Source organism: Apium graveolens, chromosome 6, assembly GCF_009905375.1.
Source record: "Apium graveolens cultivar Ventura chromosome 6, ASM990537v1, whole genome shotgun sequence".
NCBI lineage: Eukaryota > Viridiplantae > Streptophyta > Magnoliopsida > Apiales > Apiaceae > Apium > Apium graveolens.
In genome coordinates, this window is record NC_133652.1 from 4,902,943 (window position 1) to 4,972,976 (window position 70,034).

At 33.0% G+C, this 70,034-nt stretch overlaps 4 protein-coding genes, 1 long non-coding RNA gene and 1 pseudogene across 9 annotated transcripts; 4 read left to right on the top strand and 2 right to left on the bottom strand.

Annotated features, from left to right (window-relative positions):
* Positions 1 to 766: 766 nt before the first annotated feature.
* LOC141664458 (transcription factor DIVARICATA-like) lies at positions 767 to 1,427 on the bottom strand (annotated as a pseudogene).
* Positions 1,428 to 7,334: 5,907 nt separating this feature from the next.
* LOC141664325 (chlorophyll a-b binding protein CP29.2, chloroplastic-like) lies at positions 7,335 to 8,717 on the top strand. The gene is made up of 2 exons (XM_074470250.1): positions 7,335 to 7,865; positions 8,184 to 8,717. The coding sequence occupies exons 1-2, from the start codon at positions 7,365 to 7,367 to the stop codon at positions 8,541 to 8,543; spliced, it is 861 nt and encodes a 286-aa protein (XP_074326351.1). The 5' UTR covers positions 7,335 to 7,364; the 3' UTR covers positions 8,544 to 8,717.
* A 4,396-nt stretch (positions 8,718 to 13,113) lies between these two features.
* On the bottom strand, positions 13,114 to 17,158 carry LOC141668830 (uncharacterized). 5 transcript variants are annotated; one of them, XM_074475851.1, is made up of 3 exons: positions 15,882 to 16,324; positions 13,921 to 15,615; positions 13,114 to 13,509 (listed from the first exon to the last, which is right to left on the bottom strand). In XM_074475851.1, the coding sequence occupies exons 1-2, from the start codon at positions 16,048 to 16,050 to the stop codon at positions 13,922 to 13,924; spliced, it is 1,863 nt and encodes a 620-aa protein (XP_074331952.1). In that variant the 5' UTR covers positions 16,051 to 16,324; the 3' UTR covers positions 13,114 to 13,509; position 13,921. The 5 variants fall into 5 exon arrangements, with proteins under 5 accessions (XP_074331952.1, XP_074331953.1, XP_074331954.1 ...); XM_074475852.1 differs by lacking the exons at positions 13,114 to 13,509; positions 15,882 to 16,324 and adding exons at positions 16,524 to 16,605; positions 16,715 to 17,158 and having other exon boundaries at positions 13,747 to 15,615; XM_074475853.1 differs by lacking the exons at positions 13,114 to 13,509; positions 15,882 to 16,324 and adding exons at positions 16,519 to 16,605; positions 16,715 to 17,158 and having other exon boundaries at positions 13,747 to 15,615.
* Positions 17,159 to 33,741: 16,583 nt separating this feature from the next.
* On the top strand, positions 33,742 to 39,776 carry LOC141666633 (putative methyltransferase PMT16). Its single transcript, XM_074472746.1, has 6 exons — positions 33,742 to 34,870; positions 37,863 to 38,073; positions 38,169 to 38,466; positions 38,617 to 39,009; positions 39,093 to 39,170; positions 39,321 to 39,776. Exons 1-6 carry the CDS (start codon positions 34,181 to 34,183, stop codon positions 39,571 to 39,573), a joined length of 1,923 nt encoding a protein of 640 aa, XP_074328847.1. The 5' UTR covers positions 33,742 to 34,180; the 3' UTR covers positions 39,574 to 39,776.
* A 294-nt stretch (positions 39,777 to 40,070) lies between these two features.
* On the top strand, positions 40,071 to 40,556 carry LOC141664459 (uncharacterized). The gene has a single exon (XM_074470413.1). The coding sequence runs from the start codon at positions 40,071 to 40,073 to the stop codon at positions 40,554 to 40,556; it is 486 nt and encodes a 161-aa protein (XP_074326514.1).
* Positions 40,557 to 55,886: 15,330 nt separating this feature from the next.
* On the top strand, positions 55,887 to 56,808 carry LOC141663607 (uncharacterized). The gene is made up of 2 exons (XR_012551574.1): positions 55,887 to 56,026; positions 56,134 to 56,808. It is a non-coding gene; the product is annotated as an uncharacterized LOC141663607 (long non-coding RNA).
* The last annotated feature ends 13,226 nt before the right edge of the window (positions 56,809 to 70,034 follow it).

Below are 70,034 nucleotides of genomic sequence, written 5' to 3' on the forward strand. Positions count from 1 at the left end.
CTTACAATCCTGCTCAAGGACTTTTATTCACCAAGGACTCTTCCTATCAGCTTGAGGCATTCTGTGATGCTGACTGGGCTGCTTGTCCCAATTCAAGAAAATCTGTTAGTGGTTTTGTGGTGTTAATGGGTGGCAGTCTCATTTCTTGGAAGTCCAAGAAACAGCATACTGTCTCCCTGTCATCTGCCGAAGCAGAATATCGATCTTTACGACGCCTTACTTCAGAATTAGCCTGGTTGTCCCGATTGCTTCATGAACTCGACGTTCCTAATATCACACCAATTTCTGTTAAGTGTGATAACCAAGCTGCCATCTACATTGCTCGAAATCCTGTCTATCATGAACGCACAAAACACATTGAGCTGGACTGTCATTTTGTGCGTTCGAAACTTTCTGCTGGACTGATTTCATTATCTTTTACTCCATCTCGAACTCAGTTGGCTGATGTACTTACCAAACCATTATCTGGTCTGCAACACAACGATCTTCTTAGCAAGTTGGGTGTGCATTCTACACCCTCCAACTTGAGGGGGGGTGTTGGAGTTGCTGACAAAACTGCTGACATCACTTAATCATTAAGTCAATATATATTATAATTATGTAGTGATTAGTTAGTTAATTAGTCAGTCAAGTAAGCAATCAGGTGTATATATATTGTTAGGCAGACATTACTTCTAGTGTAAGATTTGTAACAAACTATTATTCTGAATATACAACTTTTACTTGTTTTCTCTCATCTTCTTCTTCAAGCTGGTGTAGTACTGTTTCACAACTTCTCTGGAAGTGGAGTCATAGTAATCTTGTCTTGAGTGGCAAATTTGTGATTGTCGAATTGAGTATTACTTGTAAGATGGACGGTCGTAATGTCATAGATGCTAGGCCTCCTCTTTTCTTTACCTTTTGCAAGCTGCTGTCTTAGGTAATATTTCTGAGCATGACTTGCAACTTGATTTGATGTCTTCGTAATTACAAAATTACACTGAAAATATATAATCGATTTTTTATGCAGACAATTCGCACAGATAATATATTTTTACCTGTGCTCATCCTCTGTCCACGGAACACCTTTTTTCTTCTCCTGATCAGAGGATCTACATAGCATAGGGCGTTTTTTAAACGTATTGAACTCGCCATTTTTCATCAATTCTAGTGTGTAGGAGGTATCCTGGAATGGGAACTAAACCAGCTTCTATATCACTAATATCAGCAACCGAATTCTGATACTGTTTCATCACATCTAACACTGATTTCCCAGGAATCATGTCTGCAATTTTAATCCATCGATCCGGGGTATCCTTATCGTACAATGCAAGAGCACTTTCAAACTTCTTGTTCTCTTCTTTTGTCCATATTGTGCTCCTGCAATCTTGCATCAAGTAACTAGAGTTGAAAGTATGTGAAGTTGGATACAAAGTTTCCATAACTTGCAAAGTTCCAATCTTGTATTTATAGCAATGCAAAATCCTGTAGTTGGCACAATATTCAATGAACAATAAGTATACCAAAGACACACACACACTCAGAGATAACAACACAAACACAAAAGATGCATAAATTTATAGTAAAAACAGACAGTAAAGTGTAAATGATCATAATTAAAAGCAATGTAGGTAAATAATTCAAAAACACTTAGAGCATCTCCAAGGGGAGTCCCATGTTAGCTAAAACCTCCTGATGGCACTGCTACAGTTGCAATTATAGTTATCCTCTAACAACTGTTAGGCATTTCATACATTGATTTTTTCCAACTCCTTTTTATTCATTATTAAAAAATATTTGAGAATCCAAAATTATATTTATTCGTATATATATCTGAATATTTATGGACAAGTATGACGCACAATAGTTTGAATGGATTATCAATTTTGAATATATCAAGTAAATTTATGCTGAAAAATATTGATGTTGAACATACAATTAATTATTTTACTTCAAAAAATGCAAGAATAAGTCATTTCAGATGAGATCCGTGTTCACAAATACTACTTTAGTGAATTGATTTTGTATAATTAAGGTGATTGGTGTTATAAAATTTTATTTTTTTAATTTTTCAAAAAGAGTTCATATATTATTTTTCCGCATTAGGCCTAGAAAGTCCGAGAACCGGCCCTGATAATACATTTGTTTTTTAAAACAATGTAATAGGTCTTCAATACTATGTATTCTTGTAATTAGGGATGGTCATTTTTCACGCCCCGCCCGACCCGATCCGATCCCCACCCTGAACAGGGCGGGAAATCGAGGATTTCTTCGGGTACGGAACAAAAATCAGAGAGATATGTGTAAAAAAATTGGGGGATCGGATCGGGGCGGGGCGGGGCCGGGGCGGGGGCGGGGACTAGTGTCTCCCCGCCCCAATCTCCGACCCCAAATCGTATTTTAAATAAATATCATATTGTATATATATAAATATCTCAAATAAATATTAAAATATATTATTTTTTTTAATTTCTTATCTCCTAAATTATTTAAATTTACTTATCGTGATATTATTTCATTATAATAATATTATTTTTGTTTATTATTATACTAGAAATAAATAATAATTCAAATTAAGGTTAAACATTAATATTAAATTTTTTTTAAAAAATCTATATATTATAATTTACTATGTGAATATTTATAAAAAAATATTATTTAAAATTTAATTTTTATTTAATTTAAAGTTGTCAAGTTCAAATGATTTTCAGACTTGCCCAGTGAACTCAAGTTAGGTTCTTTTTAACTACTACCTCAGGCCTCGGTTTCTTTCAAACATACAGTTTTACAATGTAACGCGTCTTTAAAATTTTTACTATCTGCACCTATACATGCACAAAACTCCCGTTGAGTCAGATTTTGATTGTGTTCTAAAAAGTCTGAACTTTGATCGAGTCGGCCTTTGATTTTAACCGGGCTGAGCGGTGTTTTTCAAAAATGTCAGAATTCGTTTAGGCCCTCGAGATGTACTTCATCGGGTCTTTTTCAAGCCGGATCGGATCCGACCGTACTCTTTTTTTAATTTAAATCGGATTAAGTTTTATTAAAGATTCTGAAAATTACATATATTATCAACTAGATCATCGTAAAAATATATTAGTTTGCATGGAATATTTTATTAAAATATTACTTTATTGAAAACATTTAAATTCTGCAAAAAATAAACATGTTTATAGGATAAATAATCATCGTTCGACGGCTCAAAATTATATTCTCATAAATAATTTACAAACTATTAGTCGATGCAAAAATCGAAAAAGTTTATATTTAGTATATAATCCCATAATTCTTAATTACGGTCACACTATGACAGTGATACGGTTTCCAAAGTTAGGAGTGCTAGTTTATGTCCCTCGTTAAGACAATACTTAACAAGGGATCAATGTGTACAGAAACACTCTTCGTGTCTTGTTGCTATAACTTGTTAATGTTGTGAGTGCTTTTAGTTTTAAGAAAAGAGTTTAAATTCTGAAACTAGTCATTCACCTCACTTCTGTCTAGTGTTTTGGTTCTTTGTTCCCCGACAAATTTTAAAAATCAATTTACTAAAGAGAAAACCGAGTCTCACGGGGTCCTTAATTATATTTAGTAATATAATTATTAATTTAACAATAATATTATTATATTATTATATTATAATTAATATAATAAAATATATTAATATATATAAAGTATATATTATTATATAAATTTTTAATATAATTTTTAATTAATAAAGATATTCTTATAATTTATTTATTATATTTATTACTAATATAATTAGTATAATAAACTAATTATATATTGTATAATATATAATTATTTATTAGTATTATATTATATTATTTTTAGTATAATTTATACTAGATAATATCATGATAATAAATACTAATTTTCCAACTAATTATATTATTAAATATAATAATAATATGTAAACACCTAAACATATACTTATACATAAAATATATTTGAAAAGATGGAAAAAGACAGCTCACCTTTATTGCAACTATTGCCCATATGTATAAACTCTCTCCAATAATAAATCTCTTGTATTATAATAATAATAAAATCAAGAATTTAATTTGGAAACAACACTTACACATATACTTATGCATAAATATATATAAAAAGATGAAAGGAGTCGGCTCACCATTATTACAGCTACTGTTCATATATATAAACTCTTCTCCAACAATAAATCCCTTGTTTTATAATTTTATATTTTAAATATTTTATATTTTGATATATTGATTTATAAATATTTTTTGATCTGTCTTTGTTAGATATTGAACGTGTTTCTTGAATAATTATGTCTTTTAAAACTTGTTCGGATTTTGGTGAACAAAGCAGTTACTAATTTGTAGAGATATTGAAGTAAGTACAAATAACACAAACACACAATATTAAAAACTCGTTTAACTTAAGTGCGTGTTGTGCAAGACAAGCATGTACTATAACAAGACTAAGTTAATTTGTCAACTCTAAGTAAGTTGTATGGTAATATAAGTTTGCATTTTGTATTGTATCACTTAAGTTTGTAAAAATGTAAATAGATTAGACTAGAGTATTTTTCTGTAAACAGTTTAAAGCCTAAAAATAAACTCTGAAAGAAGATCATGAATATCATGCTTCAAAGAAGGTGTGAAGAAGTTTGGAGTTGAATAAATTTATTTTGGGAAAATTATTCTAAAATAAGAAATCTACAAGTCACAGATTAAGTGTTATAGAGAAGTCATTCGAGAACTTCAGAATGATTTATCGAGAAGTCAAGAAAAATTACTAGAGAACTCAGAGATATCGACAAGCCAAATGAAGATATGAAGATTGGAGATATGAACAAGTCAAATTATCACTAAAGATCTCAGAGATATCGATAAGTCAAATTATCACTAGATTAGTCAAAATATCACTAGAGATCTTTTTCTTTATTAGATTATTGTGTATGCCTACCTGAAAGTGGGAAAATTATTGCAGGTAATCTTTTTAGTTGTCAATTTTGAAAAAATAACTGAAAATATAGTAAAAATGTGATAAGAATTTTTTCCTCTTTATTTCTCATTTTATTTTTGGTGGGACATCATAACTTATAAATCACTAATTATCTGCTGTATTGGTATGAGTATAAAATATTTGAAAATATGTTCCATATTTTGGCTCTAATCAACCATTTAAGTCATATTATTACATTTAGTATAATTTATTTAAGTCAACCATTTGAAAATAGATCTTTTGATTCTTGTGAACTGTAAATCGATGTTAATATTATAAAAAAGATATCAGTTTTGAATTGAACTATATGCATTAGACAAAAACAAAAAAAAGATATTTAAATAGACATTTGATCAATTTTGAATAAATACACGATATAAAATAAGGCAAATAATATTAAAGTTTTCTAAAGAACTAATTTTTAAAAGGGTTTATAGACAATAAAAGAGAAAAGAAATTGATGCCTTTATTTTTTAGTTGTGTTATATTATACATTGATTTATTAGAAATGATCTTTTGTTATTTAGTTATGTTTCACATTAGATTTAGAACGTAAACGTATGTCTTAACATGTTGTCACATCAGTTTATAAAAAACCCCGATATTGTTCCTCATTTTAGACATCGTTATTGTTGGATTAATTTAGTTAAATGGCTCCTTATAGCTTGTAGGCTACATATTTAATGCTCATATTCAATAAAAAAAATACGCCAATTTTAGTTAATTTTTGTGGCGAATATATCATATATAATCTGCAAAACGTTATGTATTAGTACAGTAGACATCAACTAATATCATATGTTAAACACTAATGACATTTAGCATCACACGCGAAAACATCTATTCAATTGTTTTTTAAGATCGGCTAGGAATCGTATCTGATGCCATTTTTTCAATAATGACGGCGAAAAACACTATTTAATGGGGAGGAACTAATTGAAGTTAATGTTCACAGTAGATTGATAAAGGAAATACCGGAGAAGAAAAAATCAAAACTTTAAAATTGCCTGGACTAATCTCTTAATTGTAACAACCACCATAATAACACTCAGATTTATGCTTAATCACTCTCACTTGCATTCACCTTTTCCCAATGTCCTGAACCATTTGTTCATCTATTGTGAAGGTTACGTTCTGTGTTTTCATAATTTAATATAATCTACTACACCCTCCGTCTTGTTGAGATATAAACGTTTGATTTGAACACACGAATGTTAAAAAAAAGCATAATGTTGTAAGAAAAAAAAAGTGAATAAATGATGGGATCAATCAATATTTAATACATAAAATTAATGTAGTGGAAGAAAGTAGTGAAGGTAATTGAGTTAGTTAATTTTTATATTATATATTTTTTATAATTTTTGATAAAAAAAAAGTATAATGTTAAAAAAAGCATAATGTTAAAAAAAAGCATAATGTTGTAAGAAAAAAAAAGTGAATAAATGATGGGATCAATCAATATTTGATACATAAAATTAATGTAGTGGAAGAAAGAAGTGAAGATAATTGAGTTAGTTAAATTTTATATTAATGTAGTGGAAGAACCGCTCAACCGCATTGAACCGCTCGCAACTGAACCGCATTTTGCGGATAATCACAAAACGCGGGTTGGTTGCGTATTTAAATTTTAAAAACCGCTCATTCGCGCTTTGAATGCGATTTTAAATTCTTGAAAATCGTAAAATCGCAACCGCAACCCGCAACATATATTTATAATAAAATATATTTCCAAAAATGTAGTTGATATTATATAAATTAATAAATATACACATTTATTAACTAATCTTAGGTTAATGTTAAGATTTCGTTCATAAGATTCACAAACATTATAAGATATATAACCAAACAAATGGAAAATGTAATCGACATGCAATTTTTTTTATCATTTCCTTTTTTCTTTTCTCTCGCCTCCGTATTTTTGTATGTTTTTAATATCCTTGCTCTACACGGAGCATTAGTTTGTATTTTATATTTGAATCTAAATTTGTCACGTAACTTAAACTCGAATTTATTAATATTTCGAATTTTTATTTTTTTTGTAAATTATTAATTATTTTAAAATAAGTGGTTGAACCGTAAACCGATCCGCAATAACCGCAAATGCGGTTGCAGATGACAATTTTCTAAAGTCGCTCTTCGCGGTTTGGTTCGACTTTTACCCCAAAATCAATCTGATCTGAACCGCGTACAACTCTACTCCAACCTGTCTTGTTATAAAAACCCCCGTAATTATAAATCAAACGGATAAGCTTAGATAAGGCCTATATTTTTATAGCCATCAGATGGATTTTCCCTCCTAATCCAACGCTCCATACTTCACTCTTGCAGATAAAAAAATTCAAACCCCAAAAAATCCACTAGCAAACATATAAACCTATCTACTCACTCAAACACTCATTCCTCATTTTCATACTCTAATGGCCGCTACCACTGTTGCCGCCGCTGCTTCCTCTTTTATCGGAACACGAATCTCCGATGCCCACTCCAATTCCGGTAAAGTCCAAGCCCGGTTTGGTTTTGGTACCAAGAAAAAAGCTGCACCCAAGAAAGCCTCCAAGATAATACCTGACAGGCCATTGTGGTTTCCTGGTGCAAAAGCACCGGAATATCTCGATGGCACATTAGTCGGAGATTACGGGTTCGATCCTTTTGGTTTGGGAAAGCCTGCTGAGTATCTGCAGTTTGATTTGGATGAGTTGGACCAGAATTTAGCTAAGAATTTGGCTGGAGATATTATTGGGACTCGAACTGAGACCTCTGATGTTGCGCCCACACCATTTCAGCCTTACGCAGAGGTGTTTGGGCTACAGAGGTTTAGGGAATGTGAGCTGATTCATGGACGGTGGGCTATGTTGGCGACTTTGGGCGCGCTCGCTGTTGAGTCCCTCACCGGCATCACCTGGCAAGATGCCGGAAAGGTACTTTGTCTATAAATATTACTAACATCAAAACTTTTTGTCAAATGTTTGTACTAATTGGACTCAAATGTTCATCTTGACAAATGAGTTTTTTGTAATAGATAGATCATAGAGGATATATCATTAGTCCATTGGTAACTAATTTAAAAATTGCCAGCAAGGTGTTGGTGCGGTGGTTGAGCTCTTGTACCCCTTGCGGGAGGTCAAGAATTCGACTCTCGGAGCGTAATTTAAAAATTGTTATGTAAATAGCTAGCACGAGACATCTTTACAAGTAGATTTGGATGACAGATTTACAAGTGAAATGTGAACTTGCAGGTGGAGCTAATTGAGGGATCATCTTATCTTGGTCAGCCACTCCCATTCTCCATCACTTCATTGATTTGGATCGAAGTTCTTATCGTCGGATACATTGAATTTCAAAGAAATGCTGAGCTCGACCCTGAAAAGAGACTTTACCCTGGTGGCAGCCACTTTGACCCGCTTGGCTTGGCAGCTGACCCAGAAAAGAAGGCTACCCTGCAACTTGCCGAGATCAAGCATGCTCGCCTCGCCATGGTTGGCTTTCTAGGCTTTGCCGTCCAAGCTGCTGCCACAGGAAAAGGTCCACTCAACAACTGGGCTACACATTTAAGTGATCCACTTCACACCACCATTATTGACACCTTCTCCTCTTGAGCTTTTCTTATTACATGTCATTTCTATATTTATGTAAATCTTTATGGTTATGGCTGATGACTTTTTCAATGTATGTTCTGGGGATTTGAACATTATCTCCATTCTTAATCTTGTAAAAATTGCAACGCTTGGCAGTTCCGGCAGAACTCTGTCTAGACTATTGTTGTCGTGGAACGTTTTGTCTGCTCATATTTGTAGGAAAAAAACTGGGATGAAAACAAGGCTACATATTACAGTTTGCCACATAAAATACCGACATATTACAGTTTGCTACATATTATATGTTCAAAAGAAGAAGTTACTGGATACTTCAATATATTTATATAACTGTTTCATAATTCTTTGAAAACTACTATTCTTTAAAGTATAATCAATTTTCAAAAGTTTATCACATAGATGAAGTTACAAGGTAAGTCTTGTATAAATCATTTTGGTAAAAATCTTGAGGGCCCTTGTCCCTTCAAGTAAAATCAATTCTTGAAATATCATTTAAAAGATGAAGTTACAAAATACTTTATTTTCAAAACATCGTTTTGAACGCTTGACCCTGCCAACATTCATCGGTCACCCAGCTGTAACTTTCTGACCGGGGTGCTATCGATAATGTTGCAGAAAATATCCAATCTGGATGATAAACCAATTCTGAAACATTGACGCGTGAGAAGTGCAACTTACGATGATCAACCGCAGTTGTACAACTCCAATAGATACCTACATGTAGAGGAGAACATTAAGATTTAGTTGTCCACCGATCGCTGAACTCCTATAGAATGAACCGCTACTGCGGAACTTTCGGGAACATTAGACTTATAATAAATAAATGTTGGACTGACACAACTAGTCCACCTACGCCACTCCTAGTTCAGATGAAATTCATGACCCTGAAACGTAAACCTCGTCTCTCATTTTCCCAAGTAGAAACTTGTTGATATGATTCCACCAAGAAGTCCTATCTAGATGGAAAGGGGAAACTCACCAATAGTTCCCAAGCGGTGCTTGTTAATGGATTGAACTTGTTCCATGACTTACTTCCCGAATGTTGGGTAAGTAATCAAAAACTCTCTTTATCTATCTATTCAACAAATTCGTTGCGAATATAAAATACAACACTGAGCAGGATCCCTTATGTTTTGAGCGAGTATTTAAATCCCCTTCGAAAGGAAGATTTAAACTTGAAAACGGGTTTGGGATCCGCTCTTTACTTTTTAAAACCATCTTATAAATTTCGAAAATATTTTTCAAACACGTTTAAGGTAAAAAGATTTAAATAATATATATTGCTTGTAAATCTTATTTTAAAATATTAAAAGAATATTTAAATAGTATTCCTTCAATAATTATCGATTAAAGAATATATTTAAATAAAATAATCAGAGTTTAAAGGTCTTTAAATGAATATTCAAAGTTAATATTTATTAAATTAATAAATAATTATTCCTAAGTAAAATCTATACTCGAATAATCAAAATAATTTTCAATAATAATAATAATATATCGTACTTACAATTATTAAATGAATATTCGAAATAATATTCACTTTAGGGTTTAAAACCATTGAATAACTTTATTCGATTACTAGTTATTGGAAACCATACGTAACATACTCGGGAATATCGTTTCCTGGTTTAAAGTAAAATGTTCAAACTCGTATATCATATACTAAGGTTATACGCAAATTATCGCTTATCACTAGCATAGGTATTATGTAGCTCGTAAGCTCTACTTTAAAAAAATTTAATTCACTATCGAAATATCACACTTTCAAAATATGCATGCATATATGTCATAAGATTTAATTCAAAATCATACATGAATTTATATCGCAAAACTATGTTTAAAACATTCATGCATCTTATCTTAAGAATAAAACTCTGGAAGAAGATCATGGAGATCATGCCTCAGAGTAAAGTGTGAAGAAGCTTGGAGTTGAATAAATATGTTTTGGGAAAAATATTCTAAGTCAAGAAATCTACAAGTCAGAGATTTTGTGTTATAGAGAAGTCATTCGAGAACTCCAGAATGACTTATCAAGAAGTCAAAAAAAAGCTTATCGAGAAGTCTCAGAGATATCGAAAAGTCAAATTGAAGACATGAAGATTGGAGATATCGACAAGTCAAATTATCACTAGAGGTCTCAGAGATATCGATAAGTCAAATATCACTAGAGATCTTTGAGATATCGACAAGTCATTTATGCACTTGAGAATTCAGAGATATCGACAAGCCAAATTGAAGACTTGAAGATTGAAGATATCGATAAGTCAGTTCTACATGCAGAAATTTAGAGATTTCGACAAGCTAAATTCTCTTATAGAGAACTTAGAGACTTCGATAAGTCAAAGCAAATATAGAGTGATGAGAGATCTCGGTAAGCCATTATACTTATCGAGATGTCGAGTTCTCTATATACCAAACTAGAGATCTCGAGGTAAAACTCAAAGTACAAAGTGCAGACCAGTTAAATAACTAAAGATTATCAATCAACAAACAATTCAATCAGTTGGATTGAAAAATCTAGAAAAAGCAGTCTGAAGAGTACAAGATCAAAGGTCAAAATTAACTGGCAAAGTAAAGTCACAAGCAGACAAGATTAGCAAAGATACATTAAACCAGAAATAAAAAGATTTGGTTATCCAAAAATAGGGTTTAGTACATGTTAATGCATGTTGTGTAAAAAACAGTGTTTACTATTTAATAAAGTAAACACTGGATGCTTTGTTATAGTGTAACAATTTAGATCAGAGATCTGGTATTCTCTCAAGGAAGAAGCTAAGCTCTTTATCAACAAAGAGCCTAAAAATTTTGTAGCAAGACATTCTTAATTTTAATATAAAATTAAGTAAGTTTTGAAAGATTTGTGTTCACTATTTTTATCTGTTTAATTTCAGTATTAACACATTTCACTACAAGGTTTTAATTTACTTTGTTCATCACCATAACCAATTCAAGAAAAGCAGAAAAACACAAAAACACATTCACCCCTGTGTGTAATTCATTGCCTAACAGTGTAATCTTAATTTAAAATATTAAAAATTATTAATAGTTATTTCATAAAAAATAAAATACTTTAGAAATTCTAACAAATTATGCATTCATTATTTCGATATTCAGTTTTCACAAACTGTTTAGACTTTATTCTATATTCCCAATTTAAACCAGAAATTGCACTCTTACAATGTTGTAATAATTTTTTTAAAAATATGCCATCATTTTCTAGGTGTCGCCCCTAAAAACTCGAAACAAAACATTATCACATCGTTTCTTAACATTTTCAAATCAACTCATAATTCAGAATCAAACTAAAATATGATTTGATATCAATATGTGTTATTGTGTTAACAAACTTTAATATGTGTTGTATAAGATCTTAGCAAAGGTGCTAGCAAATCAGCTGAATGTATTCTTCCCGAAATTATTTCTGAAAATCAGTCTGCTTTTGTTCCTGCAGAAGTATCTCCGATAACGTCCTTATTGCTTTTGAGATGATACATTTTATGAAGAAATAAAGATATCTCGATGGAGAGGTGGACTTGAAACCTGATATTAGCAAGACATATGATCGAGTTAGTTGGACTTACCTATGGCATAGATTGAGAACTATGGGGTTTTTCGACTCCGTGTTTAAGGCTGCTGTATTAGCAATTCTGCTCCTACCATTACTTATTATTTGTAGAAGACATATTTTAATTCTTTAAAGCAAATGTTGAGGAAGCCAATCTATCAAGCGTATGTTGAGTGAGTACGAGCACCAATCAGGTCAGGAAGTCAATGTGACAACCTGAGGCGAATCCCAAGTTTTTTACAAAAATTCGGTCAAGTCCCGATTCCGAGTCCGAAGTAAGTCAAAGGTTACTGGCCTGAGTTTAGCCAACTTTGGTAAACCCTAGCTCATCACATGCCCCCAAAAGAACATGATTTGTCGGTACACATAGTAGTAGTATTTTGCCTTATAAACTGAACAAAAGTTCCAATTCTCCGGGATTGGGGTGTTACAAACTCCCTCACTTAAATTCCCGATGTCCTCGTCATGCCCGAACAGACGGCTTATAAACCAAGATCGTACCTCTTTAGTCATTATGGGATAATATCAACTGATTTCGTGTCCCCGCCTCTGGATCTCTGTTCATTATGGTATTATATCACCTAGCCTTCGTGTCCCCACTTTCGGCAACTTGACGTATCAAATTTTCGAGGATTGGCTCTAATACTATATGTGAAAAACAGGGTTAAATCCCGAGTTTTTTTTTTCGAAAATCGAGTCAAGTGCCGATGCCGAATCCAAAATAAACCAAAGCTTACGCCCCGATGCATCCAACTTAGCTAAAAACTAACCCAGCACAAGGCCCCTAAAAGATAAAAAATGATGATTTGTTAGTGGACTTAATAGCAGTACTTTGCTTTATAATTTGAAAAGTCTGGACGTCGGACTTGGGTGTTGCCGTCAACTTTAACAAATCGGGAATAGTTTTTAGCTCTAATGTTATGAGAGACGAGCAAATGAAATATCCAATATTCTTGGCGTGCATAACGATTTAAAGGACTGTAAATATCCGGGGTTACCTTCTTTAATCGGAAGATAGAAGAAAAAGGTGTTCAACTTTGTGAAATAAAGGGTATGGAAACGAGTTCAAAGCTGGAGTAACACCAAGCTATCGCGTGCTGGCAAGGCTTTCATGATGTTGATACTGACTGTATTTTGAGGACAAGGATACCAAAAAATCAAGTACGTGATCGTGTTGCGTGGATGCACTCGGTGGATTGATGTTATACAACAAAGTCTGGGCATCAAGTACATGATCGTGTTGCGTGGATGCACTCGGTGGATGAACATGTTTGCCACCTGTTTGTGGAATGTCAATTTGCAAGAAGCTGTTGGGACTACTTAGATGTGGATCTTGATACCTCAGAAGTGGAGATATTGTCAACTTGAGTATTGGAGAGACTTGGAACTGAAACTGAGAGCAAACTGGTAAAATTGGCCAAAGTAAGTATGGGGGATTTGGTTACTTAATAAGTGAGAGGAAATTTATCATTCCACCATTTTACCTGTGATAACTATTTAAACACTACTCTATATGTTATCCCCTAGCAATTGGAGATATATGAGGGAGTTTTTGTGTCCCTAGCAAAATGAAACAGAAGCTTTATAAATGTAACTAGTCCCCTTGATTGTAAATGAATGTAGAAGATAATTGCATATGCATTGATAAAGCTAAAGCAGGGTTTATAGACACTTGCAGGCTTGCAGCTTGAGGAAACAACTTAATTAATGTCACAACTCACAAACCAGTTTGTTTCATACAGATCATGAAACTTGGAGCTTGAGAGAATATACTTGATATTACATTACAAATGATTCCTCAAAAACTCTTCTTACCTTATTTTCTGCTGAACAAGCTTCTTAACTTCCCTCTTTCCAATCGCTCGAGCAGCTTCTTGGCACTTGGGATATCCATCTCAGTAAGTTTCTTAAGATATCCAATGGCACCATACGAGATCATCAGCTTCTTGCACTTCTTGCTCGAGGAGAGCAAGGCAAGACATGTAACTGCGTACTTCTTAGCAGTGTTTTGAGGACTGGGGTCAAGAAGTTGTACTAAATTTGGCACGCTTTTTCCATCCCGTCTCACTTCCCTACAATTCTGCGAAAGATTCATCAAGCTTGAAAGTGCTCGTGCTGCAACCTCCCTGTTGCTATTTGTTTTAGCTTCCAGCATCTTAATGAGCAGAGTAATGCAGCCAGCTTCACTGATCATTTTCTTCATTTCAACGGAGCTGCAAATTTGACAAATTGCCGAGGTGGCTGCCAGTTGTGCACCCAATGATCCGGACTTTAGCACGTGAACCAGTATAGGAAGAAGCCCCTGTGAAATCAAAATATCCTCGGAGACTGAGCCAACCAAGTTCCTTAATGCGCCAACAGCAGATTCTTGAGGTAGTGGACCGTCCAAGTAAATCAACAGACTTTTTATTCCACCTTCTGCTACAACAAACCTTCGAAGACTATCATTGGTTGAGGTGAGATTCTGCAAGCATTCAGCTGCATATTCCTTAGATCCCAATAAAATCCCATGATCAAGGAGATTGATCATAACTTTTATAATTCCTTCTTCTGCAAGAGTTTGACGCACTTCTGGAACAGCAGATATGTTCTTCAAAGTACAAGCAGCTGCAGCCTGTGTGACAGAATCAGCAGTTTGGCATACATCAATCAGAGGCCGCACTCCACCATGTCCAACAATTGAGCGAGATGTTTCTGTTGACATAGACAGTCTTTGAAGAGAAATTGTCGATTTCTCTTTGCCAAAAGCACTACCAGACTCGACAAGCCTTATCAGAGGTGGGAGTACACCTTCAGAAACAAGCCAATTCTCGCAGCTTCCTGATTCTGCAAGAGAGCAGATAACTGTTACAGTCTTCTCCCTGATCCGCGGAGAAGTAGCTGTGAGCAACTGGACTAAAGCAGCAATATTGCTCCGTCCAAGAACAGCCAATACATTCTTTTCATCCTCTTGAAGGATCTCAACAAGGCTATCAATAGCTTTATGCTTTGCCTCAAGATGTCCAATCTGAAGTCGGGCCAGTAACTCCTTTATGCTAAAATGCGTAGCCTCTCCAGAGTTGGTCGAGGAATTTAAAGCTGTCGATGGGAAGGTAACATCACCAAGCACCCCGGTTTTGATCAGAAGACCACAATCTTTCAGATTTAAATCCAATTTACCTGACAAGGCATCAAGATCACTCTGCATCCGAAGTTTACCCTCGTATTTTTCCTTCACACACATCTCTGCTAATTCAGTTGCTTCATCTAGTGTCTTTGCAACAGCCTGCAACTGCTCCTTACAGAGTGCATTCTTTGAGAAACAAGGGTGGCTTGACAAATCTGACAAGCGTGATGGAATGAGCTCCAATTTCGAAATTATGACTTTCCACCTAGCTGGAAATCCCCTGACCTCTCTTGCTTTTCCAAGTGCAATCGGAACATTTTCATGTGCATGTACTAACCACTCTTCTGCTGACCGTTCGATCACAGCATTATTTCTAACTTCCTCTACCATGACTTCAGATATATCTGCAATTGATCATAAAAAACTGAAAATTGAAACAAATCCTTATTTTGATAAGAGAAATTCACAATATACATCTCGCCATCAATTAACTTCTAAAATATACTTTTACCTACGAAATTAGTAAACTAAAGAGAAACCAAGCCCACAAGGAATGATCCATTTTAAATTAACAAATAAGTAATCATTTTAACTCTAAAAAATATTGAAGTTGTGGAGCACTTGCAATCATGAAACAGTAAAGCATATTAGCATACACAAAAAGATATACTTAAATAATAATGCAAAGAATGCAGAAAGTCCCAAGAGGAGTAGCTTGATGAAAATTGTATGATCACATAGTCCTTATTCACAGAAAGCAAATACCAAACAAATATCAAAGTAGCATGGTACATTATTAGCACACACGAGTCCACTCTTAAAGCTTTTTCTAATGACATCAAGTAGTATCATAATTAAAACTCAAAGATATAACAAAAAAAGCTACTAAAAGTTGAATCACAGTCATTCATTAAAGTTAATGTCATCACCAACAAATGAACAAATATATATCCATAGTCCATATATAGTTCAACATGTATACACAAAATGTGAAGGGCAATTAGGTAAGAGCATAAGTATCACTTAAAGTTAAAGATCATGTTCTTTAGCTTAGCTCCAAGGCTTAATTTCTTCAAGTGATATGAATATTCGAAAAACTATTAAATTTTCATTTTTTGGATCTTTTTTAAAATTACACATATAGAAATTGTGCATTTGAAGGTACTTCATTAACATAAAGAAAGATAGACTTTGCTTTGAAGAGAGGGCATTAGTCACCACCAACAATTATTTATATTTATATGGAAATTGAATTAAAAATCTTGAAAAAGGAACAAAGCCCACAAAAAATAGACCAATATACTTACATTACCTCAAATACACTTTTTTGTTGCTATCATTTACTAGAACTCTCTGATCTTTAACATCCACTGCTTCTTTGTATCAAGCAATACCTACCATCACAAACACAAACAAGAATCATCAGTTTCATATAATCATTTTTTTTTAATTATTTCTGAAAGAAAAAAAAACAAGAGTGATAAATAAAATTCAAGACTATACCTTTATGATCCAAGAAACAATGATAATCAACAACCTCAAATCACTTTCAATTTCCAAAACCAAAAATCCCAAAATCTCAACACTTTAGCTTCAAAATCTCATCTTTTCAAGACAAATCACAAAGAAATACAAAACCCATGTAGCTAAACTGAGAATTAAGAAAAATTGAACCAAATTTTTTATTTTTATTACTAAAAGATTGAATCTTTAGCTAAAGAAAACAAAGAAATACAAAACCCAGATAGCATAACTGAGAATTAAAGACAAATTGAGCTCAAAATTGCATTTTGATACATAAAGATTGAATCTTTAGCTTGAAAACCAAAGCTTTCAATTTAAGAAGACAAGTGAAGAAGAGAGTAGTAGAGGTTAAATTCAAAAATCAAATCTTTTTTTTTTCAAATTATATTTCTTGACAAGAAACAAGTGTCAGAGCTGTACTGTAATGTCTGCCTAGATTTTGCTCTTTATATACTTATTACATGTACTATGTATGTATAGTTTTAAACTGATGGAGATGAATGGGGGTTTAGTAAGTCATTAAGATTAGGACAAGAGTGATTGAACGGTCAAGATTGGATTTAAGGGGGTTCTAACCGTTGAGATTGGTGATTAAGTTTGAAACTGTTACTTTTTTCAAAATTTGTACAGTTCCCGAGGAAGTGACATGGCAGAGAAGTACACGTGTTATGTAATGTAAGGTGGGGACACTACTTTGGAGAAAAAGTGTTCTTTATACAAGAGACATGTAGAATGACGAAAATGGCCTTTGGATATGTTTGTATGTTGGGAATAGTGCGTGCCAGTCGTGCGGTCCCGCCCGCTTGGGAACGGCTCGTACGAAAAACGAATTTATTCGGTCCGAACCAGGTCGGTTCAAATCCGCACAATTCACCGAAATCAACGAACCGAATGCGAATACAGAATTAAAGAACCAGGACGGGCCGGCCCGCACTTGGAAGGGTGTGTGGACTGCGGATAGCAGGGGTACCCATATACTTGGTTAGGATCCTATCAATTTTCGGGTAAAAGTTAAATCAAAATTAAGTAAACATGCGACTAGTTTGTAACTAGTTGAATCGAATTTTTTGATTGCATTTGAATTTTTACCAGATTGCGTGGAGTTATGCAAATTCGTCGAAAGTTATAAATAGTTAAATCGAGTTGCAGAAAAACGTATTTTTGTAAAAAAATAATTAAAGACGTGGTACTTTTGCAAATAAAAAAAATATTTTTACAATTGTTAAAAAATAACAGTATTTTTTCAAAAATATTTTTGTACTTGCGTATTTTTCAGAAAAGATCAAAAATGTATTATCCTTGTCTTTCTCGTTTAACTCTCAAATTTGAAATTTACAACTTACACATATTAATTGTTGGCATTTAATCTTTTGAGTTTTCATTTTATTTTTTACTTTTATTTTATTTACTATTCGTAAATGCAACATTAATTGTATTTTATTTAATTCATATTCAATCAAGGAAATTCAATTCAGACGACTTTGGTGCTTATACGGGTGGTGCCCTGTTTGATGGCCGTTTTGTCCATTTATGATGGAATTTTAACCATATATGATGGTTCATTTTATCGTTTCAATGACGATTTGTGTCATATTTGTGTGATTATTATTTATCTTAAATATTAGTGATATATATTTTGCATATTTTCAATTAAGGGAATGCCCTTTGGTTAGAGTTTCTATTATGCTAATTAAAATTTATTATTTTGAATTTACTGACATTATGTAATATAAAATTTCAATATTTTTTTAACTTATGATGTGTACTAGGTTGTGACTTGCGATCTTCAAAGGACTTTAAAGCATATTATCTATCTAGGACTTCATAGTACAAGAAAATATAGCTACAATTTGATGATACGAGGAAATTTTTGTAACTATCGGAAAACACTAATTTTATCCTAAAATATCTTGTATAAAATATATTTTTAAAGGGTTCTATTTTTCCTTCTTGAATTTTTTCTCATATGATTTTATTCTTGAAAGATTTTAACAAGACTCTTTCTTGTGGGTTAATTTCTTAGACAGTGAATCGATATTATCTAAATTTTTGGGAGTACTTTCTTATTTTTTAGTTAGATGATTCATTTTTATGAATGAATACCTTCGGATTGTATTTTAATTTTATAAATGAAATTTTTTCCTTCTGACATAAAAAAAAATTACAACTAACACGCTGTCAGTCACATGTAATTTTGAAATTTTTTGACTTTGCTAGTGATTTTTTTAAAGTTATTTAGTAAAGTTCCTTAAAATGTAAAAAAGTATTATTAATAACCAATAACTTGAAGTAATTATAAAATCGCTTGACAAAATATATGAATCAATAATTGAAATACAAAAGAGAAGAAGAAATAATTGAAATGCCTTTAACGATGAAATACGAAGTTACCCCCTACACAGTGGTACATCGAACAGCTTTGACCTGCAAAAGCTTGTTATACGTGTTAAAAAATATTAATAATCAAAAGTGTGCTAATGAGAAAGGTGTTTAACAAAAATAAGGAACGTTTTTAAGAACGGGAGAGTATTATTGTAACACCCTCCAAATCCGGGGTATAGATTTGGGGCATTACTAATAATAACTACTCACTAATCTTGCACAAGCGGAATATATTTGAAATAGTTACCCCGAACTACTACTACTCAGGATCTTTTAAGGTTAAGATTTGAAAACAAGAACCACATACTAACTTTATTACAAACCAAATAAAAACAATCCGTCTCAAGAACTCTCTTTATTACAAAACTTTATTCTATCTACATGCTCACCACACAACTTTTATTCAAACCATAATAGTACTTATCCTGTTACACCTGATCTGATAACTCAAAGCTCTCTTCAGGAATAGGGATGAACACCCTTGGTATAAGAGGGTCCCGCTGCTTGACTCGCTTCTTGACTACGCGGGTTCTGATGGGTTTCATTCTCTACCTTAACTGTAAGATAATAGGAATAACAATAAAAGAGGATGAGCCAAAATTGCTCAACAAGCCTGCAACAATATAGATAGTATAAAGAGAGAGAAGTAAGTGAACCAATAAGCTGCTGGTTGTAACAACCATCTGTATCTGTATCGAATAGTAATTTGCCAATACTGGCGAGTGCCAAATGAACAAGACTGGAAACAAAAACCAACATATGCACTATAACCCGCTGATCAGTCAGGATACAGTACGAATCTATACCCAACTGTATAGATCCAACCAACAATAAGAGTACTCAGGCAGCTATGGCCTATTAATTAAAGGTCTGAGTAAAACCCAGCCCGTATCGTAACCATCCAGTCCGAAGTTTAGCATCCGGAACAATCGGAATGCTTTTGATGTATCCCAACATCAGGATATATCATAATATATGTAACAAGGGTAAAAATATTGGAATATGAATAGAGGATTCAATAAATTGGGAGAAATCAAGAATCGAAATAAATAGAAACAAGAATCAATAGATATGTATCAGTGCATATGAACAAGAATTATCAAAGTATAATTGATATGTAAAATATAATATAATTCACTATTCTGAATTTAGAATAGGGGAAAAACTTGCCTCGCGCGTACTTAACCTGATTCAACTCACCGCCTTCTGTCCCTAGCTTACTCTGCCTTGCTAACACTGAACCAATTATGGAAAGATAGTTGTTTAGATAACTTACTATATACGTGTATCTGGAATTGATATCACGTAACCTTATCAGTCTACCCATGCGTTTCTATCTGATTCGCATATATACACATATATTGATATAGCACATAGGTTCACATAATCACATAAAGCATATAGCACATAAAGCACATAATCAATTTTTAGACTTATAATTATTTTTAGAATTGATTCTAGACTCATACCTGCATTAACTAGCCTTATCTGACTTTATTATAATTTTTCGGGATTATTCGATTAAATTATACCCATATTAGGGTCTACGAACTATTAATTATCACCAAACCATTCTCTTTTGGAGGAAATTATAACTTACAATTATTTTTATTGGATTTGTTTCATTTTTCTGAGTCTAGGGGTCTTCGTTTCGCTCAAATCGGATTAACGGTTGAATTATTATGAATTAAACAAGATTTAATTAATTAATAATAAATTATAAATAATTAATTATAATTAAATAATCCTTAATTATATTTTTAAATAATTAATTAATAATTATTGTATTTTAAAATAATTAATCCCTAATTATTAGAATTAATTATAATTTATTACAATTATTTACAAATTAATAATACTTACTCGACCAAATCGATTATTTATAAATAAAAATCGATACAACTAACTGATACAATACTTATCGAATAAATAAATATTATTCGAATCATAATTCAACGAGCAACTACTCGTATAAATGCGAGCTACTCGCGATTCTCGAATAACTATCGAACTGTTATTATTATTATTATAACTTATACAATTCGTTAATTAATTATTGATATTTAATTATTCGATACGAATAATTAGTACGATATTCTTCGAATAAAAATCGCTCGATTAATAATTCTAACTTAACGAATCACTACTCGTATGAATACAAGTTACTCGTAATATTAACTAATTATCGGATTATTAATCATATTATTTAATCCTTATTTATTAATTAATCACCTAATTATTAATTAATTACCTAATTAGTAATTAATTAGATAACTAATAAATAATTAGATAAATAATTACATAATTAAATAATTAAATTCGAATTTCAAAATAAATAACATAATTCAGAAATTGTTATTAATAATTTTCCAAATTTAAATTTGATTTTTAGAATTTACAATTAAATTTTTGAATTTATAGAAATAAAAGTAATTAAGTAAAATTACAGAAACAGGTTTTAGGATTCTGTTTTTAAAGTTTAGAAGATCAAAACCGGGTCAACACTTTCTGGAAAACGGGTTGGAACCCGGGTTTTTGGGTCAAGATGAACAACCCCGCCGGCAACGACACTGGTGGTTTTCCGGCAAATCAATCCGGCCAAATCAGCGATGAAACGACGAATTCAGTTGAGGGTTTTCATTCCCCAGCCCTCCATGAACACAATCCCACCGTCCTCTTCTATCCCCATCGTGTGTGGATCGTCTTCTCCGGCTAGAACCGCCATAAATACCGGCGAGCTTCAATCCAGAATCCGGCGAAGTCGTTTTTGACGAATACAATACCAAACAACGTGATTTTTATGCCAAAACGAAGCTATAGACTTCTACAATCACTTCCTAACATCAATCACGAGCAAAAACATATATAAATCTAAAAAAACGAAATCAAAAATGGTTAAACTCAAGAACTCGGCATATCGATTCAAGGGTTGTAAAATCATAATAAAAATACCTGATTACTCCTAAGACTACAACGAAACTAACTACATAATCCAAACAATCAAATGATTCTTCAAAATCAAAAACCGAAATTCATGCCAAGAACATAAAAATCGATTTTGAGATTAAACAAACCTCAGTTGTTGATATTAGTATCAATAGATTCGTCTCTTCACAAGGATTGTATTGGTTACTCGAGCGTTTTCAGTGGATTAGTAAATCTCCCAAAATCACTGTTTGATCTTCTCCCTTCTTCAAGAACACAAACTTCACCCACACTTTCTAATTTTTATTTTCTGATTTTTTTTTACAATTAATTAATGAATAATTAATAATAAAACAGGTATTTATACTAATGAATATAATACCCCTAAATAAAATTAAGGGTCTAATTATACCTCTAATAAAAATATTTGGCCCCAATTTTTATAATTTTTGGGTATTAATAATGAATTTTTAAATATCCAATAAATACAAAATTAATGTCAAAAATTCCCAAAAATTGTGAATATTACAAAAATACAAAGAAAAATGATATATGATAATTTCATGATCATATAAAAATAAAAATATGATTTTTGTGGGGCTTTTGGTACCCGAAGGGGTCCGGAAAAGTCATTTTTCGCGAAAAAGGTAAATTTGTAAAACGTTTAGGGGTTCAGAAAAGCGATATGGGATAGGGCAATTTTGGCAAAATAGGGCCAATGATTTTATTTGAAATACGAGCTTTTAAAACATAGTTTTGAGCTGTACAGGTTTTGATATACTATATATATAACTGATGATAAAATGCTCAATAAATATCCAAAACACGTTTGGATCAAAACAGCCAACACATAGCACATATCAGTTAGGGTTTAACGACTTAACACATTTAACCACATAATAATACACATAATTTATCATTATTATAATATAATACAAGCGTAATTCCTCGGTCGTTACAATTATCATAAAATTTTAACTGGTCAATGAGTGAAGATTTTGATATATTTTGTATTGAAATCACATTTCTTATCTTATCGAAGCGGTTATAATTTTATGATTGAAACGAAAACATAACATATATTCAGTGTTCCAGAAATCGCTAGGCGTGCCAAGACGGAGAGGGTACCTTCGAGAGATTAATCGGCAAGTCGGAGATTAATCGGACCGATTAATCGGAACAATAATCGGAAGAATATAAATATAATTTTTAATTTTTATAATTATATAATTATCAACATGTCAAATATTTGTTTGAAAAAAGAAATTAGAATGATATTAAACAATATCTACATATTTGATATGCGTTATGTACTAATTATTAAGTTTATAATATTAACTATATTTTAATTCATACTTTTAAATTAATTATAATATGTTATTTTTATATTTTAAGTGAGAAAATAAATATATTAGATTACTTGTTACTTCTTACCAATACTTTATATTATAAATTGACATGATATTGTGTAAAATTATGAAATTAATGATTTAAAATTATAAAAACATAAAAAAAATTAATTATTTTCCGCCTAGACTGCCTAGTTTCGATTTTTGACCGCCTAACCCGCCTAATCCCGATTTTGACCCGGTTTTTTGAAAAAACGCCTAAATCACCGCCTAGGTCCGAGTCAGGGCGTTTTACCACAGGTTAGCGCCTAGGCGCCACCGAGGCGGCCGCCTAAACCGATTTTTAGAACACTGCATATATTTAACTTTTTCTTTTTCTAGGATGACAAATGCATAGCAAGAAAATCAACTCAGGGGACAAAATTTTCAAACTTTCGATGATTTCAAAGTTTATGTAAAAATTTTAATTAATTTTTTTATTGTATATTATACAGTATTTTTAAGAAAATTTATTAAAAATATTCATATTTTTGAATTCATTTAAAAAAATACGGTCAAAGCATATAAGAGTGTAGACAAAATTGCTCGAAGTTGCAAACGAAATTATAAATATTACGAATTATATTTTTAAAAATATTTTATTCATATAAATATACCCCTTTTTTAAATTATGCAAAGGTAATTAATAATTATGGGCGACAATATCGAACACGACCTGTCCGTTTACAAACACGAACACGATGGAGGCAGTGCACCCCAGATTTATAGAACGAACAAAATTGGTCTCTTTGGCAGTTAACAATCATTGTTCTCAGCCTGCATAAAACAAACTGACGCAGTGACGCTCCTTTCGCATTTCAAATATTAAAAATATGTTTTTTTTTTAAATTTCCAATTAAAAGTCCTCAATAAATCAACCTTTTATAAATGTCAAACAATTATAAACTTTACTTTTATAAATTAGTAATAAAAAATAATTTGAAAAATATAATTAACAGAGAAAGTTGATTTACAAAAATCAAACCAAATCAAACATACTCTGTATATCCCACTTAACGTAGAGTCTGAGAATGGTAAGATGTACGGAACCTTCCTTCATTCTTCCGAAAGACCCTTGGCTTGTGTGTACGTGTCAAAATATGTAAAAAGTGAAAATAACAATTTAACATATATGCAAGAATCAAAATCAACTTCAAACGGACAAAAATCTGATCATTTAAATTTAAAAAGAGTCGAAACAAATTTTAGCCTACAGTATCATTCACATGAGATTTAACTAATTATTTAATATTATTGTATGGTCGCCTTGCAGTTTCGAATTTTAATATCGGGAATTGAAACTCAACCAACCAGGTAAAATATGTGTATGGATAATGAAACAGTACTTGGAAATACCTGTTGTATGATTTCTGGTTTCATACAAGACAAAATAGAAGGTTATACCGGTAAATAACTGCATGTTTATTATTTTTAATGGGTTGACTTAGAACCCATTAAAAATAATAAATAGGTGTATGTTTATAATTTGAATTTACTTCGAATAATGTGCAGTAGTATTTTCTTACCAATTTTGGTTTTTTTATGCAGCCGTTTTGAAGTTTAGTTTAATTATATATTACAGATTTATCGGGCTCAGAGCACACATGTTTGGGCTTGGCGTGGACGAAATTAAACGCTGTCTTTTGGTCCGCCCAATATTAAAGGGCCCAAGTCCATTCAACTCTCAATACATTTTTTTTTTCAAATTTTGGAAACCATATTTTAATTTGTAGAGTCAACTATTGCTGTCTTCTAAGATTTATGATATTTTTTGTATTGCAGTATACATTTTTTTTGTTGTTAAAAATCTGTTTGGTAAGATTTAAAAACTGATTTTCTGATAAGTGCTTGTTGTTAAAGAAACCAAGTCTCCCGTGAAATTCGTAGGCACAATCGAATTAATTAAAGTGCAACTGTTCACGAATGGGACAGTCTCTTTTGTCTTGGCAAATGAGACAGACTATATCTAAATGAGACAGACACTATATATTCAGCAGAATGCAAATAGCATAAATGTAAACGTGCAATGCTGGAAATATGTCAATGCAAGAACACCAAAACTTTTCACTTGGTTCGGCTCCAATGCCTAGTCTATGACCTACATCCAAGTCCACATGCCAACTAGCATAGAGAATGTATTATATTCACTTAAATAAAGTACTTACAAACTTTCCTTGATTACAATCTTGGCCCTGAATGAAAGAACATTTTCCCTAACACACAGCTACCTAGCACACAGCTACTTGGCCTTGATTTTGTAATCAATATTCCCACAACCCGGGACAAGTGATACAATACACCTTTCTATCAAATACAGAGATAATAATGTGAAAGATTACAACTCGACTATAAACACTTAATTAACTGGATAATCAATGAATGTAATTAAGAGGATGTTTTTCTCATAAAAGATATAAGATGGAAAGTGCAGAGAGTTGGTTATCTTGAAAAACATCAAGTCGAGTATATATAGAAAAACACATAACGGATATAATGTATTTCAAACTCTTTTAAACATAATAAAAGATAAGATCAAGGTCAATAGTCTTAGCAACTCTCTTGTCATGAGTATATAGAACATACAGTTTGGAATTAATACCATCAAGAGACTAACACACATGTTTGTTAAAAAGTTCGTATGATGCTCGCATCATACTCACTTGACTAGTCAAGGAAGCTAGAGACTCTATGGACGCGAAATGCTGGTTCATAGACGCTAAAGCTGCAGAGTTTTTATTGAGTTTGGCTAAGAGAGAATTTAACAAAACATTTGTGTTCTGATCAAAAGGGTCTGACGCATAATTCAGTGACTTAGGAATACCACCATAATTCTTTTGAGTTTTATCAAACATTAACTCATTAGACTCAGAAACTAAGATACCGTTCAATGTAAAAACAGATAAATCGAACACAATCGAAATTTTATCAGAAACAACAGTGGGGGGCAACACTTGAAAAAACTTAAAAACACAAGTTAAAAGACCGGGATAAGCTAAGTGCATAGATTTGTGTTTAGCGTAATGACTCGTGTTTGAGATAATTAAAGAAGCCAAATCACAGGGAATTTTCTTTATAAAAACAGATAAAAGAATAGGATCCTGAAAAGTTACTTTATCGCGACTACTTTTACGGGGAAGGACATTAGAATGAAACAATCTAATAACAACAAGGAGACGGGAGTCAAGTCATTTACCAAGGGTTTAACAGAGATCGAGACAAAATTATCACCGAGTATTGCCTTAAGTTGTTCCTCATACTGAAGGCTTGGAATCTCTTCAAAAGCTTGGTGAGTCGTGAAAGGATAGGGACCTAGATCGGAAACACCCGTAAGCATTTCCAGTAAGTCCTCCTTGAAACACACCGGGCTTCCTTGAACCGAGGAGAAAATAATGTTTTTTGACAAGATCGAAAAATTCGCGTAGAAATCCTTTACTAGCTCAGGATAAATCTCTTCTGGAGGCGACATCAACGATGCACAACCGACGACTTCAAATAACGCTTAAACTCCGACCCTATTGAGGAGTTAAAGGTCACTAAGTCTTTCTTTTAAAATAGGCTTAGACAAAACTCTGGAACTGCTTGCTTTTGCATGACGCTCAAAAGAATTTTCAGACGCTCCAGTTGACGCTTCAGATTCCATTTTACCAACCCTGTGGTGCTTTGAGCCTGAGGCTCCAGCAGTTGGGGTTCGCTGAGCGGCAGATCTCGATCGGGTGAAGTGAGTGGATTGACGAGCCATGGTAAGAGAGAAAGTAGAGGATTAAGAGAAAAGGTATAAGATTTGTGTAGAGAAAATGTGGAGGTGGTTAAGAAAATGAAAAGGTTTGAGAAAGATAATATATAGGAATAAGAAGAGGAAGTGATAGAAGATGAAACGAAGTGAAGAGTTAAGAGATGTTTAGAACTCATGAGTTATGCACGATAATCAATGAAAAGAAATGATAAGACAGATCAAGAGATTTACCAAATCTCTTTCCATGCACACAGAAAAACACGTAATCATAATTAATAATAATTATAAAACTTAACACATATATATAAATATATATAGGAAATGTTAACATGTTAAACAGGGAAATATTCCGAATAAAAACTAAATCAATAAATCAAATTAAAAACACAAATATCACACATAAATTCACATAACAAATCACAAAGAACGCATACCTAATTCACGGTGCCTTATACAAAAATGATCTTCAGCTAAAGGCTTAGTGAAGATATCTGCATGTTGTTTCTCATTAGATATGTAAATAAGCTCAATATTACCTTTAGAAACATTATCTCGTAGAAAATGGTGATGAACATCAATATGCTTAGTACAAGAATGTATGGCAGGATTTTTAGAGATATTAATTGCAGAGGTATTATCACAATAAACATGAATATTTGAGAAAGAAATACCGAAATCCTGCAATTTGCATCCACAAAATCTGAGCACAACAACTATCAACTGCTATGTACTCTCCTTCTGCAGTAGAAAGAGTTACAGATGTTTGCTTTTTACTATGCCATGCAACCAAACAATCTCCTAAAAAAGCACAAGTAGTCAAACCTTTCACAAGCACTACTTGTGCTTTTTTTATCAACCTGTGACCCTGCATAGTCAACATCTGAAAAACCGATTAAGTCAAAGGAAGAGGAGTTTGGATAAAATAATCCCAAGTCACTCGTACCTTTCAAATATTTAAAAATACGTTTAACGGCATTCAAATGAAATTCTTTAGGTTGAGATTGAAAACGAGCACACAGGCATACACTATACATAATGTCAGGTCATGAGGCAGTTAAATATAACAAGAACCAATCATACCTCGAAATTTAGTAACATCTACAAGTGTACCTTGTTCATCCTTTGTGAGTTTAACTGAAGTACTCAAAGGAGTTGATTTAGGTGTGACATGTTCAAGTGCAAACCTTTTGAGTAGATCTTTAATATATTTGCTTTGGTGAATGAATATTCCTGCATTAAACTGATTAATTTGTAAACCTAGAAAATATTGCAATTCACCCATCAAACTCATATCAAATTCCTTATGCTTGTAGTCTGAAAACCACTTACTTGTTGACAGAATTATAAACACGATAAGCCTTGCTTGTTGTAGAATATCCCAAGAAAATTCCTTCCGTAGATTTTGCATCGAACTTACCTTGATTATTTTGTGTATCTAAAATAAAACACCTGGAACCAAATACTCGAAAATAACTGATGTTAGGAGTCTTTTTCTTAAGCAGTTCATAAGGAGTTTTAAGCAAAATAGGACGAATAAGTACTCTATTTAAAACATAATAGGAAGTGTGTACCGCTTCAGCCCAAAATTTTCTTGAAAGCTTACTCTCATACATTAGAGTTCTAGCAGTTTTCTGTAAAGTCCTGTTTTTGCGTTCCACTACACCGTTCTATTGAGGAGTACGAGGAGCTGAGAATTCATGAGTAATTCCTCTCGATTTGCAGAAGGTTATGAAATCCTTCTCGAATTCACCTCCATGGTCACTACGGATAGTCTTGGTTATATGAATACTTAGTTTCATGGTTAGTAATAAGATCTTTAAACTCAACAAAAGCTTCATCTTTAGTACGTAAGAATAATACCCATGTAAATCGAGAGTAATCATCAACTATGACAAATGCATAATTTTTACCTCCAAGACTTACATACCTTTCAGGACCAAAAAGATCTAGGTGAAGAAGCTGCAAAGGATCAGTAGTTGACACACGATTCTTAGCAATAAAAGATGTTTTTACCTGTTTTCCTAACTGACATGCCGAGCAAGGTTCAACCTTCTTGTATTTCAGCTTGGGCAAACCTCGTACCAGATCATAAGAAGATATCTTCCGAAGGAGATCCATGTGAACATGACCTAGACGTCGATGCCAAAGATTCTTCTGATCTTGAATAGTAGCAAGATAGATTTCATCCTACTGTTTATCAAAATCTAACACGAAAATATTCCCTTTTCTTTTGGCAACTAAAGCAAACTCATTAGATTGAGTACCAATATAGCATACATCTTTATCAAACTTAACTTTATGACCAACATCGGTAAGTTGACTTACACTAATAAGATTGTATTTCAAACCATCTACTAAACGAACATTAAAAATAGCAAACCTGTCATTACCAATGGTGCCTTTTCCAATGATTCGGACGGTGTTAGAATCTCGAAGAGTAACTAAACCACCTTCCTTGGCAACTAGAGATAGAAACTTGGATTTATCACCGGCCATATGACGTGAACAACCACTGTCGATGATCCATTAATTTCGCGGAACATGGACCTTCAAGCAAACCTGCAAAAAATTCTTTATCTCTTAGGTACCCACTTAACCTTGGGTCCTGGTTGGTTAGTATCACAGATCTTATATAAATGTCTATCTGATTTCTTAATCCACATCTGGATGATATTAATAAATGCATTAACAGATTTATATCTAGCAGACGATTTATAAGATGAGTTAGAGGAGTGGCCCTTGATACCACATAATCTAGATCAGAAGTAGTATGACCAGATTTTCCACAATATCGACATTTCTCATAAGGCATCTTGTACTTCATAGGAGCTCGCTTGTAACCACCTTGAAATGCACGTTTCTTTATTAATTCGCATCATAATCCTCCTTTATCAAGAGAAGATTTGTGTTCATCAAGTAAAGCATTCAGAGTTCCTTCATCATGAAAATATTTTGCTAAATCTTTTTCAAGTTGTGCTACTTTCTTCTTTACTTCAGGAACCAAGGGGTCAGGAACACTGTCTCTTTTGACAGTTTCTGGATCAACAGAGATTGACTCTTTCTTCAAAGCTTCAAGACATACATCTTTCATCTCAATCTCATTCTTGAGATATTGATTTTCCTCAGTAAGTTTTGAAACCTTTTCAAGCAAAGATTTATTTTCTGTAGCCAAGGCTTCATCCTTCATAGGATCATCCATTTCACTAAGAACTTCACTTAATGATTGTTGTAATAAGCATTCTTTTCTCTTAGATTCTTAACATGGACCTGCAAATTCAACATAGATGTAGATACGTTTGAATTATATTTTATATTTTGTACCTCGTCATTGTCACTGGAGCTGTCCTCGAGTCCAGCAAAGCAGAGTTGAGCAACTTCGTCATCTGAATCAATCTCAACATCAGATTCATCATCACTCTAAGTGATTAATGCCTTCTTTTTGTTCTTCAGCTTGTAGAAGTCCTTTTTGAAATGCCCTTTCTTTCCATATTCAAAGCATGTATCCTTTCTTTGATTTGCTTTATTCTCCTTGCTCGAGTTAGATTTGGAGTCCTTCTTTGGAAACCGTGACTTCATAGGTCGTTTAGAGGAATTCCGTTTGGCAATAAATTTATGAAACATTTTGGTTAGAAGAACAATCTCTTCATCAGAATCATGAGGAGACTCATCAGCTTCGGCATTGAGTACTCTATATGTCCCCCAAGACGTTTACCTTGTTGATGAGAGTTTGACAAGAATTTTAAGGCTCCTAAAGATGTAGTTTCATGAATTATTTTTATTTTTTTTCGTATAAATAATAATTTAACATTTAAATTTTTATATACAAAACAAAAACTTAAAAATAAGTTATAAAACCATGTTTGTAAGAAAATTATCTTGTGAGAGTTGTTTGATTTAATACCAAATTCACATTATTACAACATTATTATATTTTTGTATTTATATATATACTTGTTTCACAATTCTATTAGAATGTATGCGTTTATAGTTTTGTTTTTGGGTCGGTAAGAGTTGCATGAACGAGTTGTGATTGGTGATTTCATCGGATTTTTGAAAGTGTCGTTTGGTAGAATATTGATATGTAATTTTTTAATTTTTTTATAAGTACTTTATGATCAGTTTGCTAATTTAATTATATTGAATTTTTTATTTTTTTTAATTTCCTAATAATTTTAGTACGGATTGTGATGCCTCATCCTAATAATTTTGGTGTTGAGCTTAGTACCCCACCTAAAAAATAACAGACGTATATGAACTGATTTTATGCGTCTGTTTACAATGTACATACATCTGTTCTGATCAGATGTTTAAAACAATATGCGTTATTCCTATAACATACGTATATAATTCAGACATTATACGACTCCTTCATGTGCATCTAGCAAACACATATAAGTTTTCTTATAAGACACATATAACACTTTTTGTACTAATTATCACTATATTTTAATAATGTTATAGAAAATTGACATTTACTAATAATCAAATCTGAACCTAACGTTAGTGATTAAAAAAATCCGAACGTAATATTAGTGAGTAAAATAAAAAAAATTATAGTTAAGAGGTAAGTTTTTAAAAACTTGGGTGACAAAAAAATTCATTTTCCCTTTCTCTATTATCAATTGATAAAATATTAATAAATTTTGATCAAATTTTGACTAATTTAAATATTTAATCGGTTAAAAATTAAATATGACAACTAAAATGGAAAGGAGAGTAACCCGACGTCGAATAACTTGCCTTGAATAGCACATACTTGTGTATATGCCGCTCTTTTTTAAATGCCATCTTTATTCTTTATATCTTCACGGGGAGCAACGTACCTTAAGCGCGTGTTCGGTGTTCCCGTGCCAATTATCATTTTATTCTTTATTTCGACTTTTGACTGATTAATTTAATTAAATTTTGATTGAAATTTATATTTATATTATAATTTTAAAAAAGAAATATTATTGAAAAGTATATTTAATCTATTTTAAAATATATATTTTATATTTTAAAAATAATCAATTAATAATTTTTAATAGTAATTCAAAAATTGATCAATTCGATTCTTAAAAAAAATGAACATTAAGGTTCTGTTTGAGATTATTGTTAAAAATTGTTGTGTTATTAGTAAAAGTGCCAGTGAAAAAAGTTTTATTGTAAAAATCAGATTACTGTTTGTTAATTTTTTTTATAAGTATAAGTTTTGATGAAAAATTAAAAATAATAATATTTTTGGTAATTTTGATGGTGAAATCACCATATGCTTCCCGTAACATCTGAAAAACAGCTTTTTGTAAAAGTACGGGAGACTTACAATCTCTTACAACAGTTTTTTGACAAAAAACACTTTTCCGAAAATTAGTTTTTAAATTTTATCAAACCGTTTTTCAGCAAAAAACCGCCCACTTAGGCTTCACTGAAATTCAAAAAGAACTTATCAACTGAGGATCACCTTCGACTAATCAAGTGGACATGGATTGATAATTGATTTCCAAATTGATAAGAAAACGACAGTTTTCTTTAAAAAAAACATCTAGTCAATTCCAATTTAATTATATACATACATTGATGATATCATTATTTTTACATTTATTTATGAATGTGAAGGAAAAATTCTCCTTCCATAAATGAATATGCTTATAATCAGAAAATTTTATTCATTTATTAAGACTAAAAATACACTAATTCATAAAAAGACTATTTACTTGACAAATTATGTTATCAAATATTTATTGAATATCGAGATATTCTTTTTGAGAAATGTCAAAATATTTTAAGATGTTAAGCGAGACATTCCTATGATTCATGGCACAGTTAGAGCATCTTCAACCATAAGAAATTCTTACCTAAAAATCTATATGACATATCAAAAATAAAATTCAATTGACAAAACCCTTGTCAATAATTTTAGTCAATTTCTTTATATTGGTTATATTTCTCGAATCCCGCTAGTCTGCCCTCAAATCTCACGTCATTAGTTGCCATATAAATGTAGTACTTTCTCTTTATAATAACTTCAAATAATAAAAATATACTATTTTTAAAATATAACTAATCATTATAGTCAACTCCATCGAGAAAATATCATTACAAATTTAGCAAATTTTACGTATTAATTATTTTAAATTATTTTAGTAAATTAATTTATCTAAAACCTTTGGAGAAGCTATTAGATAAAATAATTATAAACGTGCATTAATATTAATCTCAGCAACTAATTTTTCGTCTCATATCATTATGGAGTACTTATTCCTGGGCATATAGCATTACCCATTTTTTTATCTACGCAGCTAGAATTATAAATATATTTTCCTAATATTATAAATAAATTTACAAGTCAAATGAGTAATTATTAACTCAATTTGGAATATAAAATTGACGCTGCAAGAGCCTATAAGGGGTCCAGTTCGTCACGCAAAGTATTCTGTTCGTCTATTAAAACCAAAACAGATGCAAACAAATTGATATGTTCATCACAATAAATAATAAATATATTCGACATATTAAGAAATCTTTTATAAAAAACATAAAGATATCTTAAATCTTGATTTATACTTGCACAATATATCCTTCTCAGCATTCACACATATCATAAATATCATTATTCCTTGATTAATTACAGCATATTTAATTCACTCGGTTTTCATAAATCCTTTCATCTTCTCCCTCCCATGAATTTCTTCACGCTGTAAACCAAAATCTCTCCTCTCTCCCCATCTCTCTCTCTCTCTCTCTCTCTCTCTCTCTCTCTCTCTCTCTCTCTCTCTCTCTCTCTCTCTCTCTCTCTCTCTCTCTCTCTCTCTCTCTCTCTCTCTCTCTCTCTCTCTCTCTCTCTCTCTCTCCCCCATCTCTCTCTCCCCCCCTATCTCTCTCCCCCATCTCTCTCTCTCTCTCTATCCTCTATATATCTCTCTCTCCCTCCCTACCTCCTCTATACATCTCTCTCTCTCTCTCTCTCTCTCTCTCTCTCTCTCTCTCTCTCTCTCTCTCTATCTCTCTGTCAGTCTCTCTGTGGAGTGATCATCAACCATGGCAAATACTTACAGCAACATAAAATACTTACCACACACCTTTTTATTACTTAAAAACAAACATATTAACTTATACTACACAGCAATAGTTACCATCTTATGTTCTTTATCCTACATGATCGGAGTATGGCAACACGGCGCCGCCGCCACCGGAGACACAAACCTCCTCAGCTCACTTCCTTGCATCCCACGTCAAAACCTCACAACAGAAAACAACCCATTACGAGAACTCGACTTCACATCCCACCACAATGCTGAAAACATGCCACCCACGGCGGCGCGTGTCAAGCACTTCCCACCGTGTAACCCAAAATTCAGCGAGTACACGCCATGCGAAGACGCGGAGAGATCGTTAAAATTCGACAGAGAAATGTTGGTTTATAGAGAACGGCATTGCCCGGAAGATGATGAGGTGTTGTCGTGTCGAATTCCGGCGCCGTTTGGTTATAAAACGCCGTTCCGGTGGCCGGAGAGCCGTGACTCGGTTTGGTATGCTAATGTGCCACATAAACATTTAACTATTGAAAAAGCCGGTCAAAATTGGGTCCGGTTCGAAGGGGACCGGTTCAAGTTTCCTGGTGGTGGGACCATGTTTCCTAGAGGTGCTAATGCTTACATTGATGATATCGGAAAATTGATCAATCTTCGTGATGGTTCTATTCGGACTGCTATTGATACCGGTTGCGGGGTTAGTTTCGTAATTTCGACTTTTTATACGTATTTTAATTTCCGCAAAATTTTATGTTTATGCATTACGTATATAATATTCGTAATAATTCTCTATAAATATCAATCGCAGTAGAGTATTGTCACATTTCGACTTTTTTACCCACGTATTTTAATTTCCGCAAAATTTTATGTTTATGCACTACTTATATAATCTTCGTAATAATTTTCTATAAAAACCGATCACACAAATTTCGACTTTTTTATATTTTAAATTTCGTAAAAAATTTAAGTGTATGCATTACGAACATAATTTTTGCGATAATTTTACTATAAATACGGATTACTGGTAGGGATTGTTACGTTTTGACTTTTTACGCGTATTTTAATTTACGGAACATTGTTTGTCCATGCATTATATGTGCAACGTGAGACAAGGTTTAGGTGAAGAACATCTAATCAAGAAATGTGGTAAGTGAGATGAAAATTAAAGAAAAAGCCATGTGAAAATTTCTAAATTGGTGTAACAATTGCGTGACAAGAAGTGTGTCAATTTTGAAACATTGCTTGTTAGGAGGTTTTGGATTAGTGATTAATTAACATAATTTTATTTAAAGAATCAATTATGTAGAGTAAATCACGATATAAATATATAATCTTTTAAAATATTGAGTATCTTAAGCCCGTGATAATGTTTAGGTAAATTTGATACTATGATTTTTTAGGATGTTAATATGACCTGCGGATTGTATTATTATTGCTGTCATTATATTACTAAGTGGTAAATTAGCTGGCATTATATTACTAAATATAGCCTCTTATTTAATATTAAAAAAATAAGTGTCTATTTACAGTTTTATATATTGACATTTGATAGTGATGTTAGGAAAATAACTCTTGTATACGAAAAAATAAGTTAAGACTAGGGAGGGCGAATCTAGTATGAAGTCTCGGACTCTCGGGCTCCCGTTATTATTTAAATATTAACGATTTTTTATTTTTATCCCATCTATTTTGAAATTCCGGTTTCATCATTGTTCCTATATGTATAAAATAATTTCGAATCTCAAATTATTTTTTCCGATTATGAGCTTATTATATATTTGAAAGTATAAGCAGTATATTGTAGTGACATGTTCGTATATGAAAAAAACAATTCCGAATCCCAAATTTTTCCGGTTTCATCACTATTCGTATACGTGCAAAATGGTATATGTGCAAAATAATTCCGAATCTCAAATTATATATTTGAAAGTATTAAGCAACATGTCGTAAGGACACGAAGAAACAATTGCGGGGATGTGACGCAGACCGGTAGAGTAGTTTAGGCGGATTGTTTAAGAAGTCTTGAGATTCTCAAGAGTAGGTATTGATGCTATGAATTTGTATGGAGAATTGGTGTCACTATTTCCAAACAATAGTACTACCTCCGTCGTAAAATACCAGTCTCTTCGACTTTTTACGCGTAATTTAAGGTGTATAAAAGTCATACCTCCATATATTTTTTTAAAAATTTCTTTTCTTAAATTAAAATTTAATATGTATACTTTTATTTAGAAAAAAAAATTTAAAAATTATGGAGCTATTTTTTTTATTCACCTAAAAATACGCATGAAAAGTCAAAGGGATATTTTGGGACGGAGGGAGTATTTGGATTATAAAATTTGACTTTCTTAATTTATACACTTTTTTGTCATGTTTATTAAATTCGATTATGTCTTTTTCAGTGCAGTTTTTTATTTTCGGAGTTGTATTTAGAACGTATTTTTCCTGCATTCATAGTTTGTAGCATATTTGGATATTTCAGACGAACATGAGGATCGTTCAAACTTAAATCCTAATTCTTTGTTACGACGAAACATTTTTATGATTAAATAAACATGAAAATCTAGAACAGGGTTGGTGTTAGAAGATTACAGGGGATCCTAGGTTGTTTTTCTTAATACAAAGCAAACAACATGAGATTGAGAAATAAAATTGAGTTGATGACAAAAACATTTATCATTTGTAATTCATTTTAAAATAAAAAAAAATCTTAGTTTTCTAAGCTATGCATGTTGGATATTTTGTTGGTCACTTTCTTGTGAAAGGCTCATCTCAGCCCATTGATCTAGACTTTTTGTAGAAATTGTTGTAATTGTCAAGTAAAATATGTCATACACTTGTTTGCATGTGGTCCATTTCATTATGTAAATTGCTGATGCTTGAGATTTTGAAGATTCAAAGTGGAGATAAATTCTTATAATGACTTCTAACTAACATATCATGATGATTCCTGTAATTTCTCAGGGTTGTATTAGAAGTTAGTACCAAACCTTGAGATTTAAGCACCACCACCACTGCCAATGAAATCTAGATTTCGACTAACATAGGTACTTGTTTCGAGTCATAGTAGGTAGAGATATGGTCTGCCCTCCCCCTTCTGCTAAGATCCTGGATCCTCGTCTGGTTGTATGGGATAAGAGCATTTTTTCCATTTTCATCTGGGCAGTGTTGTACTGTTGTACTAAGATCCTTATGTTAGGCTGGTTGTACATTTTCTGCTAGTGACTCGAAAAGTTTAAACATTTGTCCTTTACTAAATCTAAGATTTAAGACAAGAAGCACAAGACGGCTGCTCTGCATTACTTCTGCTTTTATACTTATATTGTTTTCAGAGCAGAAGATATTAGATATGTAATTATCAACCAACATTTTTTAGTATCAGTTGCCGAAGACTGGTACAAATGCCTTTAGCAAATTTGCAGAACTCTAGAACAAATTATTATGTGTATTATTAGGTACATAATAATGATCATAAAAAATAAGTAGTTCTTAACTCGTAGATGAAGCCTAGACATTCATGGTTCTGGTACATAATAAGAACACTGGTAAGGTACAGATTCTATCCCAATAAAAGCTTCTGCGTTAAACAAAAAACAAATGAACTTCAACATTATTAACATAGTTGTTTGGTAGAAATAATCAATTTAGGTATCAGAAATTCTGAACAGACTGACTATATCATATTGCAGGTTGCAAGCTGGGGAGCATACCTTCTGTCAAGAAACATATTAACCGTGTCATTTGCACCAAGAGACACTCATGTAGCACAAGTTCAGTTTGCGCTTGAGCGTGGAGTTCCTGCACTAATAGGTGTTTTGGCTTCCATTCGGCTACCTTACCCTTCAAGAGCATTTGACATGGCTCACTGTTCTCGGTGCTTGATTCCGTGGGGTAAAAATGGTAAAACATTTCTATATGATGTTTAACACTTCCCTTCACAGTCACACGGAAAATTGAGTTTGCTTTAAATTTCTAAGTGGTATCTGTTTGCGCAGATGGACTTTACTTGATTGAAGTTGATAGAATTTTAAGGCCGGGTGGATACTGGGTTTTCTCTGGACCACCTATAAATTGGGAGAATCGTTGGAAAGGTTGGGATAGAACACGTGAAGATCTTGACACTGAGCAAACTGAAATTGAGAGCGTAGCAAGAAGTCTATGTTGGAAGAAACTGGTACAAAAAGATGACATTGCTATTTGGCAGAAACCAACCAATCATATTCATTGTAAGCTCAATCGAAAGGTTTTCAAAAAACCACAGATGTGCCAAGCACCAAATCCAGATAAGGCCTGGTAATTTCATTAAAACCTACAATGCATTCTATTCTATTTACGTTTTAAGTATGGTAGTCAAGAAAATGAAAAAGAAGAATATTAAAACTGTCTGTGATAATATACCTCAAGCTTTTATATTAAGAACATTCTCTGGGCTCCTTCATGCAGGTACACAAAATTGGAGAAATGTTTGACACCACTACCAGAAGTGAAGAACCTAAAAGAAACTGCAGGTGGGCAGCTAGCCAAATGGCCTATAAGATTGAATGCAATACCACCGCGAATTATCAGTGGAAGTGTAGAGGGAGTAACAAACGAAACTTTCACCAAAGATTCAGACTTATGGAAGACCAGAATATTGCATTATAAGTCTTTGGATTATCAGCTAGCTGAGAGAGGAAGGTACCGAAATTTGCTAGACATGAATTCTTATTTGGGAGGTTTTGCAGCTGCCCTTGTTAATGATCCTGTCTGGGTCATGAACGTTGTCCCTGTTGAGGCTCCAATCAGCACCCTTGGAGTCATTTATCAACGCGGACTGATTGGAACTTATCAGAACTGGTATGCTTATTTCACTGTAAACAAATGTACCTTTACTTTTTATTCTTCTTTGCTCGTTTCTGACTACTTTTCATTTGTTTCAGGTGTGAGGCCATGTCTACATATCCAAGAACATATGATTTCATTCATGCTGATTCGATATTCAGTCTCTACAAAGATAGGTACAATTAACATACACATCTTCGTTCATTTTTACTTGCTACCACTCTACGATAATAACAAGACTCAATATATTCTGATACGAGAGTCTAGTGTACTGATACGACTCTTCATTCGTATTACTAAGTAACCATTTATCTTTTATGCAACAGATGTGGAATTGAAGATATTGTGTTGGAAATGGATAGAATACTGAGGCCACAAGGCAGTGTGATCATAAGAGATGATGTTGATGTTCTGTTAAATGTCAAGAACATTTTAGATGGAGTTGAATGGGAAAGCAGATTGGTGGATCATGAAGATGGGCCTCATGAAAGACAAAAGCTACTTATTGCTACTAAACAGTACTGGACTTCACCTGAAGTCCATGAACAAGATCAACAGGCCCTAAATCCAACTTTCTAGTGCTTCTTACTTGTTCACAATTTTTTCATATACTTTTCTATATAGTTCTTTTAACTATAGAATAGATAAGATTAATATTACCATATGATATGAATTTTTCCGGGTGAAAACCCGTATTATTGAGTAGATTATTTTATTGTACGTAAAACAATATATTTGATAAAAGAACCGAGTACATGGAAACAATCGGCTTCAAATTATAATGTAAATGGTACATTACCTTCCAATAGATCGAAAAATTGGTAAACGATTGACTATTTACCATTTAATAGATCGAAAATAGGTAAATGATGGAACTAATAGTGAAATCAACGCTCTGTTTACCATAATTATTTGTCCTCTCAATAGAAGATTGCCTAGTTTTATTTATGTTTAAAATTGGTGTTTATCGATCCAACCCTAATTTCCCTGTAACTCGAATAATTTGTTTGATCATCCCACTATATATATCAAATATTAGGTTTCAGTTTGTTAATGCAATTTTCTTCGTTGACCGAATGACGAAACAAAAGTCATTTGCTGAATGTTTGGGATTTATGGGACTAGGCTGTTTTGGAGTTAAGATCTCGGATTCGGATTCGGATTCGGATTCGGAATCGGATCGTCAAAGTGGAGCCCCAATTATCCCAACAATGAATTTAAGGCAAAACCCTGTAGTTTTAGACCAGAAGCAACAGTGGACTAGTGATGATAATGATGAGTTCGATCAGAGTCCGACCCGAATCATAAGCGCACCCGAGTCGCCAGAATTGGTATCTTTGATTGAACTTCTCCGCCGTCAAGATCAATTAGAAAAAAATACGGAGGTGGGATCAATTGAGAATACTTTTATATGTTGCGTCTGCATGGGAAGAAAGAATAGGTCCGTGTTGATTCCATGCGGGCACACTTTTTGTGGAGCGTGTTCGAGGAAGTTATCTTTTGTTCATGGGACTTGTCCTGTGTGTCACTATCCGTTTAGTGAATTTCTTGATATAGTATGAGTCTATGAGATATATATGTTTCGTGATTATGATATAAACATAAATTTAACTTACATTTGTATATGTATCTCGTCGAACTGTGCTTGGTTCGGTTTAATTAAAAATCGAATCAAAGCATCTTGAGGGATATTACTACTATCTTGTAATATAAAGAATATTTATAAAGAGTGTAAAGTTCTATGGAGTCCACCTTTTAATTGGAGTTTTCGGAGTCCGTCTATGTTCTGCAAATAAAATATCTTCTAAAACGTGTTATTTTGCAAAATATGTTTCACAAATATCATTACTTCCACTACAAGAAAACAAGGCTAAATACAACCGATTAAATACAACCGGGGTCAAATTCAACCCCTTTCGGTTGAATTTAAGGGGTGCGGCTAAATTCAACCGCATGCGGTCGTATTTAATTACGGTCGTATTTATGCGGTCGAATTTAGTAACAAATGTGACCGTATGCGGTTGAATTTAGCCGTACTCCTAAATTCAACCGCATTCGGTCGAATTTAACCTTACCAAAAAAATGGGTATACGGTTGAATTTAGCAGTACTCCTAAATTCAACCGCATTCGGTCGAATTTAGCATTTCCAAAAAAAAGAGGAAAATTTTCCCGCCAGCGTTTTTTTTGATACTCCTAAATTCAACCGTTTTCGGTCGAATTTGATATTTTCAAATGACAGGAAATTTCCTGAACTTTTAAAACATTGGTTGCAATAGTGGGGGAAATTTTCCGCTTTTTTAAAAATTGTAATTTTAGTAGAAATCAATTGTATTTATCTATTATGAATGCATTCGGTAATATTAATCATTTTCGGAATTTATTTTTTTTTTAAATAAATTATTTAAGTAACTTATTAACTTTGTACAAGTTATTTGCGAACCGAGCTGTTCACGAAACAAATATTAAGATTTATATATATTTTAGTGATATGATATAAATTTTAGAAAAAAAATAACGTATTTGGTTTGCTATTTTAACAGTCAATCAGTAGTTTGACCACTACTTTTTGCTAGTGCTTAGTCCCAAACTAATTTTTTGTTTTTTTAAAAAAAATATTTATGAATAGTCCAACCGTAAGGATGTCAAGACCTATATATTTTAGTGATATGATAAAAATTTTAGAAAAAAATAAATGTATTTGGTTTGCTATTTTAACAGTCAACTAGTAGTTTGACCAGTTATCCTTACTAGTGTTTAGTCCTGTACCGATGTTTCTATTTTTTAAAAAATGATTATAAATGATCCAACCGTAAGGATGTCAAGATCTATATATTTAAATAATATGATAAAATTTTTAGAAAAAAATAAATGTATTTGGTTTGTTATTTTAACAGTCAACTAGTAGTTTGACCAGTTATTTTTACTAGTGTTTAGTCTTGTACCGATGTTTCGATTTTTTACAAAATATTTATGAATGATCCAACTGTAAGGATGTCAAGATCTATATATTTTAGTGATATGATAAAATTTTTAGAAAAAAATAAATGTATTTGGTTTGCTATTTTAACAGTCAACTAGTAGTTTGACCAGTTATTCTTACCAGTGTTTAGTCCCGTACCGATGTTTCGATTTTTTAAAAACTGTTTATGAATGACCCAACCGTAAGGATATCATGATCTATATAATTTATTGATATGATAATTTTTTCAGAGAAAAATAAATGTATTTGATTTGTTATTTTAACAGTCAACTAGTAGTTTGACCAATACTTCTTACTAGTGTTTAGTCCCGTACCGATGTTTTGATTTTTTAAAAAATGTTTATGAATCATCCAACCGTAAGGATGTCAAGATCTATATATTTTAATGATATGATAAAAAATTTAGAAAAAAATAAATGTATTTGGTTTGTTATTTTAACACTCAACTAGTAGTTTGACCAATACTTCTTACTAGTGTTTAGTCTCGTACCGATGTTTCGATTTTTTACAAAATGTTTATGTATGATCCAACCGTAAGGATGTCAAGATCTATATATTTTAGTGATATGATAAAATTTTTAGAAAAAAATAAATGTATTTGGTTTGCTATTTTAATAGTCAACTAGTAGTTTGACAGATACTTCTTACTAGTGTTTAGTCTCATACCGATGTTTCGATTTTTTACAAAATGTTTATGTATGATCCAACCGTAAGGATGTCAAGATCTATATATTTTAATGATATGATAAAAAATTTAGAAAAAAATAAATGTATTTGGTTTGCTATTTTAACAGTCAACTAGTAGTTTGACCAATACTTCTTAGTAGTGTTTAGTCACGTACCGATGTTTCGATTTTTTAAAAACTGTTTATGAATGACCCAACCGTAAGGATGTCAAGATCTATATAATTTATTGATATGATAATTTTTTTAGAGAAAAATAAATGTATTTTAATCATTAGATCTCGATAATTTTAACAAATAAAGTATAATTAAGTATAATTCTAAATTTCACCGTACACTTTTGTTAATGGAATTTATCATAAAATCGATCAATTTTTTTTTAATAAAATAATGAGTTGTTAAAATAAATTATAAAATTATAATCTTTTATGAAAAAGATTAACAAATTACAATATTTTTTTAGAAATAAATTATAATCCTAAATTATACCGCAAACTATTTTCGGTGGTTTATATGTTAAATCAACCAAAATCTTCATTTCATTTGTTTAGTACAATAACTAGTTGTTAAATATATATTTTAATATTTATAATAATATATTATTTTATAATCAAATGATTAAATAATCATAGTATTATAATTTTAATTTTCATAATGTAAAACTAAGTGAAACAAATATAAATTGACACTCCTAAATACAACCGATGACAGTTAAATTTAGTGCCATGTCAGCGATCCGCGTGATTTAGATCCAACGCACCAAATTCAACCACTTAAAAAATAAACTAAAGGTTGATTTTGCATTTTATAAAACTAAACTATTAATAAACTAAAATAAAACCCCCCCCACCCCAGCACCCCCACCCCCCACCCCCCACCCCTCCCCCCTTTTCCCTCCCCTACTCTTCCCCCGCCCCTCCCCTGCTCTGCTCCTTTCCTCTTTTTTTTTTCCGGCTTATTTATTTCTTATTCCGGTCAACCTCCTTTTCATCATTTACCAATCCCCTTCTCTTCTATTTTTCTACAACTCATATAAACACGTGCATCCCAAAATCCATCTTTTATCTTTATTTTCCGAACAAAAAATTAGGTGGGTCTTTGAAATTTTGTGTTTTAATTTCGTTTTTGATTATGAGTTTGTGTTTAGGAAAGTTGGAGGAGTATGTATATAAAAATTTCGAAGTGCAAACTTGAAATTTGTGTAAAATCGAATTTGGTATGATTTTTGATTTATTGTTTTTTTCTTGATAATTGTTTTATGTTAATATAATTGTTGATAATCAATTGTATACGTTATTAGCTTTGTTTTGTGATATTAAGCGTCGAATTTCACAAAGATTAATATGATTTTGAATTTGGCCGGAAAAGTTACCATTTTGATCGGAAAATGAATTATATCATTGATATGTTATTGTTGGGGTCATTTTGGGATTGTGTGAACGATGTAGACTAATTTGATGTGTAAAATTAAACCGAAAAATTCAATTTTTGGCAACATCGGAGTTATCGGAATGGTTGCCGGATTTTTTGAAGCTCGTCGGAATTTGAAAATTTTCCGGCGAGATTTTTTTTTTTAAAATCTGGTGCTCGTTAATTCGACCGTATACGGTCGAATTTAGAACAATATTTTCAATCATATACGGTCGAATTTATATTTTAGGCGGACTTTTCAAAATTTTTTAAAAAATTCAAATTTTTGGGCGGGATTTTCAATTTTTTGGTGAAAAACAAATTCGACCGCATTCGGTCAAATTTAAGCGGTCGAATTTAGCCGATCCGTATACTAAATTCGACCGGTTACTAAATATGACTCGACCGAATGCGACCGGTGCAAAAACCGGTCGTATTTAGTTAAATACGACCGAAAACGGTCGTATTTAACTAAATACGACCGATTTTTGGACGGTCCTATTTCCCCGTTTTTCTTGTAGTGTTCAATAAAATCATGTAAATCTCATATATTTACAAGTACAATATGTATATTCTGCAACATGAACATTTATTTTCTGCAAACTAAGCATGTTTTGTAGAATAATATATTTTGCAACGTTCTACTTGTAAAATCTATACAATCTGCAAGATTTTCAATAAAATTATGATATTTGTAGAATATCATTCGAAAAATAATACGTTTTGCAACAATTTAAGTTATATTTTACTTGCAAAACATATATGGACTCCAAGAACTCCAATGAAATAGGGGACTCCATAGAAGCTAACCCTTTATAAAGTTATTATAAAGTTCCAATATTATTTATGATTTTGCCTTTCAATGTAAGTTGCTAATGCTTCTGTCAAAAAAAAATGTAAATTGCTGATGCTTGAGAAATCACAGATTTGAAGTGAGAAATTCTTATAATGACTTCTAACAAAGGTACCATGATGATTTCTCAGTAGCAGATATAAAAAATGTAATCTATCAACCAACATTCTTCTATTATCAGGTGCTGGAAGACTAATACAAACTCCTAGCAAATCTGCAGAATACTAGTATAAAAAGATGATGTTGATGTTTTGTTCTATGTCAAGAACATTTAGATTGTGTTATATATAAAAAAGAACAGTTTAGATGGAGTGGAATGGATAAGCAGATTGGTGGATCATGAAGATGGGCCTCATGGAAGACAAAAGCTACTTATTGCTACTAAACAGTACTGGACTTCACCTGCAGTCCATGAACAAAGATCAACAGGCCCTTAATCCAACTTTCCTGGTGTAATCAATGATTGTATTACCAATTTACCATGAATAACTTGTGATTAGTGTTGCCAGAATATGGAAAATATAATTTGGTGAATATTTTTTTTTTTTTGTGACTAATTTGGTTTATATGCCTTACGATTGAGAATCTGTTCTAACAAATCTCAGGGATGAGCGAGAAGAACCTGGGACGACAAGAGATAAACCCTTAAACACTTGGACTATCTCATCGCGCTCAAATTGGTGAATATTATTCAATATGTATATAGAAAGTTTTATATTATCAGTGATTCAATATTGAACTTTCTATATACATATCAAATTTTAATGTAACTGCTACATTACCATCTAATAGATAGCGACTATAGAACATTACCTAGTTTTATTTATGTTAAAAGGGGGTGATTATTGATGCCACCCTAATTTCCTTGTAACTCATAAAATTAGTATAACCATCCCACTATATATATAAAATATTATGATTTCAGTCCGTTTCATATATAATTATTTTGCTGATCGGATGGCAAATCACAAGTCAATTGTTGGATTTTTGAGATTTATAGGACTAGGTTGTTTTGGGGTCAAGATCTCGGATTCGGATCAGGAACCGAATCGTCAAACTCGAGCCGCCCGGATTATTCCCGGGATAAATTTGAGGGACAATCATGCAGCTTTCGAACGGTATCAATTATGGACAAGTGATGATGAAGATAACGACGGAACCGAGAACCTACCCGAGTCACCGGAACTGGTACCTTTGATAGAACTTCTCCGCCGTCCAGATTATTTAGAAAAATTTACGGAGGTGGGATCAATCGAGAGTACTTATATGTGTCACGTGTGCTTGAGAACAAAAAATAGGTATGCACTGATTCCATGCGCACACACTTTTTGTGGAGCGTGTTCAAACAAGTTGTGTTTTGATCATGGTGTTGGGTATAATTCTAACTACACAACAACAATGGGCAGTTATATATATAATAACAAGAACATGGCAAATAACCAACTAACGAAACAAAACACAAAGGCAATAACAAACTATAAAGATTGTAATTGACAAAGAAAGTAAAGAAAACTTATCTCTTATCGCTTTCCAAATTCTGATAAGAAGAAGAACACAACAGCTGAGTCGTCAAACCCTTCAAGAGGACTTGACTGTTCTTGAAGAGATTATTGCCCCCCACTTAAGCTGTGATGGAATACAGCAATATCGCTTCCAGGATAAAACAGCAACAGATCAATCTGACCACGGAACCAACAATGATCAACGGCGACTCGCACCTCAGTTTGCCCAAAAAACCTATGCAACTCATATATGTTTGCAAGTTAGGCACCGAGACTTTTGTCATTTTTATCTCAAGTGTACCTCTCAATATATAGGCATCTCAAGTTACTCTTCTTCTATTTTACTCGATGTGGTACACCAAGTAACAAAACAGAAAAAGTAAACAAAATGGGTTTTCCTTATTATTTATATTATATCCAGATTACTTAATATTAATATTATAAAATATATTCAGAGTATGATTAAAATAATCCTTACTCAATATATTTTATATTAATAATTAAATAATCAATATAAATAATTAAACTTGTAATAGAAAAGAAAAATATAAGAGTTCCCACTAGCACTAGGCCACACAAGCATTCCACTTATGTTAGTAGTTGTAAACAACACTAACACAAGATGCTATATAAACTCAATATCTTTCTTTTACAATACCAATGTAGGACAAAATCCTCAAAACTCATTTCAAACAAGCAACTTTGTCGCAATATATTCATGGATTCCACTAAGAAAATGTCTTAGATCCAAATATGAAAGTTTAAGTCCTCATGTCAAGGAACAACCTCCAAGTGTTAGTTTCCGGAAATCATATCAAGAACATATTTAAAATATGCCTCAAACTTTCCATTTTCTAACAATCCCCCACAAATCCATAATTAAACTGCATATCAGATTTTATCATGACTTGCTTTTCAGAGTCGGTACCCTCCCGGGTTTGAACCCTCCTAAGTCCTCTACTTCGATGGCTACCGGATACAGATGGAATGTTTCACCTTGAATCTTTATCCGTTGGATGTAACCACACTCCATAGACGATGACAAGTCAAAGGCTATGGTGCCAATCTACGGCTTTGAGACGTTAATGGTCATGTCTCGATCCTGTTCGTCGAATGTTTCGAGGAATAACCCTTTCCTCTAATTGCGACCACACAATTACATTCGCTTAGCTGGGCATCTCCAGAGATATACTGCTATCATCTCGTCAAACGACTTGACCCCATTCAGAGTTCAAATAACTCTTGCTAACTAGCAGTTCAAGTACCTCTTAAGGTTTATAGGGGATAGACTCAGATACATAAGTATCTAAATGTATATGGTAGAGGTACTACCAATTCATCCTTACAACTTGTTATTACCACATTGAATACACTTCGAGGGATCTCCTCTCAGGTGTATTGGGTTCCCGTTGTTGATGAATTATGATGGGTTACCAGTCCAATCCTCAACCTCGACTCAAGGACTATAGCATGTTCAAGCCCTTTAGTCAGCGGATCAGCTATATTATCCTGAGTTCGTATGAACTCTATAGCAATAATCCTATCAGACACAAGACCCCTTATAGACTTTAGTCTAACTTGGATGTGTCTCTTTGTTTTAGCATTATACTTTACACTTCTGACTTTGTCGATAGTTGTACGGCTATCACAATGAACAGAAATGGCAGGAAGCGGCTTGCTTACTACAGGTAACATACACATGAGTCCATGTAACCATTCAGCCTCCGTCCCCGTGGCATCAAGTGCACACAACTCAGCCTCAAAAGTAGACCGAGTAATCAAAGTCTGTCTAGAAGACTTTCAGGACACTACTCCACCCGCAAGGGTAAACACATATCCAGTCACTCCATTGGAACTAGATTTCTTAGCTATCCAACTTGCATCACTGTACCCCTCGAGTACCCCCGGAAATCTCCGGTAATGCAAGCCAAGGGAAATAGTTCCCTTCAGATATCTGAGAACTCTATCCAGTGCCTCCCAATGAGTCTTGTTTGGACAGCTTGTTTCTCTAGCCAACTTAGACACATAATAAGAAATATATGGCCTAGTCACATTAGCAAGATATTGCAAACTCCCAATAATCTAAGAATACCTTAACTGAGACACAGGAACTCCTGAACTATTCTTGACTAAGGCAACTTTTGAATCATATGGTGTACTAGCGATTCTACAATTTGAATAACCATACTTCTCAAGTATAGATTTCTCTATATAATGAGACTGTGACAAAATTATTTCATCAGTTGACTGAGTCAACTTGATCCCAAGAATCACACTAGCTTCACCCATATCCTTCATCTCAAAGTGCATCTTCAAGAAACTCTTTGTCTCGTTAATAATCTCAATATTGGTTCCAAACAATAAGATATCATCTACATACAAGCACACGGTCACACAATCATTACCTCTAACCTTATAGTAGACACACTTGTCACTTTCATTAACTAAAAAATTCGAAGTCTAAAACAGTTTCATCAAACTTTTTATGCCAGTCTATAGGTGCTTGTTTAAGGCCAAAGATGGACTAGACTAGTCTACATACTTTCCTCTCATTACCAGAAGCAACAAATCCCTCAGGCTGATCCATATAAATCTCTTCTTCAAGGCCACCATGAAGAAAAGCTGTCTTTACATCCATTTGATGGATGATAAGACCATGTACAGAAGCCAATGCAATAAGCATTCTGATTGTTGTCACTCGGGCAACTGGAGAATATGTATCAAAATAATCAATGCCTTCCATTTGCCTAAAGCTCTTAGCAACTAGCCTAGCCTTGTACTTATTTATTGAGCCATCAGGATTTAGCTTCCTCTTGAAGATCCATTTACATCCAATAGTAGAACACCCTGGAGGGAGATCAACTAACTCCCATATTCCGTTTGAAACAAATGAATCAATTTCACTCTTTACAGGCCTTTCCAATGCCTTGACTCCGAAGAATCCTTGGCTTGACGGAAAGTTAAAGGCTCATCCTCGACATTGTAAGTGATAAAGTCACTTCCAAAGTCCTTGACTACCTTTGCACGCTTACTCCTTCTAGGTTCCTCTACTTTGTTAGGAGTAGAGCTACTACCAGGATCCACCCCCACATTTGTCATCTTTTCTACATGATCAGGAATAGAACTTGATGTGTGAGTGGGATCATCCTCAGAACTACCCAAAGATATACCAGTCTTCATTGGGAATACTTCCTCAAAGAAAGTTGCATCACGAAACTCAACTATCGTATTCGCCACAATACCATCTATGTCAGATTTTAATACTAAAAATCTCATAGCAGTTGTGGTTTCAAGATAGCCCAGAAAGATACAATCAACAGTTTTCGGACCCAGTTTCTTTCTCTTGTGTTTAGGGAAAAGCACCTTAGCAAGGCACCCCCACACACGAAGATAACTCAAACTTGTCCTACGCTTTCTCCATAATTCATATGGTGTCTTGTCCATATGTTTCAGAGGGACTCTATTCAGAATATGGCAAGCCGTATTCAGAGCCTCTCCCCACATGTACTTAGACAACCCAGAATTAATTAGCATACTGTTAATCATGTCTTTAAAAGTTCTGTTCTTTCGTTCTGCCACCCATTAGACTCAGGTGTGTATGGTGGAGTAACCTCATGAACTATACCATTGTTTGCGCAAAATTAATTAAACAAGGTACTCGTATACTCACCACCTCTATCAGACCTCAAACATTTAAGTACTTTGCCAATTTGTGTTTCAGCTTCATTTTTATACATAATGAATTTATCTAGTGCTTCATTCTTATGTTTAAGCAAATAAACATAACAATATCTACTACAATCATCTATAAAGGTAATGAAATATCTACAGTGATCCTTGGTCAACACACCACCAAATTCACATATGTCTGAGTGCACTAAATCTAACAAGTCTGAATCCCTAACAACATTATGAAAAGGTTTCCTTGTTTGTTTAGCAGTTACACACACTTGACACTTAGATTTCTTATCAATGGCGTACTTTAGAATCAACTCTAAATTCAACATATTCTTTAGAGCACCAAGATTTAAATGACCAAGTCGTAAGTGCCACAAATCAGATGATTCTACACAATTAACAGCAGGTGCAACACTATCATTAATAAAACCACCCAAAACGGGCTCAACATTTATTAAAAACAAACCATTAGACAAGTAACATTTGCCAAAGAATGTACCAGTATGAGTAATAACTACTTTGTTACATTTTAAAGAAAGTTCAAAGCCGTTCTTAACTAAACAACTTCCGCTTATAATATTTCTACGAATAGAGGGAACATGATGCACTCTAGTGAGAGATAGAATCTGCCCAGAAGCAAACTTCAGGTCCACGTTTCCTATTCCAAGCACTTGTGCAGCACTAACATTCCCCATCGTCACTGTCACTCCATGACTATTGATAAGATACAAATAAGCTAATATCAGCACAAATATGTATATTAGCTCCAGTATGAATCAACCACTCATGTGACAGATACGTGGAAAGTAATACAGGGTTATAAGTAACATACCCGTCATCGGTTCCAGAGGCAACAACCTCACCAATGACCATGTTAGCTACTGGCCCACTCGTGGTTCCAAGTCCAAGCACAGTATTTGCTTGAGCTACCACTCCAGCTTTCTTAGCTTTCTTACTTGGACAGTCCTTGCTCCAATGACCAACCCGTCCACAAGACCAACATGGTTTGTTCGCCTTTGGTTTCTTAGCCTTGTTCTTGTCAGATTTAGTGTTAGACTTCTTAGTGACTACCTTTCTTTTCTGTCCTACAATCACTACATTTACCTTCGAGCTCCCATGTTCAACAGGCAACACATGTCCCTATTTGGACTTGTGCTGCTCCCGTACTGAGATGTCCAACATCAAGTTAGTCCATGTGATCTCTCCTTTCTGTCTTTTCAGGGAGAGAGCAAACTCTTCCCAATACTTAGGGAGCTTTTCAATCACAGACATCACTCGAAACTTCTCAAGCAAGACCATACCGGACTCACCCAAATCATGAACTAACATCTCAAACTCATGAACCTGTTTAGTCATAGATTTTCCATCCACCAGCTTAAAATCAAGAAACCTAGCCACAGAATACTTCTCAAATCCTTGAGAATCAGTATTATGGGTTTGGTCCAGCTTATCCCATAAGACTTTAGCAGTATAGGTATCTGATGAATAAACATCGAACAAGGTGTTCTCCAAGGATGCCAAAATTGGCTGCCCTAGCCACCCCATCCTTCTCAGCCCATAAAACATAAATCTTAACAGATTCAGCTTTCTCTTGATCTAACCCAGGAGGATCATACTGTACCACTAACAATAGACCCTTAATCGTTAACTAGAGCTTCGTCTTTTTATGCCAAAGAGAAAAAGAAGCTCCACCACTAAATTTATTAGGCATACCCGATAAATCAATTGGATGGGGAAAACGATACGTGGTCCAGTCAATGGTAGTAATACCACCAGAACCAGAACCAGTCTCAATAATTTTAGGAATATCAGCAGTTTCGTTAACCATCTTGCTAATTAACTATATATAACTATAATCTCTTCAAGATTGTTGGGTATAATTCTAACTACACAGCAACAATGGGCAGTTATATATATAATAACAAGAATATGGCAAATAACCAACTAACGAAACAAAACACAAAGGCAATAACAAACTATAAAGATTGTAATTGACAAAGAAAGTAAAGAAAACTTATCTCTTATCGCTTTCCAAATTCTGATAAGAAGAAGAACACAACAGCTGAGTCGCCAAACCCTTCAAGAGGACTTGACTGTTCTTGAAGAGATTATTGCCCCCCACTTAAGCTGTGATGGAATGCAGCAATATCGCTTCCAGGATAAAACAGCAACAGATCAATCTGACCACGGAACCAACAATGATCAACGGCGACTCGCACCTCAGTTTGCCCAAAAAACCTATGCAACTCATATATGTTTGCAAGTTAGGCACCGAGACTTTTGTCATTTTTATCTCAAGTGTACCTCTCAATATATAGGCATCTCAAGTTACTCTTCTTCTATTTTACTCGATGTGGTACACCAAGTAACAAAACAGAAAAAGTAAACAAAATGGGTTTTCCTTATTATTTATATTATATCCAGATTACTTAATATTAATATTATAAAATATATTCAGAGTATGATTAAAATAATCCTTACTCAATATATTTTATATTAATAATTAAATAATCAATATAAATAATTAAACTTGTAATAGAAAAGAAAAATATAAGAGTTCCCACTAGCACTAGGCCACACAAGCATTCCACTTATGCTAGTAGTTGTAAACAACACTAACACAAGATGCTATATAAACTCAATATCTTTCTTTTACAATACTAATGTAGGACAAAATCCCCAAAACCCATTTCAAACAAGCAACTTTGTCGCAATATATTCATGGATTCCACTAAGAAAATGTCTTAGATCCAAATATGAAAGTTGTGGTTCATTGATTTCTTTTAGTAGTAAAAATTTATATTTAATTGTTTAAATAAAAATTAAAATAGTGAAATAAAAATTGATATTCATACCCCTCCCTATCCACCTCTCTACTTTGGTATGAAAAAGGGTTTGAGGAATGTGTATGAAATTTTATTTTTCTGAACCAAAGTTTGTATGAGATTGGAATGACCGAAACTCATGTTGCATTGCAGAATGTGGCGAACCAAATGAAGACTAATGTGTTGTCAAAAAAAGAGAACATTTTAGATGGTCAGATGTATGGTTGCACAGAATTCCGGTCTGGAGCTGAAACCCGGTCCGGACCGGGTCTACCAATCCGGACCGGGTCTACCACCCGGTCCAAGACCTAGACCGGACCGGACATACCCGGTCCGGTCTCTGGTCCTTATAATTGAAAAAATCCGGTCTTCGGTCCGATCCGTTCCGGTCCAAGACCTGAAAAAATCCGGTCCAGACCCGAATGGACTTGAATTAATATCTATAATTATTTTATCTTTAATTTATGTCTTATAAGATCATATATAAATATTAAATATTCACCAATATCATATTTCATTGTCCAAGTTAATAGATAATAAATTCATATAATAAAATAGATCGATATTACACTTTAAATTACTAAATTTCGTAATATATGTAATAAAATATTGATATTCATACTCTAAAGGTTTTATATTTACTTTTAAAATAATAAAATATGTACTCACTTTTAAATTTTTATTGACGTACCAAGTAACAAAATTTTTAATGTTTATAAATTTGAAAAAAAAAATTAAAATAAAATTATATAAATAATTTTTTTATATAAATATTAATCAAACCGGTCCAAACCGGTCCGGTCCCGGTCCAATCCGGGTTTTTCCGGTCCGGTCCGGTCTCAAGACCTAATAGAGCCGGTCCGGTCCTCGGTCCTTAATTCTGAAAAAATCCGGTATTCGGTCCGGGTCAGTCCGGTTTTTGACCTTTATGCAACCCTAGTCAGATGGAGTTGAATGGAGCAGATTGGCGATTGATCATGAATATGGGCCAGTCCCCAACAGATAAGGGTACCAGTACATGGGCCATTTGCTCAGGCCTTAGTCCAATTTATTAAGCCTACGGAAATATAGGAAGACTGTGTAATTATTGATTGTATTACCAATTTATCATGAATAACTTGTGATTAGTTTTGCGGATTTTGGAAAATTTAAATTAGATGAATATTATTTCAACTATTGATAACATGAAACTTTCTATATACATATCAAATTATTATATAATAGCTGCATTACCATCTAATATATATCGCAACTATAGAACAAATAGTAGATGCAACGTGGTGTTAAGAGAGAAGGTTACCTAGTTTAATCTATGTTAACAATTGGTGTTTTTTGATCCCGCCCTAATTTCCTTTTAACTCAGAAAATTAGTGTAATGATCTCACTATATGAATAGTAGATTAGGATGTCAGTCTTTTTGTTTAATTTTTTTAGCTAATCAAATGAGCGTGTTCAAATAAGTTGTGTTTTGATCACGGGACTTGTCCTATTTGTGGATATTCGTTTAGTGATATTTTTGATATATCATAAAATACTTGTCGTAATTATTTATGATATAAACATAAATTTAACTTATATTTTTATACGTATGACGTATCTTGAAGGACTGTGTTTAACTCGGTTTATTTAAAAATCGATCAAACCAGTTCGTAGGACAATATACTATTATCTTGTATTATGATCTTTATCAATAAAAAAATTATGAACTTTTTCGTTTTTGGTTTTTCATTAACTTTCTTGTAAGCATGTCATACCTGTAGTGCACAGATAAAACATTAGGGTTGATTTGAATGGAATTTTCAGTTGGGATGAGCTAGTTTATCAATATAATTCATGATTTTGTCTGTTAATTTTAGCCTGCAACAGTCTTGTAATGGGTACTGTATATGTCTGTAACCATGAAACCAATTGTTGATTACTTGATCATCATCACGTAGACGGGCCTCTTTAAACGGTACTGGGTTTCACCTCCAGGCTTTTCATCCATGATAGTTTATATATTTTGTGCTATATTATATTAACCCAAATTTTTATGTATAATTAATTCAAGAGTAAAGTTATACGGAGTCCCCTGTCTAATTGGAGATCTCCGAGTTCATCTATGTTATTCAAATAAAATATTTTATAAAACGTGTTATTTTGCAAAATCGGGTCCTTAAACCGGTTTTATTCGATACATACCTGAACAAAAGATTTCGCAAACCGGGTTCTTAAACGTTTTCAATTGTTTGAATCCAGTCCTCTTAAACGTTTTCAATTGTTTGAATCCAGTCCTTCCATTAAGTAGAATATGATAGAGGTCAGAAAATGTCAGAATTGTGCTGATGTGACATTCCCTTTTTGACATGTCATCAGCTTATTTGTACGGAAATTAAAAGAAAAATGAAATTAAAGTTAAAAAACTCATCACATGACCAACACATGACTTTTAAAACGTATGTATCTCCATTTTCAGTCGATATTCCTGATTGGTAAAATATTCCTAATAATATATTTGTCGGAAAAAATTTCGAGAAAAAATTTTTCGGAAAATTTTCCCGAAAAAATTTCTCGAGATATTTTCGGTAAAAAAATCTCGGAAAAATTTCATGAGAACAAATTTCGATTATAAATACGTGATTATTAGTTGGTCCATATTTATAAATTTGGTTTGATTTGGTCCAATTACATGGTCTATACATAATTTTCTATATATTATGGTAAAAAAATGCTAGTAGCTTAAAAATGAAGGAATATTTATTTTAAAATATATAATATTTTTTGTGGAAGTTCAGAATATGCCCAGAAAAACAAAGAAACAACGAAATTTAGAAGAAAGGACATGCATGTATGGCTGTAATTTATTTTGAACAGCAATGATCGACGAGATCACCATAGAAATAGGGGTTCCTTTTGATAATTTGGGAAAATAAATAGAAAAATTTTTGGAAGATGTTTTGTTTTTGTCCAAATATTTGGAAGATGTTTCAGAAAATTTAGTAGAGCTATAATTTAAACAGGGAGATTCCATAATTTTTCTAATGTAAAATATGGATGATCATCAAATTCAATTCTTTTTCTTTTTGACTAGTTAACAAATCCAATATTTCTGATTTCCTTGTAAGTTGTAACTCCATTTTTTTCTGATTATCTATATATATAAACGATTAGGGTTCTTGTCTCATTATTAACGCATCTTCTATATTTGTTGATCTGATGGCGAGAAGCAAATCACTTGCTGAACTCCTGAAGTTTTTACGACTAGGCTGTTTCGGAGTCAAGATTCACAATGTGAATCCAGATAGTGAAAGTGGAGCTCCTGCTGTTACTGAGATGAATTTACAAGAACTAGCAGCAGCAGAGGCAGCAGAGGATGACCAGTTCTGGGTGATTGAATGTGGATCGCGAAATAATCCGACCTGCCCGACCCGAACCGAGAGTTTCCCCTGGTCGCCACCGTTGGTGCCTCTGACGAGACTAATTGAAGCAATGGACTTTGAAGATGAAGTAAAGGAAATTATCAGCGTGGACTCACTGGAGGATACTTCAGTGTGTTGCATGTGCATGGCGAGGAAGAGAAGGTCTGAGTTGATTCCATGTCGACACACTTTTTGTAGAGAGTGTGCGAGAAAGGTGTGGTTCGATCGAGCGAATTGTCCTCTTTGTTTTCATTGGATCAAAGAATTTCTTGATTTAGGGTTGTGAACTTACATTTAACTTACATAATCATGTGCATCCCGTTGAGGTGTGTACAAGTTTGGTTGATTAAAAATCGAACCGAAATATCTAGGAAGATTATAGTACTATTTCGTATTACGAACAAATAGTTTTATGATATCGAATTAGGTTTTATGTTATCGAAGGTGTTTGAGAATTTTAGTTAGTTTTTGTGTTTATTCTCAGTTTTCTTCTTGTTTCGTATCGGTTGTTAATTTTTTTTGTTACGAAATTTCATCTGGTTTGTTTTTTGTTAAGAAATTTTATCTAATTTGTTTTCGTTAAAAGTTTTCAGTATTATTTTTGATAAATTTCGAGATCTCGCAAGAAGAGTTACGGAGATACAACTCTATCTATCAAGAGTTATGAATCTCACGAAAATACGACTCTACCAAGATGTATGAATCTATTCAGAGGTGTGAATTTCCCATAAATACAACTCTACCAAGAAGTATGAATCTCTATGGATTTTGCACTCACAAATTGTACATAGATTTAGGCCTTACTCCAGAGTTTTTAAATGAGAAAGAAGTAAATGATTACGGGATAAAATACTTTTATTCAATTTTTTGGAGTGAAACTATGTTAAATTTGCATTAATCGTCATTTGCTTTCATTCATTTTTAAAACTCGGGAGCACGAATATGAATGAAAGTGAAAACACTTTATTTACATTACACTTGCTTTCGTCCCTTTTAAAACTCGGAAGTAAGGGATTAGTTACATTGATTCACACCGAGATAACCGACGAGGGGGAGGGGGGAGGTGATTGAAAGGAATATTGAGCTTGGCAAAGGGGGGGTTGGCAGTTGATCAATCTGATTCATGATTTTGCCTTTTAGCACACAACCGTCTTGTTATCAATTAATGACTCCTTTGCCGCTGTTTCCCAGCTCACTGTATATGCCCATGCCCACATTTATTTGTATTCACACCACTTGGCCCTATCCTCCTCTCCCCCCAGTCACTCTCACTCGTTTCTTCTTCTCGTTCACTCGTTAACAAGAGGTCGAGGGTTCGAGAGCTTATATCAGTGACATGTCTGGGCGTAAATTCGACGAGATACCTAACAAGAGAAACTATTTAATAGAAGCAAACTACCTGCAGATTTGAATATGAGATGAATCAACCTGAACCCATGCTTTCATTCTCAACAAAGATAACCTAAGCTTGCTGTTAGTTGGATGATTGAATTTATTGAATACTAGAAAACAAGAACTATACATAAATGTTTAATAGTTTTACGGTTCCTGATCTTTGATATGCGATTGTTGGAGTCATATGTTTGCAGATGATCAGTAACACGAGAAATTAATGTCCATACAAAAAATCACGTCACTCTATTCACGGTTATTTTTTCAATTTTGCGATTCTGTTCATCGGCAAAAAATTAATAAATGATTTGTTAACTATTGATTTTTGTGGATCGACGCCTATATTTTTTGGACCCGACAAACGATTGTCGGAGGCCTGAAACCATCTGTTCGCTAATAAGTGTAATATGAGAAATTGAATGACAATACACAAAGTCACGTCACTCTATTCACACTTAATTTTACTACAATTTTACGGTTATGTCCGCCTATCAGGAAAAAACAGATAATTTATTAATAATTGATTGGTATGGCCGAACGCCCATATTTTTTAGTCCAAATATAATTGATTACACATTTATTTATGTAGGACGATGTACAGACTAGAGAGTACAGATCAGGATGTATCAGTATCGCAATTAAAGAATTAATTGTCACTATTCAAGATCACTAAAAGCATAAAGCTATATCAGTTCAATGTCATCAGACACCGGATCTTGTGTGTGTATATATAGTTACAGGTTGCAGCTAGCTAGGCTAGCTAGAAACTGGATTCAAGATCTACTACATGACATAACACTGTACCAGGTGCTTCCTTGAGCTCTGCGTTTTGCTTGCATGCATGCACATCTTAATACTCCCTCCTTCTAGTGTTGGCCATTCGTGCGGTCCGGGCCGGGCTGACTACAGGTCGAGCATGTTAATTTTGGACACTGAACCGGCACGCTGGAGAATCGGGCCGGGCCGAGCCCGGTTCAGATATGAAAAAAGGAAACCGTATTCGGCATTGTGACTCGCGAGCTCACGGGTTTGTGCGAGCCGTGCGGGCCGAGTTGCGCGGGTTGAACGAGCTGCTTGATTATTTTTCGATTTTTTGCTACAATTTTAATTATTTATTACAAATATTTGTTTAATTATTTTTTACCAAATTACTTTCATTTTAAATACATTTATAATTCTTAGTAACTTTCATTTTTTATTAACTAAATTACTTAATTCCTAATTTAATTGTTACAATATAATAGAAGTATCTATATGCTCCCATGTAGATGCATGTTTAACTTCAAAAATAAAATATTAATTTTCACATTAATGTATCTTAATAATATGAAGGAATAAAAAGATACAGCAAACTAGTAAGTGATATGAAACCCGCGAGCGAGGTGGGTTGTGCGGGCCGGTCCGTGCAGTTCCACTTGGCGTGCGGTTCATGTGCGGGCCGGTCCGAGTCCGAATTTCAGCTTCCTAATTCGTAACCGACACTCCTATTTTAACGAGCTGTGCGGGTTTGAACCGGACCGATTCGGGCCGAATAAAATCGGGCTTCCGTACGAGCCGGTCCCGAGTGGGCTGTTCAAACCCGCACAAGTGCCACCTCTACCTCCTTCCCTCCCAATTGTTATTGTTTCTAAAAGAGTGTCTGACACGTATTTTAAGATGAATAGAAAGTATTGTTCTATAATTTTTCAAAAACAAAATTCTTATTCTGAATAAAAGTTTAAACATCATATTTTTATTCAGAAAATGAAAATTTTAAAAAAAATTATAGAACTATACTTTATATTTATATTAAAATATGTGTCAGACACTTTCTCTGAAACGATAACAATTGGTTGTGACCGAGGGAGTAGGATTTAGGAACTGTCTCAGGCTTTATGCTGCAGCCTGCAAGAAACTTGAATAATTAAAAGTTATTTTCTTTGTACCGAATTTCAAAATAATATCTAATTTTTTTCTAGTAAGTCTCATGGTGACTTGCACATTGAAAATTTATTAATGTGGTAGAGCTGGTACATGATGTTTTAATGTCTTTGTGGGTCCTAATACCCCCCATATTTCCGCGTCTCAAAATTATCAAATCTCTCATTATAAAAATATAAGTAACGGATTTTCTGCGGGAATACAATAAAAAAGAATGTATGTGTCAAATTTCGATTGATCTTCCTAAATAGTGATTGATCTCTACATTCACGTCAATTCTATCAATAAAAACAATTCAAATTCATAAATTCATTAACATGGACTAGACAAATCCTATAGTAGTAATGCAACATACATGGACGAACCTGAGTTTTAGGATGCTCAATCGAAATCTATTTAACGGTCTTATCCTACGTATATGCAACATTTGTACGTATATTTGTAACATCCCATATCGATAACAATAAAAGTGTTTGACATTTTTATAGATACAAGTCAATAACTAATGTGTACCAAATCGCTAGCTTTTTCGGACTAACCTATAATGGATTATGGGGTCCGGTACGTATTCTGCTGTGGGCTTAGTGTTATAAATTTTATAAGAGCTCTGCCCGGCCGGAAGTATAGAGACACTGCTACGGTTTCATATGTGTGTTTGTGGGCTCGACGAGGACGTCGAGTTTATAAGAGGTGGTGTTTGTAATATCTCATATCGATAAAAATAAGAGTGTTTGAACCCTTATCCAAACAAGTCAACAACTAATATGTATCAAATCGCTAGCTTTTTCGAATAAACCTGTGATGGATTGTTGGATTCTCTATGCATTCGGTCGTGGGTTTGCGTCTTATTCATGCATACAAGATTTTGAAATACTTCGGTGTTGCGATGACTAGTAGTAACTATATACCATATTTAAAAGATGACTGTTGTCCAGTGAGTTGTAAATAATTAAATATATCGATGAACAAGCTATGGGACATAAGTAGCCTGCCTAGCTACTCAAAAGGTATTCACGAGGAAATCCAAGCAACTAGGCTCCTTTAAACTGTACTCCCGTCATTACATTTCTTGCCTTCATCATCCGTGTATATGTATAAATTAGAATAGTACTCCAGTATTTTATTTATCTGTTAGCGTTTGTGATGTGAAATTGTGAATCTTTATGGCCTCACAAATATCTGTCACTCCGTACATTATATTGCAATATGTATATTTGAAACAGTTAGAGCATCTTAGATGCTATAAAATCCTTAGCTAAATAATCTAGGTGGCATTTATGTGATATTTATGTGGCAATTTTAGAGAATATGTAAAAAAAATTACATCCCAAACTTGGAACCCCTTAACAAAAATTATAGATAATCACATTTAGTTGGTTATATTTGTACAACCATAAAACCCCTTAGGTATAATTTTACATATTGAAAATATAGATAATACCGCTGGAGTGTAGTTCTAAACACTTAGCTAAACTTTTGAAAAATGATGATAGCCAATCATATAGCCAACCATTTTTACATTTTAGCATTGGAGATGCTCTTATTTTGATACGAGAATGTAAAGACGATTCAGTTTTTAATCGCTGTGTAGTAAATTTTGTTGTATTTAAGTATGTACAGTTAGACCTCTTTAAAATGATTCGGTATCAAAAAAAAATATTATTTTAGCGAGTTTATTATTTTACCGATAGTAAAAATACAGTGTGTCCATTATGTTGGGATCAGAGAAAAATATTATTTTAGCGAGTTTGTTACTTTATCGATTATTATTTTATCGAGATTTAACTCTATATCCTTCGCGGTCCTATTTACCTAAAGCACTTCTATTTTTGGACATGTCAAATGAACCCACATTTATAATATTTATTTAAAAATTATTACAACCATGTTTGCATATAATATGCTTATTTTAACCTTCACTATCTTGTATTGGTTCACATTAAAATTAAATATTATTATCTGCAAAGCCTGCAAGTCAAACAGGCTTATACATTATGGGACGGAGTGAGTCCTCTCTTTGTACTTTTTTTTTATTTGACACTTTGATTTTTATACATATTTCATTGTCATTTGACCGGTTATTTAAAAATATTATTTATACTTTTTTTAAAAAAAAATAAAACTATATAACAAATATTTAATTAGTTCATAAAAAATTTAAAAATTATATTACTAACTATCCAATTAAAACAAAACAGATTGAATGAAATTTATGTACAAAAATCAAAGTATTAAATAAAAAACGGAGGAAATATTATATTTATACAAATGGTGCCCAGATCTATATCATAGAAGTGATGTGTGACAAATTGCAACAGACATATATTCAAGTGAGCCACACCTCTGTATTAAATTTTTAAGTAATATACGTGTGTGTATCTCCTTGAGAGAGACTCGATCTGGCATCATTTAGTTTTGTTGTATTTAAGAAGCTTAGCTATGCAAGATTGCAATGTATTATAACAAGTTTTATAATATATGAATCTATATATGCATGGATTGAGCGGGGTAGCCGAAGTAATTAAGGATTTATCTCCTGTCGTCCCAGATTTATACGCACTTGCACTGCAACTCAATCTCTCTGCTTTTCCAGCACTTTTATGGATAAAATGTAATTAAAATATTATCACTTTTTGTTAATTTTGTTTTCTTTTTTGTTGTGAATGAGTAATTTTACAGAAAATTAATAATAATAATTGGAATATTATATCATTATTACAACCTATATCAAGTGAAATAATATATATTACGAATTATGGCATTCAAACTTTTTTGCTAAAACTTTTATTACATCTTATCTTCCGAATATAAGTATACTGAATACATATATCACTCTAAAATTATAAATATATATGGTCAGTTATTTTTTTCGGTATATTAATACCGGAAAATAATGAGTATACGTATTTATATAATACAATATACCTGTCAATATCGGAGTAATAAACACTATCTGATAAGCTTATCTACCAATTGAATTGAATGTAACTAATAATAAATATAATATTATATTAGTTACAACCTATATCAAGGGCAATATTATCTATTACGAATAATAACATTCGAACTTTTTCGTTATAATATTTGTTACATCTTATCTTTTGAATATAAGTATACGGAATACATATGTCACTTTAAAACAGTAAATATACGTACTCACTTATTTTTTAGTATGTTGACACCGTAAAATATTGAGTATATGTGTTCAATTATTTTTCGATACGTATCTATCTATACTAAACTATAATAACCGAACATGGGTATAATTTGTAGTTTGGTTAACCCTGTTTTTGGTTATCCCTTTCGATCACGACCGTTGTTTTTGATTATCCCTTTCGATCACGACCGTCAGATCTCTTAACCAAATGATCATAACCGTTAGATCCGAATACTAAAAAAAATACATCAACCAAGCTTACATGTTCGAATTCTGCCAACAACAAACATTTATATTATTATTTATAAAATTACAAATAAATTTTTAGGTTCGAATCCTGTCAATAACAAATATTTATATTAATATTTATAAAAATTTCACTCACCAAATTCACATGTTCGAACCCCGCCAACATCAAACATTTAATTATTATTTATAAATAAGGTTAATGGTTCAAATCTCATCAACCATATACTATTTAATACTATACTATTTGATTTAACTTAAAGTTATACACAATCAAATTATAATTATATTGTTATTAATTTACGTATTTAATTGTTTATATTAAAATTTTAATAAAATCATATAAAATAAAAATAAAAAATCTAAATATTAACGGAACCCGTGCATCGCACGGGTTTTAAACTAGTATACATAATATAATATATTCTGCAATATTATCGTAAAACAAATAATAAATTAATGAAACTATCTGGTAATTCTCTAGCAATTGAGTTGAATGCAAATAATAGATCCTTCTGTCTATTTGTCCCTGTGGATGCTATAATTCGTTAACCAATCAATGTTGTAGATGTGTGCACAGAGATGGGTAGATTCATCATGTATATGAAGATAGAGTAGATGGTGAACTTTTGAGCTTGAATTACATGAAGAAGGTAGGTCATCAGTCTGCTTCACTGTCACTCTTCTTCCCATTAATACTTGTTTTCCCTACCCTCATGCCCATGCCCCCCAACCCCCACCCTACTTCTCCTCCCCCTCCTTGTACTCCTTTTCAAAATTCGAGGAATCGGTCGATTATTTGATTAATCATTTCTTCGACATAGTGAACTAGGCCCGAGTACACGCTCTAATCCGAATCGGTTGATTTTCGATTTTCAAACACTCAAAAGAGTCTCCACTAATGTTGATGTATTCCCGAATCTATGATAGAAAAGAAAAGAACATAAACGGGCTTATTTTACACTGCCCTTCCAATTTTTTGAAAGTGGAAAAAAGATTTTGAAGACAAAAATGAAGAATTTTTTTTTTTCAAATCTGCAGCTTTCTTTTTCTTTCTTTTAAAAAAATTATTAGGAAACAAGCTGAAAAAATTAATTTTTTACATTTTTTTTCTCAAAAATAGTTTATGGAACACAGTGAAAATATTTTATGATCCTTACTAAATCAAAATTGTTGGCCCTTGTTTAAATCCAAATTAATTGAGTTTAATTTTAAACTATTTTAAATTATAAGTAATAGGATAAAATATTTTGGAATTCATATTTGTTTTATTTTTTTAACTGAGATTGTACATTATATTTTTGAATCCAAGCAAAATGTACTAGGAGCAATTGTTAAATTTTTTGAGTTAATTTTGTATCAAAATCACCCGAACTATTACATTATTCCAAGTACTTTCACTCTGTGTTTACCTATTAGTACTTTTCAGTTGAAATATTTTGTTCCAAGTTTATTCAGTCTGCAGCATCTGTACAATTAACTTTGTTACTCCTCTGTCCCATTAAATTCTATACGTTACTTTTCGGCACGCTTTTCAATGCTCATTTAAAACATAATTCCACAATATTTTTTAAAATTTTTTTTTTCTGAATAAAAGTTTCATGTTTAAACTTTTATTAAAAAAAAAATTGAAAAAAACATTACGAAACTATATTTTATAAAGGTCTCGAAATACGTGCAAATAGTAAACGTATAGAAATCAACGGGACGGAGAGAGTACTTTTTTAAATACAAATAAGGGTCTTTCTCGTCTGGTACATTCATTCTATACATTGCATGCAGCATGTTTGTTCTCTTTCATTCAATTAAAAGTACTGCTAAATATTCGCGTCGGCAACTCATTTTACTACTCCTCTATACCATTTAGTTCAATGCATGTAATTTTTCAATACTCCACACATATTTTAATGTAAATTTAAAGTATATTTTCGTAATTTATTTTTAAATTTTTTCTTTTTTTATTAAACTTTAAATATTAAATTTTTATGTTGAGGAAAAAAATCAAAATAATTTATATAACTAGATCTTAGAGTAGCATTAAAATGAGTGCCGAACTACAGTCACCAAATAGGGCAAACTCAATAGGACGGAAAGAGTAGTTGTTAAGTATATGATAGGACTTACTCTAATATTATAAAATTTTAGAGGAACTGTTTACTTAATATTATATCGAGCTCAGACAGGAGAAGACTCAAGCTCGACTATCAGACACACTCAATATTTTCACAATTTTTTGTGAACATTAATTATATAAAAACTATGTAATACTTGCTAGTACCAGGCGCCCTCTTTAAAAGAAGGACCGAAATTCAGGTGCGAAGACTCAAGTTCGACTACCAGCCACACTCAATATTTTCACAATTTTTTTGTGAACATTAATTATAGAGTGAATTGCAGATTGCACCCTTTACTTTGACTGAAATTCAAAGTTGTGTACCTGTTTTCATAAATTGCATAATGCACCCCCTAATTTTGAAACCCGTTTCATATTATTTTGAAACCCGTTTCATATTGCATCCCTTCCGTCAAAATTGACCGTAAACGTTAATGTGTTGAAGGGTAAAGTTGACATTTTATTTTTGAACGGTAAAAACTCTGTGTGTGTATATTGTGCTCATGTTTAATCAGTATATACCCAACAATTGTCTTCTTCATCCAAGTCACACACTTTTTCTTGAGTAATCATGGTAGAGAAGTGTAATTGTCGTCCATCGAAATGAGTGGCGGAAAGAACAGCTTGGACGAATGCAAATCCTGGTCGTCGATTCATCAGTTGTGTGGATTACAAGTGTAACTTTTTCAAGTGGGTGGAACCACCACTATGTAATCGTGCTCAAGCCATTATTCCGGGACTGCTTAAACGGATTAATGCTTTAGAAGCTATGAATATGGAGTTATCACAGCAAATGGAGATGTCGCAACAAGCTGAGGTGTATTCGGAAATGGAGGTAAATAGTCGAAGATCTAGATGTCACTGTGGCAGAGCTTTGTACTTACTCATTGTGACTTGGGTTCTACTTGGATTTTATGTATAATGTTTAATATTCATTTTGTGCAAGTATTAAGTTTTTCTGTTATGAATGATTATTGGAAGTATGAATTGTAGTTTCTGTTATGAATTGTGTATTTTGTAAGAGCAATGAAGTATGAATGTGTAGTTTTTGTTATGAATAATTTCACGGAATAATGTTGAATATTCTAATTTCTGTGTTGTGAATTGATCACTATCAAATGCAGAAAATAAGAACATTAAACAATGTCATGGTTCAAACAAAAGAAAGATTAACCAACATTAAACAAAAGTTATGGTTCAAACAAATAGATAAATTGGTTCAGAGGGTAGTTGTTTGACCTCATTACATAGTGAAATACAAAACATACTTTCTTGTTACGAAAACTTAACCCTTGACTGACCAACAACATTACTTGATAAAAGATAAATTTCACATCTAAGGACACCAAGTCTTCTTCCCCACTTGCTGCTGTTTTTTAACCTTTGTAGCTTCCAATTTCCTTAACGATGTAAATTTTTGTCCATGCTTCCCAACATATGATTCAACCTCAATGTCTAAAGGCCCCTTTTGTTTTTGACCTGGTGGTTGAAATTGTCTTAAGGTTCCTCCATGTGTAGCACTTGGCTCCTGAATTCTAATTCCACCAATTTTCCCCACATTGTTACCATTTGCAGCTTCATTCAAGTCACTTGTTGTTTTTCCTTTTCCTTTCACATCTTTTGCTTTTGATTCATCCTTCTTCTTTCCTTCTTCATTCCTTAGTGCAGTCTGTTTTGCTTCTTTCTTCTTTTGTTCAGTCTCATCCTTCTGCGTAATATTATTATGTTAAATTTTGAGGCCTCATGTAAAGTAGTAGTAGGACTTATGTAAAAACATACCTTAGCCTTACAGGACTTAGCTGTGTGTCCCTCGGTCTTACAATGATTACATGCCAATGTAGTTGTTTTTGAATTCATTTTGTCACCATCAGACTTAGTCACATTATTGTCCACATATCCTTCTTCTTCCTCTTTTGTTGACATGTCAATTTTCTGTAAAACAAAGATATATAAATTTTCATTCTTAAACAAAAAGGAAGTATACAACAGAAGTGACATACCCTAGTCTTGCAAGACCTTGTATTATGGCCCCATTCTGAACAGTATGAACACTGAACTGATGTCCCTTTCCTCTTCAACCTTGTAGGATCACTCTTTTTTGATTCAACCATCACATCTTTAGTTTTATCTTTGTTTTTCTTTGGTCTGCCAGGGGCTTTTCTCCTTAATGGAGGTAGTGGTGGTTCTGCTTCAGTCTCATCCCAGTATGCTTCTCCATTAATTGGGTCTAGAATATGACTATAAACTTTAAGACAATTTTCCCTCCTATGACATTCATGCATGTAGTCTAGTGGACTTTGTTTCTTGAAGAAAATGCAGGCACATGCGTGAAAGCATGGAATTCCAGTCAATTGCCACTTTCGGCATGCACAAGTTATTTCATCTAGGTTTACAAAATTTCGTGCCCCCTACAGACATTGTAACATGATATTTATCTCCTCCATTCCATACGGGTTTGGCATTTGCAGCCTTCTCCATAGCCCTAAATAAATAAGCATGGCACATTAAAAACTCAGTAAAGTCATAAGGTATGCATAAATCACATTAAAAATTTATAAACTTACTTGTGCAGTTTTTTAAGTGGCTTTGTGCAAAAGTCAGTATTTCTCCTTTCTAGTTTTGTTTTCCTCTGAATTTTTTCCATACATGTCAGGTGGAGACCCTTGAACATGCTTACAATTCCCATTTCTCTATACTTATTAATGGCATTATTAAATACCTCACAACTATTGTTGACAAATATATCAGATTTGTGAATTGTCCTAAACCCTGATCTACTCCATTGAGATCTAGGTATTTTTCCCAACCACTCATATGCCTTTGAATGCATCTGTAGTGAATTGTGTTAGTCCTTCATGCATTTTTATGTATACCTAGCATTGATGAAATATGTAAATTAAAGATGTCAATGTACCTTTTTAAGCAATCCCATATGCATTTTAAAGAAGTACTCATTTGTTGCCTTGGCAGCAGCCCACAATTGAGTCCTTACACCAACTCCTTTGTACAGCCCAGCTAGATTCCTAAATAAATGCATTACACAAAATCTTTTTTCTGCTGAGGGAAAGTGTGCCTCAAGAGCATTAACAAGGCCCTATAAAATTGGACATATTATTAAAAGGTGACAGTTACAAAAATAAATATAAGAGATAAAGAATTTTAAAAGTTGATATGAATGTATATATCTACCTTATGTCTGTCACTAATGAAGGTGTAACCACCATCATTGACCACCCTCAAGTCATCTTTTAGTAAAGAAAGGAACCAGCTCCAGAAATCATTATTTTCAGCTTCAACCTGGGCCCATGCCACAGGATACATCCCATCATTGGGATCTGTGGCTACTGCTGTGAGCAAGATACCTCCAAATGGCCCCTTTAAATGGAATCCGTCCAGACCTATCAGTGGTCTACATCCATCCATAAAGCCTTCTTTCAAAGGACCCAAACAAACATAAAATCTCTTAAATCTCCTACCTTCTACACCTTCTTCTGCATCCTCTGTCATTAGCTTTACTGTGGTACTTGGCATGGCTTTTTTCAGTTCATTCCCATACCTATACAACAACTTGAATTCTTCTTCATGTTTCCCTAAAATACTTTCTTTTGCATTTTTGAGAGCTCTATATATCATGGAATATGAAACATTACATTTCAAGTCATTCACCACTTTGGAGTGAAATGCTTCAGCTGGCCAGGTAGGATTCATTCTTATCTGGTCTTCATATGCTTCTGCAATCCATATGGATGTCACCTGCTTCTGCTCCCAAACAGGATTACATGTGTGCTTTGTGAACAATGTCTTAATTTGGATACTTGTTGATCTTTGCATCTTAATACCATAACATTTCCAATTACAACCTTCAGTGCATATCCACTTTATCTTATCAGCCAAATTCTTCTTCAAATATACTCCTCTTTGATGCACAGTAGCATGTTTTCTAACAGCAGCTCTAAAAACAGCACCACAACTAAACACCATTCCAAGCTTGAACTGAGGATCATCCATATCAGTTACTTCATTAAACTCTGGATATGCAATATCTTGTTCATCACAGGAACTAATTGCCATCCTCTCTTCATCACTATCAAATGCACTTTCAGAGCTTTCACTGTCGTAAGTTTCTTTGTCATTATCTTCTACATCAGCTTGTTCATCTTCCAATACACCTACTTCCTCATGAACACCATCATCAGTCAACCCCTCAACTTTCTCATGATCTCCTTTTATCACATTTCTATCCTTCGCCACATCAGTGTCACTTGGTTGACTTGGTTGAGGTGGAGGTGGCATGTCAGCATCATCATCTACTACAAGTGGTGTATCCTCAGTATTTTTAAACAGCCCATGTTACACCAAATACATATAATATCACATTACACATAATTTCACATAACAAGATACAAAATGACAGTGCATAAATAAAAAAACTTACTCTGAGCATTGAGTATCTTCCCCTTTTTCTAGTTCTAAAAGGTGGGTTTGGAGGAGGTACTCTCCTTCTCCTCCTTGGTGCAGGTGCTTCAGTTTCGGTAGAATCTATATTTGAGGTATCAGCCTCAAATGATATGTCAGCAACAACATGTTTTTCTTCTTCCCCTTTAGTTTAATTTTTCACTTCACTTCTGTTACACTCCTCTATAATTTCAGATACTCTTTGTTCCCTTTCATCCAACTCAAATTGAGTAAAGGAGAAATCATAGTCCTCAAAACCATCACTATCTCTCATTGGTTCTGTTGTGGCAATTGTAGTATACAATATAACGGAATTACAATATCCAACTTCAATAAGATCTGTAAATATATCCACATCATTATCATTTATAATTGGCCGTAGTGCTCCTAACTCTAACAAATGGTCTGGAAACAATAACCAGGTAT

Coding starts and splice junctions, on each gene's coding strand:
- LOC141668830 (XM_074475851.1), bottom strand. CDS start 16,050: ATGTCATTAGAAAAAGCTTTAAGAGTGGACTCGTGTGTGCTAATAATG. Junction 15,616..15,881: donor TTCTTTGCATTATTATTTAA/GTATATCTTTTT, acceptor GATCAATTGCAG/ATATATCTGAAGTCATGGTA.
- LOC141664459 (XM_074470413.1), top strand. CDS start 40,071: ATGACGAAACAAAAGTCATTTGCTGAATGTTTGGGATTTATGGGACTA.
- LOC141664325 (XM_074470250.1), top strand. CDS start 7,365: ATGGCCGCTACCACTGTTGCCGCCGCTGCTTCCTCTTTTATCGGAACA. Junction 7,866..8,183: donor CCTGGCAAGATGCCGGAAAG/GTACTTTGTCTA, acceptor GTGAACTTGCAG/GTGGAGCTAATTGAGGGATC.
- LOC141666633 (XM_074472746.1), top strand. CDS start 34,181: ATGGCAAATACTTACAGCAACATAAAATACTTACCACACACCTTTTTA. Junction 34,871..37,862: donor CTATTGATACCGGTTGCGGG/GTTAGTTTCGTA, acceptor ATCATATTGCAG/GTTGCAAGCTGGGGAGCATA. Junction 39,010..39,092: donor ATTGGAACTTATCAGAACTG/GTATGCTTATTT, acceptor CATTTGTTTCAG/GTGTGAGGCCATGTCTACAT.